This window comes from Narcine bancroftii, chromosome 8 (genome assembly GCF_036971445.1).
Source record: "Narcine bancroftii isolate sNarBan1 chromosome 8, sNarBan1.hap1, whole genome shotgun sequence".
Classification (NCBI taxonomy): domain Eukaryota; kingdom Metazoa; phylum Chordata; class Chondrichthyes; order Torpediniformes; family Narcinidae; genus Narcine; species Narcine bancroftii.
In genome coordinates this window covers 138,236,203-138,299,519 of record NC_091476.1, presented here as the reverse complement: position 1 = coordinate 138,299,519, position 63,317 = coordinate 138,236,203, and the positions used below count along the sequence as shown (strand labels likewise).

Here is a 63,317-nt window from a genome sequence, read left to right as displayed (position 1 = left end):
ATTCATCCATAGTGGGAAAAATTGACCGTTTTCAGATCCAGAAGAAGCTCATCACTTTTTAGATCAATTATCAAATAAGCAACAAGAAGAGGAGTAAAGGAAATACTAAAAGGACAGTTAAGATAATGTAAATAAGTTGGAATGTTAATAGTTTGAGTACAGATGTTTAAGAAAAAAAGGTTTTAAAAAAAGGCATTGTTATATTTTTAAGAATAATATGTACTGATTTCTCTGAGGGCTGGGAAGGGGGGGAAGATCTGCCCACAGCGAAATCTGTTGACATCTGCAGTACATACCATGTAGGAAAGGGAGTGGCAAGGGCAACTCAGTAATGGAGGATTTAATGTTGTTTTCTTTAATAGTATTCTTTGGTTTTCTTATGGTTTTTGTTATTTTCCTATGTGTATAGTAAAGAGTAAGAACAATTAAAAGAGTGATTTTAGAAGAAGAGAAATGGAGGGGTTGAAGAGGTGAAAGCAGATGGGTAAGATGAGTACATTGAACTATATGACTATTAATATTAATGGAATTCACACTCAAATGAAGAGAAAAAAGTTACTGACACAACTTAAAAAGGAGAAAATAGATGTAGCATTTATACAAGAAACACACTTAACTGAGTGAGAACACTGCAAACTGAAGGGAGACTGGGTAAATCATGTAGTGACATCATTATGCAATTCAAAAGCCAGGGGAGTTGCTAATATTAGGTTTCAAAAAAGAGGGAGTACTACAATAAATATAAGAAACAGGGAAAAAAGTAGATGTTTGGGTACTATATTGAATGTAAAAAGAATCTTAAGAAAGAAATTAGAAAAGCTAAAAGAAGGTATGAGGTGGCTATAGCAAGCAGGGTGAAAATAAATCCAAAGGGTTTCTACAAATATGTAAATAGCAAAAGGAAAGTGAGAGACAAAGTTGATCCAATAGAGAATCAGAAAGGACAAATATGTGTGGAGCCAAAAGAGATGGGGGAGGTCTTGAACAATTTATTTTCCTCAGTATTTACTGAGGAGAAGGATATTGAACTCTGCAGGGTAAAGGAAGCAAAGGGGGTAAATATGGAGACTATAGTGATTAAGAAAGAGGTGAGTACTGGAGCTTTCAAAATATATAAAGGTGGATAAGTCTCCAGGGACTGACAGGATTTTCCCCAGGACCTTGAGAGAAGTTAGTGAGGAAATAGTGGAGGCTCTGGCAGTGATTTTTCAAATGTCATTAGAGACGGGTGTAGTCCCGGAGGATCAACATGTTGCGTATGTGGTTCCTTTGTTTAAAAAGGGTTTGAGGAGCAAGCCTAGTAATTATCGGCCTGTAAGTTTGATGTCTGTGGTAGGTAAATTGATGGAAAGCGTTCTTAGAGATAGTATATTTAAGTATATGGAGGGACAGGGTCTGATCAGGGATGAAACTGTACAAGGCATTGGTGAGGCCAAATTTAGAGTACTGTGTGCAGTTCAGGTCACCAATTTATAGGAAGGATATTAACAAGATAGAGAGAGTGCAGAGAAGATTTACAAAAATGTTGCCTGGGTTTCAGCATCTGGAATATAAGGAAAGAATGAGCAAATTAGATCTTTATTCCTTGGAAGGTAGAAGGCTGAGAGGGGATTTGATAGAGGTGTTTAAGATAATGAGATGGATCGATAGAGTTGATGTGGAAAGGCTTTTTCCCATTGAGAATAGGAGAGATGGATACAAGAGGTCATGGGTTGAGAGTTGATGAGCAAAGGTTTAGGAGTAACATGAAGGGGAACTTCTTTACTCAGAGAGTGGTTACTGTGTGGAATGGGCTTCCGGGAAAGGTGGTGGCGGAGAGTCAATTTTCTCATTTAAGAAAGAGTTGGATAAGTTTATGGATGGGAGGGGGATGGAGGGATATGGGCAGAGTGTTGGTAAGTGGGATTAGAGGAGGATACTTGGATCAGTGCAGACTAGAAGGGCCAAATTGCCCTGTTTCCGTGCTGTAATTGTTATATGGTTATATGTTATATGGTTAATAAGATTCTGCCAATTAAGATAAAGAAAGTAATAACAGGCCCAGCAGGTAGATACGTAATGATGATGTGCCAGATTTATTCAGAATCTTGGAACTTGTTGAACATTTATGCACATAATGAAGATGACCAGGAATTTATGCAGGACATTTTTTTAAAGATAGCAGAAACACAGGGACACAATTTACTAGGGGAAGACTTTAATTTTAACTTAGACCCATCAATAGATACAATTGTGAAGATCAATGTATGATATGAAGTTAATCGATATATGGAGAAAACAACACCCAAAAGAAAGAGATTATTCATATTATTCAAACAGATAAAAAAACCTGTTCTAGGATTGACATGTTCTCATTGTTGTCTCAGATTCAGGGGAGAGTTTGAAAGACTTTTATCAGATCACTCACCCTTGTTATTGACAATTGCTTTGGAGGATATTCCACCAAAAACATATAAATGGAGGCTAAACCCTATATTGTTAAAAAGGCAAGGCTTTTGGGAATACATAGAACAACAAATCAAAATATAGACAAATACAAATTTGGTAACAGACAAATTTCTACATCACCTTTGTTGACCTCACCAATGCCTTCGACACCGTGAGCAGGAAAGGGCTTTGGCAAATACTAGAGCGCAACGGATGCCCCCCAAAGTTCCTCAACATGGTTATCCAACTGCACGAAAACCAACAAGGTCAGGTCAGATACAGCAATGAGCTCTCTGAACCCTTCTCCATTAACAATGGCGTGAAGCAAGGCTGCGTTCTCACACCAACCCTCTTTTCAATCTTCTTCAGCATGATGCTGAACCAAGCCATTAAAGACCTCAACAATGAAGACGCTGTTTACATCCGGTACCGCACAGATGGCAGTCTCTTCAATCTGAGGCGCCTGCAAGCTCACACCAAGACACAAGAGAAACTTGTCCGTGAACCACTCTTTGCAGACGATGCCGCTTTAGTTGCCCATTCAGAGCAAGCTCTTTAGCGCTTGACGTCCTGTTTTGCGGAAACTGCCAAAATGTTTGGCCTGGAAGTCAGCCTGAAGAAAACTGAGGTCCTCCATCAGCCAGCTCCCCACCATGACTACCAGCCCCCCCACATCTCCATCGGGCACACAAAACTCAAAACGGTCAACCAGTTTACCTATCTCGGCTGCACCATTTCATCAGATGCAAGGATCGACAACGAGATAGACAAGAGACTCGCCAAGGCAAATAGCGCCTTTGGAAGACTACACAAAAGAGTCTGGAAAAACAACCAACTGAAAAACCTCACAAAGATAAGCGTATACAGAGCCGTTGTCATACCCACACTCCTGTTCGGCTCCGAATCATGGGTCCTCTACCGGCATTACCTACGGCTCCTAGAACGCTTCCACCAGCGTTGTCTCCGCTCCATCCTCAACATTCACTGGAGCGCTTTCATCCCTAACGTCGAAGTACTCGAGATGGCAGAGGCCGACAGCATCGAGTCCACGCTGCTGAAGATCCAGCTGCGCTGGGTGGGTCACGTCTCCAGAATGGAGGACCATCGCCTCCCCAAGATAGTGTTATATGGCGAGCTCTCCACTGGCCACCGTGACAGAGGTGCACCAAAGAAAAGGTACAAGGACTGCCTAAAGAAATCTCTTGGTGCCTGCCACATTGACCACCGCCAGTGGGCTGATATCGCCTCAAACCATGCATCTTGGCGCCTCACAGTTCGGCGGGCAGCAACCTCCTTTGAAGAAGACCGCAGAGCCCACCTCACTGACAAAAGGCAAAGGAGGAAAAACCCAACACCCAACCCCAACCAACTAAATTTCCCCTGCAACCGCTGCAACCGTGTCTGCCTGTCCCGCATTGGACTTGTCAGCCACAAACGAGCCTGCAGCTGACGTGGACATTTACCCCCTCCATAAATCTTCGTCCGCGAAGCCAAGCCAAAGAAAGGGGACAAATAATTAGTTACACCACCAAGATTAATAAAGAATATGATCGGGAAATAAAAGAGTTGGAAAAAGAAATAGTAACTGTAGAAAAAGATTTAATGAGAAGGGAAGATATAGAGAAAAAGAGAAAAAATTAAAATATGAAACATTACAAACATACAAAGTGGAGAAAAACATTACGAAAACAAAGCAAAGATATTATGAATTAGGAGAGAATACACACAAAATGTTGACTTGCCAACTAAAAACAGAACAAGCAACAAAAGCTTTCATAGCAACAAGGAAGGAGGATAAACAGATCTCATATAAACACATTAGAGATAAATGGAATTTAAAAAAAAAATTATAAGCAATTGTATCAAACCAAAAATCTAGGGAAGAATGACAAAATAGATGATTTTTTTTATCAAACATTGAATTACCCCAATTACAATTGGAAGATCAAAATAAATTACTAAAACCCCTATCAATTACAGAAATACAGGATACACTAATGACATTACCAAATAATAAAGCGCAAGGCAAAGATGGATTTCCTACAGAGTTTTATAGGGTATTCAATAATCTATTAATTCTTCCCCTCTTAGAGGTAATGAAACAGGTGGAGGAGACCCAGAATTGGCCTCGTTCATGTAAAATGACAATAATTAGAGTAATTCCAAAAATGGGAAAATATCCGCTGTTACTGGCTTCATATAGAACAATATCTTTACTAAATACAGATTATAAATTAATAGCAAAATTACTACTGAAATTAGTGGTGCTAGATCAGACAGGATTTTTTTAACAAAGGAAGAGTGGCAGATAATATCTGTAAATTTATTAATTTAATCCATACAGCACAAATAATTAAAACACCATCTGTGGCAATAGCTCAAAATACAGAGAAAGCTTTTGATAGGGTGGAATGGAATTATCTATTTAAAGTACTAAAGAAATTCAAATTACCAGAAAACTTTATTAATTGGATTAGAGCACTGTCCTTTGGCAAAAGTGGTAACAAATGGATGTGTTTCAGACCACTTTAAATTGAGTGGGTCAACAAGGCAGGGATGCCCATTATCACCTTCCCTGTTTGCTTTAGCTATGGAACCATTGGCAGAGCTGATAAGAAGGGAACCTATGATAAAGGGAATAAAAGTAAAAGAGGAAGAATTTAAACTTAGCTTGTTTGCAGGTGATATTATAGTATATTTAACAGACTCATATAAATCAATAAAAAGGTTATATAAAAATTGAAAGAATATGGGGTGATATCAGGATACAAGGTTGATATTGATAAAAGTGAAGTGATGCCAATAAACAAAGTCGATTATACAAAATGTAAAAAGGAATCCCCTTTTAAAAGGCAATCACAGGCCATATACTACCTTGGTATCAGGATAGATAATAATTTAAATAATTTGTATAAATTAAATTACCAACCATTAATAAAAAAAATACAGAAAAATTTAGAAAAATGGAAAGATTTACCATTAACTTTAATAGGGAAAGATTAATGTATTTCCACGGCTACAACATTTGTTCCAAATGCTACCGATTCCCTTGACAGGGTAATATTTTATGAAACAAAATAAATTAATAAGAAAATTTTTATGGAAGGGTAAAAAATCAAGAGTGGCTTTTGAAAAATTAATATGGGTGTATAAACAAGGAGGATTGCAGCTACCAAATTTCAAAAACTATTACAGGGCAGCACAGTTAAGATATTTATCAGATTTTTATCAGTCGGGAGAAAAACTGGATTGGCTCAAGATGGAATTATATAAATTAGGAAAAAAGGTCCCTTAACATTTACTCTATAAGTGGGATGAGAAAATGGAGCAAGACAACAATTTACCAGAACTACATCATATACTAAAAATATGGAAGAGAATACATCTGGAGTGAAAGATGATAAATTATCAAATACCAAAAATGTTACTAATGCAAAAATCCATTAATTCCTTTTACAATAGACAATTTATTTTCCAAGGAATGGGCAAGAAAAGGAATTAAAAGAATAAAAGATTGTTTTTATGGAAATAATATATTAACATTTGAACAGTTAAAAAATAAATATGGAATATCACATGGTATAATATTTTCATACTATCAGTTGAAAACTTATTTAAAACAAAGTTGGGAACTAGTCTAAGACTACCAGAGAGTAGCTGCTATGAATACTTAATTACAGATACTGAGATAGTCAAAAAAATATTACAAACATGTATAGCAAATTGCAATACAAGGGAAATGATGAAGCAATATATAACCCCAAACAAGGTTGGGAAAAAGACTTAAATATATGAATAAAGAATGAAACATGGAAGGAACTATGTGCAGGGCCCATGAGTAATACAATAAATACTCGGTTTCGTATGATACAATACATTTGGCAACATAGTTAAAAGAATGGAATCCAACAATATCAGACAGATGTCTCCATTGTAAACAAGATATTGGAACAATGATGCACCCAATTTGGACATGTACAAAAGTGAAAATTTTTGGGAGGATCGAAACCTAATAATAAATAGAATTACAAAAAAATAGGATACTTAAAGATCCAAAAATCTTCCTGTTAAACAACACAAAAGACAAATAATTAGGTCTAAAATTAGACAGGGCTCAAAAAAGATTTATTATAATTGCACTTGCAGGAGCAAAAAAGTTCATAATGATAACTTGGAAAACAGAAGCAACCTTAAAAATACAACAATGGTACATAGAAATGAACAAGTGTATTCCATTGGAAAAAAATTCTTTCTTTCTTTGGCTTGGCTTCGCGGACGAAGATTTATGGAGGGGGTAAAAAGTCCACGTCAGCTGCAGGCTCGTTTGTGGCTGACCAGTCCGATGCGAGACAGGCAGACACGATTGCAGCGGTTGCAAGGGAAAATTGGTTGGTTGGGGTTGGGTGTTGGGTTTTTCCTCCTTTGCCTTTTGTCAGTGAGGTGGGCTCTGCGGTCTTCTTCAAAGGAGGCTGCTGCCCGCCAAACTGTGAGGCGCCAAGATGCACGGTTTGAGGCGTTATCAGCCCACTGGCGGTGGTCAATGTGGCAGGCACCAAGAGATTTCTTTAGGCAGTCCTTGTACCTTTTCTTTGGTGCACCTCTGTCACGGTGGCCAGTGGAGAGCTCGCCATATAATACGATCTTGGGAAGGCGATGGTCCTCCATTCTGGAGACGTGACCCATCCAGCGCAGCTGGATCTTCAGCAGCGTGGACTCGATGCTGTCGACCTCTGCCATCTCGAGTACCTCGACGTTAGGGGTGTGAGCGCTCCAATGGATGTTGAGGATGGAGCGGAGACAACGCTGGTGGAAGCGTTCTAGGAGCCGTAGGTGGTGCCGGTAGAGGACCCATGATTCGGAGCCGAACAGGAGTGTGGGTATGACAACGGCTCTGTATACGCTTATCTTTGTGAGGTTTTTCAGTTGGTTGTTTTTCCAGACTCTTTTGTGTAGTCTTCCAAAGGCGCTATTTGCCTTGGCGAGTCTGTTGTCTATCTCATTGTCGATCCTTGCATCTGATGAAATGGTGCAGCCGAGATAGGTAAACTGGTTGACCGTTTTGAGTTACCTTCAATCTAAAAGACAAATATGCTTTATTTGAACAAACTTGGGAACCATACATAGAATATATTAGAAACTGCCAGTTTCAGACCACCATCTCTCAAAGTGATAAGATATAAGTACGAAAATATTTAAATATGAAATTTTGGACGACACAATTTATTTTTCTTTTGTGTTCTTTTATTGTTTATTTATTTTTCTTCTTTCTTTCATTTCTTGCTTTAAGTTATAGGGGGTGGGGAGGGTAGGAAAAAATGAAAATGCCACTGTGTATATTTTAATGCTGAGGCCAAATTTGGAGTATTGTATGCAGTTTTGATTGCCTAACTACAGGAAAGATATCAATAATATAGTAAGAGTGCAGAGAAGACTTCAGAATTACAGGGAAAGGTTTAAATAGGTTTGTATATATTATTTTTAACATGGTTCATAGTGAAGAATTAAATAAAAAATTATAAAAAAAAATGATGGAGAATCAAAAATGTTCCAGCAGCTGGAATCCGAAATTACAAAAAAATAGTCATTGTCTTTCACCCAGTGAAGGGAAGTCTAGAAGGCAAAGGTTTGAGGTGAGTGGGGGAGATGGGGTTCCCCCCTGTCTGGAATGTGTGTATTGCAGGTGGTCACACGTCCTCCCCCTCCATCTGGAACTTATTCGGAAGTCACACCACCTGTCAATCAAAGTTGGGGTCCGGCCACTAATTACATCATCTGTCAGTCAAGGTTGGGCTCTGGCACTAATTAGTGCACTAATGGTGTGCCTCAGGGACCATTGTTGTTTGTCAGCTATCACTGATTTAGATGAAATGTGGTAAATTGGATCAGCAAGTTTGCAGATGACACTAAGGTTGGAGGCCTTGTGGACAGCGAAGAAGGTTTTCAAAGCTTGCAAATGGATTTATGCCAGCTGGAAAAATGGGCTGAAAAATGACAGATGAAATTTAATGCAGATGTGTGAGATGTTGCATTTTGGAAGGACAAACATGGTAAATAGTAGGGCACCGAGGAGTGCAGTTGAACAGGGGGATCTTGGAATACAGATACATAATTCCCTGAAAATGGCATCACAGGTGGATAGGGTTATAAAGACAACTTTTGGCTTATTGACCTTCATAAATCAAAGTATTGAATATAGGAGTTGGGATGTTATGACAAAGTGTTATAAGACATTGGTGAGGCCAAATTTGGAGTATTGTATGCAGTTTTGATTGCCTAACTACAGGAAAGATATCAATAAGATAATAAGAATGCAGAGAAGACTTCAGAAACTGAATTACAGGGAAAGGTTAAATAGGTTTGGACCTTATTCCCTGGAGTGTAGAAGGATGAGGGATTTGATAGAGGTATTTAAAATTATGAGGGAGATAGACAGAGTAAATATAGGTAGGCTTTTTCCACTGAGGATAGGTAAGATACAAACCAGATAACATGGCTTAAGGGCGAAAAGAGAAGAATTTAGGGGGAACATGAGGGGGAATGTCTTCACGCAGAGAGTACTGGAATGAACTGCCAGCTGAGGTGGTGAATGTGGGCTCAATTTTAACATTGAAGAAGAATTTAGACTGGTACATAGATGGGAGAGATATAGAGGACTATGGACTGGGTGCAGGCCAATGGAACTAAGCAAAAAAAAAAAGTTCAGCACAAGCTAGAAGGGCTGAAGGGGCCTGCTTCTGTGGTGTAATGTTCTATGGTTCTAAAAATAAATGGAGATAAAGTGAATTATCAAAGCCTTAATGATCTTAAATTCAACCAGCCTCAAGTAGGGAGTGACCAGTAGTCAGTATTTCAAAAAACCACCTTGTTTAAACTTCTTCCCATCTTATTTTGTCAGGTCTCGTCAGGTCTCCCAGTTTTTCAATTCTGACATTGTCTCCCTGCGAGAACCATTCCTTTAGTTTTAAATATGTACACTTCTCTACCAAGCTTGACAGGGCTTTTAATATGTTTATTTCACTTAACCCTGATCCTGACTTCCAGAATATTCCTGTCTTTTCATTCCAAAAACGTACCTGCGAGGATTAGCTTATCCTCGAACATTTTCCTGATCCAAAGCCATCAATGCAATGCCGAACAAAGCACACCAATACCTTTACTTCATCAGAAACCTGAGGACATTTTAAAAATGTTTACCTTGAAATATGAATTTAAATGTCAAAGTTAGACATGCAGCACAGTAACAGGCCCACAAGCCCGTGCTGCTCAATTACACCCAATTGGCCTGCAACCCTCGTACATTTTGAAGGGCGGGAAGAAACTGGAGCACCCAGAAGAAACCCTCGCAGACCTGGGGAGAATGTACAAACTCCTTAAAGACAATGCCAGATCCAAACCCAGGTTGCCGGTGCTGTTACAGCATTGTGCTAACCATTGCACTAACTGTGCCGACCCTGAAATGTGACACATCCCTTGAGTTCCTCAACAAATTTTTACAAAGGCACCATCAGAATGCATCACTGTACAGGATTTGCTCCTCACATGATAATTGTTTAACATTAACATTACTCATTGTGGTGCGCTATCGAACAGAAGCAAACTCACAAAGCATAAAGTTTGTTCTACTTAAACCTTCACCACACTTGGTGTGAGAATACTGGTGCAAGCTCTGAGGCTGTCTCTGAAAGGGCCAGACCCAGCTTATATGCTGGAGGGTGATTGACAGCCAACCGGATGGAGCTTGTCCATTCAGGTCGGCTGATTGACAGCCGACCAGGTGTTGCCCTGTCCTCCCCGTGTTCTTCTGCAGGTGCAGAGGTTGCCCCCTGCAGTAGACTGGTGGTGTACCACCACACATATCTTTTTCTATCTTGCACTAAGATTTTGTCTCCTGTTTTACATTCTATAACCAATCTTCCTTTTTGGTCTTTCCTCCCCACTCCATTCAGGCTTGTAATTCCTTCCACATTGCAAAGATGTACAGGGTTAGTAGGTTAATTGGTCATATAGGTGAGTTTGGGTGGCCCAGAAGAGCCTGTTACTGTGCTGTATCACTAAATTTTAAAATAAATCATATTTCTTGTGTCTATTATATTTTGCTTTTGTGTCACAAGTTTATAGCTTTTGGCTGATATCACCGTGCCTTGCAGGTTTTCCAACTCATAAAATAAGTAATTCATTACTTTTGAAATGGATTTTATTGCTGCATTGCTTCAGGAACCTACTTGTAAGAGAAGTTGAATAAGTATGAGAGATTGCAATACTCCTCAGGAAGGACATTTCCATAATTTTTTTTAGCTCTTAGTGTTAATGTGATTCAAATCCATTTATCTTTTGCTCCAAAGTCAGAACCAACACAAATGACAAATTCATTGTTTGAAAGAGGTCATTTCTCTTAAGTCAGATTTGTCGTTCATTGCACAGGGCTTTAAACTTTGGAACTTTGATAATCTGAGCTGCGAGACATCAACTTTGCATCCACATAGCTGGTTTCCTAAAGCTGTAAAGAAGAACAGTGCAGTAACTGATACATTTCGTCTTCTTCACACTAGTCCAATGCAACAGTGACAGCTGTCCCTGTTTGGACTTCTGATCTTGTCTGACGATGCACACAGGCAGTGGGAGATTTGTGGTAATAAATCATCTATTAATATTTAATCAGAAAAATGACACTCATTTCGTACAGTAAATAAAACACAGAGTGGCTCCAGCTTTAAGATTGCTTTTATTTTTCATTAGTTTACCACATTTGAGAATTTGAAACCAATGCATGATTGGTGCCACCTTGTGGTGAACAACACGTCACTACAGACCATTTGAAGAAATGCACCGCAGTTTAATATAAAAGGTTCAAATACGAGTTTGAAACATACACAAGTACAATATACAGATGCATTAAAATTCTACCTTGCTGTAGCAACACAGATGGTCCAAGATACACTAATAACAATAGTATTAATTAAATCATCTTAATGTACCTTGGAATAGTTATGATTGAAAAAACAAGCACGGCCTCAATAGTGCAGGCAGAAATTTTGGTATTGGAGTTGTTCAGGAGGTTCAACAGCCTGACAGCTGTGGGATAAAAAATTGTTCCTAAACCTGGAGTTGCCAGATTTCTTCCTGATGGTAACAGTGAGAAGGGATGTGACCTTTTATGAATTAACATCAAGAAATGAACGAATATTGTGATAACTTGTATAAATTGTATAAATTGTTGTGATAAATTGTCACTTCTCTTGGATTGTCACTGATTGCAAACTTGATGAATAAAGCATTTTTAAATGCAACACATAGATGGTCAAGGTGTTTTTATTCTATGAGAATTCCATTGAACTCTGTAACAAAGTAGAACAATGTGCAGACACACATTGGAATAGATATTCATCTGAGATCTAAGCTGAATCTTTCCCCAACCCCCACCCCAAAAAATGTGGAGAAGGAAAAAATACTTAGAGTGACTCTTCAAAAGTAACTCTTTCTAATGCCCAAAATAATACCTGGTTTTAGTGAGCTGATCCAAGGATCAAATGGCTTGTATTTAAAGAATGGGAATTAGGTGTAATTTTCTATCCAACAAATGCTGTAATCTGTCATATTGTTTAGAACTAGTAACACTAGACAATGAATATTTTACTTCCTGAACACTTTTGGTTGTATTTTAAGGATTTTGGGGTCCTGATCACAAATATCACCTTAAAATTTCCCTATCTTGTATCTTTTAAAAAATCTATTTTTTCTGATTTCTTGTCATATTTTAACTATTTCAAGCAGACAAAACCATGAAGAGCAACGTATCATTGAAAATTCATTTTCTGCCTTCACACTTGGACTTATTCCCTATTGATCTTGGTGCCATCAGTGACAAACATGGTGAAAGGTTTAACCAGGATATTGTGCATCAGGCAAATGGAATCTAACAATGCTAGTTGACTATTGTTGGACACTGACTTGAGAGCATCAGATGCTGAATACAAATGAAAATCAGTGGCAAAACATGTTTAGGTCAATTGAACTATTGCAATGTTACATCATTATGCAATTAAATATACTAAATTCAATAAAAGTTAATTTATATGTTTCTCCAACTTCCAACGTGATACAGCAAATCTGAAATTATCTTTGTGGAGAATGGTGGTGTTTGTTGTGATGGAGTGCTAGTGATACACCTGACCACTAGAGGGAGTCAGAGACTAGTTTGTTGCAGCTCAAGGTTTCAAGATGGATACCTTCACAGATTCATGAGTTCTATAGCTAATAAAGAACAGTTGTTGTAAAGTAGTCAATATCAAGCCTGGGGGGAGGGGGGAGTTGAAAGGGAATCAATAAACAGTTGATTGAACATTTTGGAATTGAAATAATTATGGGGCCCAAGGTCCCCACTCCTGCCAGGACACTGAGATCCCCGCTCCTGCCGGGAGACCGAGGTCCCCGCTCCTGCCGGGAGACCGAGGTCCCCGCTCCTGCCGGGAGACCGAGGTCCCCGCTCCTGCCGGGAGACCGAGGTCCCCGCTCCTGCCGGGAGACCGAGGTCCCCGCTCCTGCCGGGAGACCGAGGTCCCTGCTCCTGCCAGGGAGCCCAAGGCAACTTTTTCGATGTAGATGGCACTGCACCCAATGTTGAAAATGGAGTCACTGCTGCCGATATTGAAGACTTGCTTAGTTAATTTACAGATTTGATTGGAAATTGGGGGTTGTAATAAAGTTTGGGTTGTTGCTGGGAGGCCCAGACACCATACATATGGTATTCATTTTCCCTCACTAATGCATATGGAGAGTGTATGTCTATCTATCTATCTATCTATCTGTCTATCTATCTATTTACTTATTTTTGTACATATCTGGGGATCTACGATGGATCAAAGATTCCATGAAGGAGTTAATGTTCTAAAAGGTTTGGTGACCCCCATTTTAAAAGAACCCAAGTTTCTTTATTACAATAAAAAAAAACATCACATGGTTAAAAATATCAAATGGGATCAGATTAGCTTGGAGGGGGGGAGTGTGGGTTATTAGGGTTTTTTGGTTGTTGGTAGTTTTTTTTTTAGTTTTTAGATTTTAGCATTTTAGTTTTTATAAATAGATTTTCAACACATATTTGTTAATATTCTATTATGTAACTATGTTACAATGTTCTTAAGTTTTGATATTATATATGTTGAATAAATAAAATATTTTTAAAAATCGAACAGAAACAAAAGTGTCTGCAATAGAGACAAAAAGCAAACTCTGACAAGTCAGCAAGAAGCTTAGGGCCACTGGCACAACACAACCCAGTGAGACTCAGAGATTCCAAAACTTGGGTCAAAAAGGCCACTGATCTGGAGGAAGTAAATCAAAGATCCTACACTGTCAGAACAGAGGGTGGTCCAATACCAAGGAGGAATTGAAAGAGCCTGCTGAAAACATAAGAGATACTGCAGGAACAGGCAAATGCAGAAGATTCAGTCTGCACAACAACAGAGGAAACACCACCACACTAGCACCTGTGTAAAGAAGATCCACATGTGTTTTCAAAGCACCTGACAGACTGAATCTCTTAGAAGAAAAAGAACTGCACATTTAAAAAGTTTGTGTTGCTGATGTTTATGTTTACATTTGTGTTGAACTTTAAACTGAAATTAATACGGTATTGCTGTGTCATGTTGTTAGATTAAACATCTCAAGGAAAGGGGATGTAGTGATAGAGTGCTAGTGATACTCCTGACAACCAGAGAGAGTTGGAGACTAGTTTGTTGCAGCTTGGTTTAATTCAAGATGGATGCCTCAACAAGGTAATGAGATTGATACCTAATAAAGTATAAATATTTTAAAACAACCAAAGTTTCTTTATTACAAATAAAAGCCACATCATAGTGTTGGGGGTTGGGAACAATCAAACAAGGATTATTGAATCTCTGCTTCAAATGCTTAATGTAATCTTTTAATCTTAAAAGTCAATGGAAGGAAATCGTACAAAAGTGGATCTGAGTACTGGTTTTGACAGGTGGTTAAATTTCTCTTGGAAAAATCAATAAATTAAATAATTCTATCATTGCAGTGAAGGAGCGATCAGTCCTGCACCCTTGGTCTTCCCTCTGAATCCATTATTTTCCTCTATAAAAAGCATACTCCTTATCAGAGTCATAAATACTGCTCACTCATGAGTGAATTGTTCACTTTTCCCTTCGATCTAATTCTGCTTCCAGTTCTTCAATTTCTCTCAGCAAGGCTCTTGTCTTTGGGTGGGACATTGCTCTGTCCTGTTCCTTCTGTTCCAAGTCCATGCTTAGATCACCTATCTTCTCTTCTACCTCTTGGTCATCCAGTTTGGATCTTAGTTCAAGGCAAAGTCTGCTGGAACAGATGCAATATTAGGTGAACACAAGGAATGGTTTTTTTAAAAATTTGGAGCCAGAATCTAACATTAGCTTCTACATTTATGCCACAGGATTTTGCAATGCAAACACATGTGGTCAAGCAGGAGCAAAATCAATGCTCTTGTCACAAATTCATCTGGATGAATACTTTTGAGAAAATAAGCAGAGCAACACACGTTGCTTTGAATGGATCTTCCTGGTTTTGTATGATGAGATTTAAGAACACAGGTGGAGTGATCATTACATGTTTGGAGAGTCTGCTGCTAATGTTAAGTGTTAATTTGTTAATTACTGGGCATCAACTGCCATAATGGATCCTCTGTAGACTGGATGGGTATAACTAGGAGTAGCCAGGAGACTGCAGATGCTGGACACTGAAGCCAAGTGCAATCTGATGAAAGAACTCAGCGGGTCAAGTAGCATCAGTGGGAGAAAACAAATGGTTGGTGTTTAAAGCCAACACTCTTCATCAGGACTGATTTGGTATTTGGCCTTCAAATGCTTACTATACACATTCATCACCTGGAGGAAGTACAAGGTGGAGGAGCATGTAGTAATAAGGATTGTAATGTAATTCTTCAAAAGGATATCAATAGATTAAATGACTGGGTAAAAATCTGGCAAATGGTCTTCAGCATGGGGAAGTATGAGGTCATGCACAGCAGTGAGAAGAATCAAAAAGTGGATTATTATATAAGTAAAAGAGAGACTGCAAACAAGTGAAGTTCAGTGAGATCTCGGTGTTTCTGCATGAACCACAAAATGTTGGCAGAGAAAGCACATGCCATGCTGGCCTTTATTGTGAAGGAGTAGGAGTTTAAGAAGAGGGAGGTTTTGTTACAGTTATACAGGGTGTAGGTGGGGCTACTGGGAGAAATCAGGACATAGTTTACTTCCTTTACCTAAGAAAAAGAGATAGTGTCATTACAGGCAGTCCAAATGAGATTAGTTTGATGAAAGATCCAGGCACGAAATGTCATCTATATACAGGTATCTTTACTACTCACGGATGCTGTTGGACCTGCTGAGTTTTTCCAGCATTTTTGTGTATTAACTCCAATCACAGCATCTACATGGTTTCTTGTTTCACTCCAAAGGAGATTCACCAGGCTTGAAAGAAAGACTAGATCGTTTGGGTCTGTATTTCAAGGAGTTTAGAAGAATGAGAGGTGACATTATTCAAACATATAAAGAAATGTGATTTTTATGGCTTAACTTTAATGATTTGGCACAATCTGCTGTTATTCATTGAACGCTCATAGCTTTAAAGCAACATGACCTTAATCTTAGTGAATGCAGTTACACATTTACCCATTGTTCTTCTCCATTTCACCCTGACATTCATTCATCTTTACATCTTGCTGGTCTTTTGATTGGGTTGACATTCCATTCACCTTTCTGGTTTCTCCATCCTGCGGCAGATGCAGAGAAGTATACAGGTCAGTGACAAATTCTCTCTTACCAGCATGCATCATTAACCCAAGAAGCCTCTTGGGTTAATTTACAAATATTTCAGAAAGTGTTAATCTGTACCGTTACTGTGTTCTGTTTGTTTGCATTAAGTGTTAGGTTCTTGAAAACATCAGGAATTGTCTGTAAGATGTAATGCAAGTTCAATTGGTTGTGAATGATGTGACTTTAAGGATGTTATTCCTTTAAGGACTGTGTCATGTGACTGGGTCACGACTGTACCTCGAAAGTTTCAGAGAGTGTCTATAATAAGACCTTAAATAAATGCACACAGATAGGGCAAAATTATGGCTGATCTTCTATCTCTATAATTTTCCTGTGCTATTTCCTTACTCCTTAAGCTCCTTTTGTCCATGTATTGCTTTCTGCACCCTTTGCAATAGATTTGGTTGGAGGTTAAGAATCCTAAAGAACACACACGTTGCAAAATTAAACTGAGGATTGTCTCAATGCCCTATTTTATAATAGGATAGTCTTAACACAGTTTAATCATACACATTTAATCCTCAATCACAGCACAGATCATTTATCCCATTGATATGTGCACTATATCTCCTTAATAGTCATGGACTCAAAAAAGTCATCAAATGCAAAGATTTTGCAATATATTTAATAGAGATGGTGAAGTGCTTTATAAATGCAATTCTTACCTTCTTTCTACTAAACTGCTTTAGACAGCTTTGGAACTCTGAATTTCTTTAAATTATGGAAGTCATTGACATAAAATAAATAAAAAGTATAAACATTACCTCTCTAAACACTGTCGTAGTTTCTGAATCATTCAGCCTGATGTTCAATAAGTCAGAAATTGTATCCATATCAATTTCTGGGCTGTCTTTTTGGAATAGATTGTCTCTTGGCTCGTGTCCACGTAAAGTAGGGGAAGCATAGAATCGTGTAAAGAATATTCCTTCGAAGATACCCTTTAGTGCCTAGGACAATAACATAGCATGTTTAAATCAGTAGGGGGCTATCCAAATCTTCACATCACATTTGAAATAACACAATTTTTGTTCTAACTGCAATTCTGCTAATTTATCTATGTTTTAATGTTTATCTTTTTTGGTCTCATGATGTATTGTGATAATTTAATTTAATTGCGCATCTTATGTATCTGTGTGGCTGCAGCAGGCAAGAATTTTGGTGCTTTTTTACATTGAACATGCATATGACAATAAACTCTTATATCCATAAATCCATAAGACATAGGAGCAGAAATAGGCTATTCAGTGCACTGAGTCAATCCCGCTATTCAATTATGAGCTGATTCATTTTCCCACTCAACTGCATTGCCTGGCCTTCTCCCCATAACCTTTGATGCCCTGGCTAAACAAGAACCTATCAATCAACAGTCTGTGGCAACAAGTTCCACAGATTCATCATCCTCTGGCTAAAGAAATTCCTCTACATCTCTATTCTAAGCGGAAGTCCTTCAATCTTGAAGCTGCACCCTCTTGTTCTACACTCTCCCACCATTGCATACAATCTTTCAACATCTACTCTGTCCATGCCTTTCAACATTGGAAATGTTTCAGTGATATCTCCATTCATTTTCCTAAATTCCAACATATAGAGGCCAAGAGCTGTCAAACGTTCATCACCCTTTCATAGATATGGCTGGAACTTAATTCTGGTGCTCTACCTGGTGGAAGTGCTCAAGGAAGAGAGCATTGGAATCATCATGTAGCTCGCCTGCAGCAAGGTGAGCCAAACAGTGGACCAGGACAAGAGAGAAGTCACCCACAGAAGCCAGTCGCTGGCGTCGAATGAACAACGTTTTGCAAGAATGCTGTAATATAAAGGCCACCATGTAACCGAAGTGATACAACAAAGTAAAATTAATTCTATTTGTTCTGGAATGCAAACATAAAATGCTGGAAGTATTCTTAAGGAGGTACTGTAGAACAATGATAGAGAGTAGAACATTAGTTACTTTATGCTTATACTTTCCAATCTTTGGCTTGGCTTCGCGGACGAAGATTTATGGAGGGGGTAAATGTCCACGTCAGCTGCAGGCTCGTTTGTGGCTGACAAGTCCGATGCGGGACAGGCAGACACGGTTGCAGCGGTTGCAGGGGAAAATTGGTTGGTTGGGGTTGGGTGTTGGGTTTTTCCTCCTTTGCCTTTTGTCCAGCATGCTAGCTTGAGTTTGTGAGCATCTTTTGAGGGGGAGGACGTGGAGGGGGAGGACGTAGAGGGGGAGGACGTGGAGGGGGAGGACGTAGAGGGGGAGGACGTGGAGGGGAAGGAAAGGACGTGGACCTGTCCTCGGGCCTGCACAAAGGAGCTTTTAGGTGGAGTGCAGTGTGCGCAGTACTGGCCCCACCCTTTACACCCATGGTTCGTGTGCCGTGGCCAAGCAAGCTGGGACGTGGCAGCGAGGTCCTTGGGTCATAGGTTTTATATCGGAGTGGCCTTCTCCTATGCAGGTTTCTTACCCGGGCTGGAGGGGTCTGCCTCCCCTCCTAGGTCGGACCATATTGACCTATTTCCAATAGGTTAAGGTTAAATAACAGGCTGGAATCAAATATAGGTGGGACATTTCCATAATAGATGGTGAAGGACTCAATCCCAAAATGTTGGTTATGTATCCTTGCTTTTGCTATATAAAAGATACTGTTTGACCTGGAGAGCTTCTCCAGCATTTTGTGTTTTTGCTTCAACCATGGTGTCTACAGAATTTTGTGATTTACATAATGGGTGGTCGCTTCACTTTGCTACATTATTACTCACACAGTGAAGCTATATTAGAAGAGAATCCCCCCCCCCCCCCAATCCCACCACCCCTTATGCTACAAACCACAAGGCTCTTGCAGTTGGGGACTCATAGGGGCTGTAGGCTGCTTAATCTGGATCATGGCAATAAGGTATCGGTGTTGGGGTTCACAAGGGTGCTGATGGCAATAAGGGGACCCAAAGGGCCTTGGTCCCTGAAGGCTTCCCGATCGTGTTGAAGGTTTGGATCTGGGGTTTGGTTGCTGATGTACAGGAGTCTGTGAGGCTCCAGAGGCTGCAGGAGACGAATCCATAGTCATTCTGTGGCTCTAAAGGGACTCTCTTTAGCTTATCTTTATTGATCAGAAGACCCAGACATGCCTCGACATGCTGCTGGCTCAAGTCCAAGGCAGGTATGAGGGAGGAGACTAGGGCACTTAGCCTTTATTAGGGGACCTTATGGGGAGGAGCTACAGGTACAGAAGGCAGGCCAGCCTGCCCAGCCGAGTGAGGACATGCCCGCAGTACCATGTTCCACCACACTGTAAGGGTCACCTGGAGACATGAATGTTTCTTTCTCTGCCTGCCGGAGGCTGAAGGCAATTTTGTGTAATATTACATCCTGTACTATTATATGAGAATAAAGGAATCTTGAAGATTTTCCTGTGGTACGCCAGTGTAAATCCAAATTACTGAATGCATTCTATATATGCATCTGGCAAACTTGGGAAAATTTGTTCCCGATCTCCTGTGAACTTGAAATGAAATCATAAGGAGTCCTGAGGCTATTTGATCCATAGAAGGCAATTTGTCTATTATTGGACCTTGGTGCCACTGTGCTTATTTCCACATGTAATCACTGGATTGAGATTATAGCATAATCTTAAATAGTGATCACATGGGCAAATGCAACATCCAAATGATTCCTTTCATTAGGGAACCATGTTTCCCATTCATATGAACTGATCCTCTCAGGACCATGTTCCCCTCTGGAGGAGATGCCTCTGGCCATGATTGGCTTTCTGACTTTGAACTAAGATAGGAAGTGGGATCAGCCAGTGCAGCAGGAACATGTCTCTGCATTTTCACTTGGTAAGGGATGGACATTTTTTCCTGAGAATATATTGGACTAAATAAAGCTGCTTTACCTACCTGATAGAAAAAGGAATTACGGAAGGCATTGTGTGTGTAATTGTTCGTCGGCAGACTGGAGGCAAGAAGCAGGTTTATCTCAGGGACCTTTAAGGTATTAAAGAAAATGTCATTCTTATGTCATGTGACAGTAACAACTAGTTGTAACAGGGACAACTGTAACCCAGGACATGGGATTACAATGGACATCTCTCACATTATTATAAAATAGATTTCAATGAAGAGTAAAATCTGATTGAGTGATCTTATAAATTGTCCATTAAATGTCCATTAAGCAATTTTTACACAATAAAAGCTATCCTATAGACCTTTAGTGCTGCTGTGAAGCCTCATTGGACTTAACAAATCAGCACTGGGTGCTGCTCAACTCTGCATTAAATTCATGAATGGACTCAGCTCAGACTATCACACAAAACTTTCTCCCACCCAACGACTCCATCTACACTACCCTCTGCCTTGGTAAAGCAACCAACAAATTAAAAGACTCATCCCATCCTGACACACTCTTTTCTCTCCTCCCTTTAGGAAGAAGACAGATGGATGTGAGATCACATACCATTATACTCAAAGACAGGTTCTTTCCAGATTCCTGAACAAAACTCACATCAGTAAAATAAAGTTGCTTTGGAACAGTTAGATCCAATATCAGGAGAAATGTCTTAATCCAGAAATGGAAAACCTGTGTATCTCTCCTCCAAGTTATTTGTCTCTGTCTTATGCACTCCACTGTGTTTTTACTATTTTACTGGGTTGACAAGCTGAACTGCTCACAAAACACACTTTCTCACTGTGACCATAAACTTGAAACTTGACTCTGTGTTTCAGTCTAACATGGGGGTAACTAAAAGTTCTATAATATGAAAAATTGCCTTAATGAGCAGTGTGTGTATTTCAGTGATTATTAATAATGACATTCCAAACAATTCAATATTATTATTCAGTAAATGAAGGAAGGGTTTCTGCTTGTGAGAATGATGGATGATAGTGGTGTGAGTGTATAATCATAAAATGTAAAAGGCTTGACATTTAGAAGGAGGCCATTTGTTCCATTGTGTTCATGCTGATCAAGTGGTCACACATATTCTGTATCTAGAATACTGCTAATAACATGGTTCTTACTGCCTCCGCTTTGTTGGAACCAAGGAAAACTGCCTCAGGACCTTCGTGATGCCATCATCATCACCCTGTACAAAAACAAAGGCGAGAAATCAGACTGCTCAAACTACAGGGGAATCACGCTGCTCTCCATTGCAGGCAAAATTTTCGCTAGGATTCACCTAAATAGAATAATACCTAGTGTCGCCGAGAATGTTCTCCCAGAATCACAGTGCAGCTTTCGCGCAAACAGAGGAACTACTGACATGGTCTTTGCCCTCAGACAGCTCCAAGAAAAGTGCAGAGAACAAAACAAAGGACTCTACATCACCTTTGTTGACCTCACCAAAGCCTTCGACACCGTGAACAGGAAAGGGCTTTGGCAAATACTAGAGCGCATCGGATGCCCCCCAAAGTTCCTCAACATGATTATCCAACTGCACGAAAACCAACAAGGTCGGGTCAGATACAGCACTGAGCTCTCTGAACCCTTCTCCATTAACAATGGTGTGATGCAAGGCTGTGTTCTCGCACCAACCCTCTTTTCAATCTTCTTCAGCATGATGCTGAACCAAGCCATGAAAGACCTCAACAATGAAGATGCTGTTTACATCCGGTACTGCACGGATGGCAGTCTCTTCAATCTGAGGCGCCTGCAAGCTCACACCAAGACACAAGAGCAACTTGTCCGTGAACTACTCTTTGCAGACGATGCCGCTTTAGTTGCCCATTCAGAGCCTGCTCTTCAGCGCTTGATGTCCTGTTTTGCGGAAACTGCCAAAATGTTTGGCCTGGAAGTCAGCCTGAAGAAAACTGAGGTCCTCCATCAGCCAGCTCCCCACCATGACTACCAGCCCCCCCACATCTCCATCGGGCACACAAAACTCAAAACGGTCAACCAGTTTACCTATCTCGGCTGCACCATTTCATCAGATGCAAGGATCGACAACGAGATAGACAATAGACTCGCCAAGGCAAATAGCGCCTTTGGAAGACTACACAAAAGAGTCTGGAAAAACCAACTGAAAAACCTCACAAAGATAAGCGTATATAGAGCCGTTGTCATACCCACACTCCTGTTCGGCTCCGAATCATGGGTCCTCTACCGGCATCACCTACGGCTCCTAGATCGCTTCCACCAGCGTTGTCTCTGCTCCATCCTCAACATTCATTGGAGCAACTTCATCCCTAACATCAAAGTACTCGAGATGGCAGAGGCCGACAGCATCAAATCCACGCTGCTGAAGATCCAACTGCGCTGGGTAGGTCACGTCTCCAGAATGGAGGACCATCGCCTTCCCAAGATCGTGTTTTATGGCGAGCTCTCCACTGGCCACCGTGACAGAAGTGCACCAAAGAAGAGGTACAAGGACTGCCTAAAGAAATCTCTTGGTGCCTGCCACATTGACCACCACCAGTGGGCTGATATCGCCTCAAACCATGTATCTTGGCGCCTCACAGTTCAGCGGGCAGCAACCTCCTTTGAAGAAGACCGCAGAGCCCACCTCACTGACAAAAGACAAAGGAGGAAAAACCCAATACCCAACCCCAACCAACCAATTTTCCCCTGCAACTGCTGCAACCGTGCCTGCCTGTCCCGCATTGGACTTGTCAGCCACAAACGAGCCTGCAGCTGACGTGGACATTTACCCCCTCCATAAATCTTCGTCCGCGAAGCCAAGCCAAAGAAGAAGGAGGGAATATACACAGGTTTACCATTTCTGGATTAAGACATTTCTCTTGCTATTGAATCTAACTGGCATACTGCATACACTGGACATTCTAGTCATTGGGAATATTCTCCTTGATTTCAGATTTCAGATTTATTGTCAGAGTACGTACATGACATCACATATTCTTTTTCCTGCAGGTGAGGCTGAATCACCACTACTGGTAGTCCAAAAAAACTCTACATAATGTGTACATGTGAACAAATAAACAACTGAAAACTGATAACGAAATGTAAACAACCTAACTGTGGAATAGAGAGAGAATTTTTAAAAAAGCAATAAAGTGCAAAAGTAAGAGTCGTTAAATGAGTCCCTGATTGAGTTTATTGATGAGGAGTCTGATGGTGGAGGAATAGCTTGGTGGTGTGAGTCTTGTGGCGCCTATTCCTCTTTCCTCGTGGTAAAAGCAAGAGCAGAGCATGTGGTGTGTGTTGTGGATCCTTGATGATTGTTGCTGCTCTCAGACAGCAGCATTCCCTGAAGATGTTCTTGATGGTGGGGTAGTCTTTGCCTGTGATGTCCACTACCTTTTGGATGGATTTAAACTCAGGACTATTTGTTTTCCCATACCAGATCATGATGCAGAAATTTGCCAGGGTTTCTGATGTCATACCAAACTTCCGCAAACTCCTTGATGCTCTTTCTTCACGATGCCGTTAGTGTGTTGGGCCCAGGAAAGATCGTCTGAGATAATGACTCCCAATAACTTAAATTTGCTCACTCTCTCCACCTCTGATCCCCCAGTGATCACTGAATCTCTGGTTTTCCCTTCCTGAGGTCAACAATCAGCTTCTTGGTAAGCTCAATCAGCCTAGTCATGTTAGAATTGTATAGGTTTATGTGAAATTGTTCTGAACTCCAGTGATTATTGACTCAATTAATCCTCATATGTCAACCCTGTCATTCTACCTACTAAGCTGGCAATGTTTGGAAATTATGTTTCAGTAGCTATTCTACAAAAACTTTCAAATTCTTTGTAAACATTCTTTAATCATCCCTCGGCAGCCTGTATTTCAACTAAAAATAAACATTAATAATTATGTGGACATATTGGTTGAAAGTTAAATGCTTCATGGTTTGAGATCTCAAGAAAGAAAATAGAGGGAAAGTTAAATCTTGATTTCAAGAAAGAGAGAGAGTGAAAAATTCCACTTCCAAGTTTCCTCACTAATATTATCAATGTGCCGCAACTCACATTGATCACTCTCTGCACAAGCTTGGCTATAAAGTTTCCAAAACGATAGACAGCTAGTTCCATCACAGAAATCTTCTCAGGAGTCAATGGCACCAGCTTTCCTTCACATGTGCATGTTGCATCCATAATATCCATGTAGGGCTTTCCCGTTTCTGTCACAGAAAGATACCTCTTTTAATCAACAACAACCTGCTCTTCATGCCATAGCAAGGTCAAAAGGTGCTTCAATGAAGAATTATCAAACACAATTTGTTACCAGACAGGGATATTAGGACTGATGATCAAAAGTTTAACCAAATTGGTGGAAGGAAATGCTTGCATCTGTGTCGGGCCTTAAATGTTGCAAACTATCTTGCAGTCAATGCTCTTTTTGTAATCCCATCATCGGTGAAGAGACAGAGATGTCGCAGCCAACAAGTTCCCACAAGGAATGCAATGATCCAATTTTATGAACATTGGTTGATGGATAAATATTGCTAGAGCACCATGATATTGAAAAAGTTCTATGAGATCTTTGTACCATGATAGAGAGCAGAGCAAGTCTCGGATTAACATCACATCCAATATCAGTACAGCATTGCCTTAGTTACAGACTAAGTATCACCCTTTATTTTTTTGTTTGAGTTTCTATAGGGGGAATTATACTCAGAATATTCAGCTGAGGCATGAGAATTTTAACCACTGAATGGCTGCAAGTTCAAAAGGGAACCTTCAAGGAAGAGTAGGAGAGCTTTAGGGAGGGAAATCCTGAGCTCATTTCTTGATAGCTAAGTGCATATGCATCATTAAAGGAGTGTGTGAAATCAGGGATGCTCAGAAGAATGGGAGAAAGTTACTGATGGGTAGGGTAAACCCATGGAGGGATTTGAAGATAAAGAGCAGAATGATAAAATGAAAGATTGGGTCAAGCAACAAGATGTGATGATTGACAATCACAAGGAGAGTAGCAGATAAAGGATTTAATCTAAAGATAGAGAAGTTCCAGATCAGAAATCTTATATTCAGCTCTCGACCAATCAATGAACACATCACTCAACCTTGATACTTGACTTTGGATTGAATCGTCCACTGTTGATCCTCTTTTATTTGGAGAACCTCCCTCTCCTCTGGACCTGCTTTCAGGTGTTCACTTATTTCTGCAAGGAGCTTGAACAGAGGGGACTTTAGAAGCATCTTGGACCAATTTTTCTCTATGGATGTGAAAATATATAACTTCAATAAATGTGAACACAAATGTGCTGAATTTCCATAACCCCTTGGTGCCAGGCAGACCAAGCTTTATTTAGGTGTGTTGAGCTTTCATTCTCTCATTATCCCTTTCATCTTCATTTTCTCACCTGTGCTCTTAAGGTACTCCCATTAATTGGAGTTTTGAAAACTACATTCTTTTTACAGACTATTTTGATGTACGACTCTTGCTGGATTAAATTGTAACTGCATCTCTTTTCAAACACAACAACAGAGGAATGGGAAACAGAAGAAAGCCAAATGTTAATTCACATCTGCACCAGAATTCACATTCTTAGAGGAAAATACAGTAAAACCCCTGTTTTCTAGAATCCAAGCAAGCAGCAGTGTCAAGCAACTGGCAAGAAAAAAAAATGAGGAAAATAAATTAAAAAAAAGAAAATAAATAAGAATAAAATAATTAGATAAAAATATACAAATTTAAAATTGTAAAAGTAAATGTTCTTTGAAGTAACATATAAACCTTTGGCGAAGATGGGAGCAAATATTTTCCCTGTGGAGTGCTTTGCTCATAGCAGCTGTTTGAATAAAGTTGTGTTAAACAGCAATGGTGTCATCCAGGATGAAGAACTGGTTGATGGTGCGTGCCATTGGGATGTCTCTCTTAAACTGTCTCCTTATCCCTGCTTAGTAAGAGTTGCACTGGTCAGAGGCTTTATCTGTAATCTTGGAAGAGGGGAGATTAATTATCTATAATATTATTCTTCATCTTTCATGCGGCTTTGTGGAGGGGGAGCAACCTACAGATGCAGCAATGATTAAATGTTTTCAAAGAATTTAACAGGAAATAAAGTAAAATGCTTGAAGGTTTATATATTCATGCAAATAAAGTTGTTCAGTGTAAGGTCAATATAGTGTTTTTGTCTTTTGTCTTTTAAGCTATTTGTTCTTAATGCAGTTAGATATTATAAAGGTAAGTCTCAAGCAACCGGAAAATATACTTATTCAGCATCTACCAATGAGCAGGATACCAGGAGTTTTTACTGTATTGTACCTTTGGAATAAACATTTTACTTTAGAGGATGTTAGCAAGATTGAAGGAAGAACTTAGTCATAGAGTTCTGCAGCATGGAAACAGGCCCTTGGGCCCATCCTATCAATGCTGACCACCCAAGTCCCAATCTACACCATGCCTCATAACTTCAGCCTTAATCAAACATGTATCCCTTTTCATTCCACCCCCTGTACTCCCACCCTCTTTACTGAAATAGTGATATTGGAAACATGCAAACTAGGATTTTCTGGCCCTCTAGCCAAGTTGTGCTACTTCAGTTCCAACACTGGCAACTATCTGACAATGTGGAAAATTGCTCAGCTATGTCCCATTCACAAAGTGCAGGACAAATCCAATCCAGCTAATTACCATGTAATCAAGTCAACTTTCAATTACCACCAAAATAACATAAACTGCTATTGGCATTGCCATCAAATGTCACTTAACTCATCAATAACCTACTCACTAATCGTTTCACCACAGTCACTTGTCTTCAGACTTCATTTCATCTTGGGTCTTAAGCAATGGACTGAATTCCAGAGGTGACCTGAATGTAACTGCCCTTAAAATCAAGCCAGCATTTGACTGGGATTGGCATCAAGTCTCCCCGATAAAACTGAAGTCAATGGGCATCAACGGGAAAGCACTTCAAATGTTGGGGGCCATACCTCAAAAAGAAGATGCTAATGGTTATCAGATATCCGTCACCTCAGACTCAGGATGTCTGTAGGAGCTTCCGATGGCCGTGCCTTCAGCTATTTCCTTCCATTCTCAGATTGGAGATGGAGATGTTTGCTGACGATTGGACAATGTTCAGTTCATTGGCAACTCCTCAGCAAATGAAACAATCTGTTCCTGCATGCCACCAGACCCAGACAATGTTCCGACATGGGCTGACAAGTGACAAGAAATATTTTCAGCACAAAATGCCTAGCATTTACCATCTTCAACAAGAGATAGACAATCCACCAGTAACACACCGAGGGTCAGCATTGACTTGAAATTCAACTGAACCAGTTTTATAAACACTGTGGCTATAAGGGTAAGTCAGAAGCTGGGAATGCCTCTGTAACTCAGTCCCTGTCATTCCAAAGCCTCTCCACCACTACAAATCAAAAATCAGGAGAATGATGGGATATTCCAAACATTTCTGGATGAATGCAACTCCAATAAACAGAGATCATCTCCATCCAGGATAAACTGCCTGCTGGCTTGGCATCCTATCAAACATGCATTCCTTCCTCCAGTGCACAGTAAGCTATTCCAGTGAGATATTGCATCCCACAAGCACACTCTCCTCAGCTACAAAAGACATAACTACTTAAGGTAAAGGAGAGAGAAAACAATAGTAATTGAATTGTCCAACCTTTGTTCGATACAAGGTTCAGGGTGCCGGGGGAAAGGATAATGTTCCTGTCAGTCTCCAGAAGATTTATTAGTTGCTTGATAAGAGGAATCATCTTCCAATTGGAGACATCTGGTGACCCATGAAAGAGATCGGCATTTTTGCCCCTGGTCAGCTGATAATCACCAAAATGATAGACATGTCCAGATAGAACACACTAAAATGCAAAGTTACACCAGGTGAAGGGTACACATTGGAACAGTCGAATTAGATCACAAAGATTTTTTTTCCTCTGGTTCTAAGCATTACAATCAACGTTTCACAAGATGCCATGCTCAGGACGAAATTTACCTTGGCTTCCAGTCCGCACAGTTCTGCCAGATCTCGCAGATGTTCCAGTCTGATGTACATCATATCAAGGCAAGTCCATTGGTTTATTATATTTTGCTGAAACTCTTGAGTTAGAAGGGATTTCAACTGGAGGTAAATGAGAATGACCAATCAGAAATGCATTCAGTACAAGGTTTTGTTGGGATAAAGGGTTCACATGATATCTTTTATTCAGATTGTTACTCAGCTTCACTTTAATCAAAGTGATTGCTGTGGAGAAGCAAGAGTCTGTTGATGCTGGAATTATGAGAGAAAAAAAAACACTGTGAGCTATGTAATGCCTGTGTAGGCAAAAGTCATGTGTCGATGGTTTAGGTCGATGTCTCACAGAGAGACAGACAAATATCAGAAGTGGGAAACGAACACAAGGGGGAGTGTGTACTGAAATTGGTAAAAAATAATCTTTGTGCCATTGGGTTGTCGGCTACCAAAGTGGAATACAAGGTGTTGTTCTTCTGCTTTGTGCTTGGCCTCATTATGACTCACTCCCCCCTCCTCCAGTACATACTCCTGCAACTATAGGTGGTGCAACAGTCATCTCCTCACTCCTCCTTTGCCACCATCCAAAGGTTCCCCTACATTGGCTAACCAAGTATAGATGAGGAGACCGTCCAGTGGGGCCCCTGGATTCTGTATTCTAGCATTCTGTATTGTAGCATTCTGTCTAAAATGGCCACTGACCTTCCAGGTGGCATGTCATTTCAATTCCTCTCCAGTTACCTTTCCTCGGCCTTCTCATTGGGTCCTCATTCTCAGGTGTTGACTGTCCTATTCCCTTCACAGATGCTGTCTAACCTGCTGTGTTTTTCTTTGCTCCAGTAGTAATAAAAATTTGTTGGCTTGTGTGAAGGACAAAAGCAACTTTGATGGTCAGGCAAGGGAAAACATTTAATTAAACAAAAAAAAACACGATGAAAGAAAAGATCAGAGCAAACTGAGCACAAGCTGCATGCATGGTGAACCCACCTGAGGATAGCCCAGTGGAGAAGCCTCTTTGGAGTGTTGATAGAAGTCCTCCTGCACTTTCTGCAATTGACCTCTCAGTTGAGACTCATCTTGACTCATCTTTGCAGTGAACTGCTTCATCTTTTCCAGCATCGTTTGAGCTGCAGCTAAGAGTAACATCTGCTGTTCCACTTCTTCTTTGTCAACTGTACAGTGAAGACAGGAGAGTGTGAAACTGTGGTGCGCTGTTAGCCAGAATCAGACACACACAAGGTAAGGACTGTACAACAGGCTTTAATCCACAAAGATTTCCACAGAGGCCAGGCTGGCTGTGGCTGCAGCAACTCTGAGTGAGGCCTCAGGAGGCCGCCGCAGGCTTATATCCCAGAGGGTGATTGACACCTGACCGGGTGGGGCTTGATCCCTTCAGGTCGACTGATTGACAGCCGGCCAGGTGTTGTCCTGTCCCCTTACACTCCTGTAGGTTCAGAGGTTTCCCCCTGCCTTAGGCCGGTGGTACACTCCTGCAGGTACAGAGGTTTCCCCCTGCAGTAGGCTGGTGGTTCACTCCTGCAGGTACAGAGGTTGCCCCCGGCAGTAGGCTAGTGGTGTACCACCACAGAAACAACTAAAATGGCGAAGGGAAGAGTCCAACAGAAATGCAAAACATTGCAGTGATCCTGCACTGCTACAGAGCCAACATAGGAAGATTCTATCTCTTGGCCACTTGATGACTAAGAACAAAATGGGTGCAATAGGCTATTGAGGCCTTTGACCTTGGTTCATCATTCTCTGAGATCCCGGGTGATCTGCTTCCCCAGCCAATCACTGTAGCCTTTGATTCCTTTGGTGCTCAACTATCGACTGACCCAAATTTGAATACTTTCAATGACTAAGTTTGTTGGGGAAGGAAGGCTAAGGGTAATTTTTCAGATAAAGAGGTACAAATGCCTAGAAGAGAAAAAGTTAGCAAGTCCAGAAAATAGAACGAGTAAGTGGAAATTAAGGCAATCAAAGCTAAATTGCATCTAATTAAACACAGCACCTAATAGCCTGAATATGCCTGAGATTGTCTGATCTTGGAAGCTAAGCAGGCTCAGGCCTGGTCAATATTTGGAGGGGAGATTGCCTAGGAACACCAGGTGCTGTAGGTTTCTGTGAGGGGTGCTGGACAAAGTTGGCGACTCTGTCTGCCTTACGGTAGACAAAAGTTAAAGAATTTCAGGTATGTTACATTCTAAATGTAGGATTACATGACAATAATGGAATGTTTACATTTATCTTTTTTTTACAGTAACTAGTAAGGTAGATGGTCAGAGTTTTAATTAATGCAGGGGTCTACAATCTTTTTTTTGCCATCGCTGAGACATGGCTGAAGGATGGGCTGGACTGTCAATTCTGTACCTGGGGAACAGATTTTTTTGAAGAAGGCTGGGGGTGGGGAAGGGGGTGGAAGAAAAGAGAAGGTAATGTATTGTTAGTCTAAAATTGCATTACTTCATTATTGATGGGGGAATATAGAAGGCTCATCAAATGCAGATCCTGTGGAACCAATTTGATCGAATGATTAGAAGGAGCAACAAAGCATTTTAATGAAGGCAGGAAAGTAGATGAAATTTGCATAGGCTTTAGTGAAGCCTTTAGCAAGATGGGAAACAGAAGCAGGTAGTTGTATTCGGACATAATATTACCTTGTGACACCAAAACAATCACATCAGTTGGCATCAAGGATGAAAAGTTGGACTCTTGCACGTGCCTGCGTTGTGCTTCACTCTGGGCACAGTCTTGTAAAAGACCAAGGATTTCACCAAGAGCTCTCACCTTTTCCTCAACCTGAAGACAATCAAGTACAAAGATTTATAGAACATAGAACACAGAACATTACATCACAGGCCCTTCAGCCCTCGATGTTGTGCTGACCCATATATTCCTTAAAAACGGTACTAAACCTATCCTACCTTGTAACCCTCGATTTTTATTTCATTCATGTGGCTGTCTGAGAGTCTCTTAAATGCCTCTAATGTTTCAGTCTCCACCACCATCCATGGCAAGGCATTTCAGGCACCCACAACTCTCTGCATACCCTAATGTCTCCCCTAAACTTTCCTCCCTTCATCTTGTACACACGTCCTCTGGTGTTCGCTATTCCTACCCTGGGAAACAGCTGATGGCTGTCTACCCTATCTATGCCTCTCATAATCTTGAAGACCTCTATCAGTCTCTTCTCACATCATTCTATGCTCCAAAGAGAAAAATCCCAGTTCTACTAACCTTGCCTCTTAAGACTTGCTTTTCAACCCAGGCAACATCCTGATAAACCTTCTCTGCACTCTTCCCATAGCTTCCACATCCTTCCTATAATGAAACGACCAGAACTGAACACAATACTCCAAGTGTGGTCTTACCATAGATTTGTACAGTTGCAACATGACCTCTCTATTCCTCAACTATAGGACCCCATAGGCCTTCTTAACTATCCTATCAACCTGTGCGATGACCTTGAGAGATGTAGGGATGTGGACCTCAATATTCTCTGTTCATCCACACTCTTAAGTAACTGACCATTAACCCTATATTTGGTCTTCTGGTTTGTCCTTCCAAAATGCATTATCTCACACTTATCCAGATTGAAATCCATCTGCCACTTTTATGTCTAACTCTGCATCCTGTCTCTATCCTCTTTTAACCTTCGATAACCTTCAGTTCCATCCACAACTCCTCCATCCTTTGTGTATTCCGCAAACTTACTGACCTATCCATCTGCCTCTTCATTCAAGTCATTTATAAAAATCACAAAGAGCAGGGGTCCCATAACAGACCCTTGCAGCTCTCCACTAGTCACCGAGCTCCAGGCAGAATACTTTCCTTCCATTACTACTCTCTGCTTTCTTCTTGCAAGCCAATTTTTTATCCATACAGGCAAGGTTCCACTGATCCCAAGCCTCATGACTTTCTGGATGAGTCTCTCATAGGGAACCTTGTCAAAAGCCTTGCTAAAATCCATGTACACCACATCTACTGCCCTACTCTCATTAACTTCTCTTGTTACTGCCTCAAAAAACTCATGAGGCATGACCTTCCCTTCACAAAGCCTTGCTGACTATCCTTCAGTAGACCGTACTTTTCCAAATACTCATTGATCCTATCCTTAAGAATCCTCTCCGATAGTTTGCCTACCACTGTCATAAGACTCACCGCTCTATAATTCCCAGGATTCTCCCTATTACCTTTTTTAAACAAGTGGACTAGATTTGCCATTCTCCAAACCTCCGGCACCTTCCCTGTGGCCAAAGATGATTCAAAGATCAGAGCTACTGCCCCAGCTTTCTCTTTTCTCACTTCCCACAGCAATCTGGGGTATATTGTGTCCAGCCCTGGGACTTATAAATCTTGATGTTTTTAAGAAGATCCAACACTTCCTTAATCTCCGCATTATCCAGCACTCAGGCCTGTTCTATTTCAACTTCACCACGATCAAGGTCCTTTTCTTTAGTGAATACTGAAGCAAAATATTCATTTAGGACCTCCCCAACCTACTCTGCCTCAGGGTCGGCGCCAAGGTGGGGGAGGCATCCATGGGCATTGCCCCCCAAAACAAGCCGCAGTGTCCCCCTATATGGTCACGGCCATCCCTGGCCGTCAGACCCTCCACACTCCCTCCTGCATCAGTAGCGTCTAGATTGGTGCATGGTAGCAACTCTCCACCTGCCCCCGGCCGCGTCACTAGCGTGTGTCAAGCATCAGTAGCATCTCGTGATGCTTGATGCAATAAAAAGAGTGTCCTCATGCATTATTGACAGGTAGGTCCTCAGAACCCCCCATCCACTTGACAGGTTCCTGCCACCCCCCCCACTAAATGAACCCCCCTCAAAATCACTAATTTCCCCCTCTAACACATATTCTGGCACCAACCCTGCTCTGCCTCAAGGCACATGTTGCCTCCTTTATCCTTTAGCAGTCCCACCTTCATTCTTATTATTCTTCTGTTCTTCACATACACACAGAATGCCTTGGGGTTTTCCTCACTCAAACATGCCAAGATTGGGAGGAGTCACGTGATGGAGTAGTGGCCGGTCAAGGAATTCCAGCCCTCTCCCGAAAAGTTTAAAAAAAACACACAAAGCACAAAGGTACAAGATTAAAATTTCTAATAAAGTAAAAATAAAGGTGAGAAGAAAATGGCAGTGAAGAGAGAAAAGTCGAAAACAACGGGAAGAAAAGAGGAAGAAAGAATGTCGGAAGAAGAAGGTGAAGGCCTTACCTGTCCGAAGAGGCCCGCCGTGGAGAGAGAAGCCCGCTCCCTTAGGTCAGTGGAAGTCCCGGGCTCGGGACTACAAAAATGGCTCGCAGAGCCGAGTAAAAGTGCGCATCCGCGCATGAAAAAAACACACTGACGGGAGGGGGGAACAGCTGCGGAGTTGATCCCCACAGCTGAGAGAGACACCTGCAGCACAGCAGCAGGTGCAGAACACAGACAATAACGACAACAAGAAAGAAGAGGGTAAAAAGAAAACAAGGAAACAACAGATGGTCAACCCAGAGGAAGAAGAAGAAGAACAGAAAGAAATGGAAGAAGAAGAGAAAGGCAAGACAATGGATGTATCTTTTTTTAAAGAATATATGGAATCAATGAAAGAATGGCAATTACAAGAATTTAATGAGATAAAAAGAAGAATTAAGAATGCAGAAGAAAAAATGAATAAAATAGAAATGGCCATGTCAGAGATAGGAAAAAGAGTGGAAAATATGGAAGAACGAGAAACAATTGTAGAAATGGAAGTAGAGGAATTAAAAGAGAAATTAGAAGAATCTAATAAAAAAGTTAAAGAGGCACATGAGCTGTTAGCTCAGAAGATAGATATAATAGAAAACTATAATAGAAGAAATAATATAAAGATAGTGGGCCTTAAGGAAGATGAAGAAGGCAAGAATATGAGAGAATTTATAAAAGATTGGATTCCCCAGGGTCCTAGGAAGACCAGAATTACAGGAAGAAATGGAAATAGAGAGGGCACATAGAACTTTAGCTCCGAAACCACAACCGCAGCAAAAACCAAGATCCATTTTAGTAAAATTCTCAAGATATACAACAAGAGAAAATATATTGGAGAAAGCAATGAAGAAAGTAAGAGAAGACAAAAAGCCACTGGAATATAAAGGTCAAAAATTTTTTTTCTATCCAGACATAAGTTTTGAACTCCTGAAGAAGAGGAAGGAGTTCAATACAGCAAAAACGATCTTATGGAAAAAAGGATATAAACTTATGTTAAAGTACCCAGCGGTACTTAAAATAGTTATTCCAGGGCAACAAAACAGACTATTCTCGGATCCAGAGGAAGCAAGGAAATTTGCAGAACAACTACAAAACAAGCAGAGAGATGAAGACATATAATGAGAGTAAAAATGACCACGAACTATATGTATGTGTGTAAAGGGGTATATGTGTGTGTATATATATATATATATATATATATAGTGTGTATACATGAATGTATCCGTATTTAGAGGAAAATATATAGAGTATAGACAAGAATTAATAAGGGAGGGAAAGGGAATAGAGGGAATAAGGAGGGAATTAAAAGAGTGACTTTTGTTACATATGAAAATTGAAATCTTTTCTGGGGGGGCTGGGTGGGGAGGAGTTACGGTCACTACAAAATCAGTTGACGTTTGCGAGTGAATTCGCAAATCCAAATGGAGAGGGGAGATGTGGTTGCTCGACAAGGGATAAAGGGCAACTCAGGAGGGGGAGGGGAGAATGGGGTTAAAGAAGTTTTAAATAGGAGAATAAGGGAAATGTTTGATGTTTTAGAAATGTTGTCTTATAAAGTGTTCAAAACGAGAAAGCAGAAATGGATAAGAAGGGAAGGTGATGATGGAGAAACGGAAAGGGAAGATAAACAAAGTATGAAATGGCTACGCTGAACTATATGACTTTAAATATTAACGGAATACATAACCAAATTAAAAGGAAGAAACTACTAAATTTACTGAAAAAAGAAAAAAATTGATATCGCATTTGTGCAAGAAACACATTTAACTGAATTGGAGCACAAGAAATTAAAGAGAGATTGGGTAGGACATGTAACAGCAGCGTCGTATAATTCTAAAGCAAGAGGAGTAGCTATATTAATTAGTAAAAATGTTCCAATTAAAATAGAAGAGGAAATAATAGATCCAGCAGGGAGATATGTAATGATAAAATGTCAGATATATTCGGAGTTTTGGAATCTACTCAATGTATATTCACCTAACGAAGAAGATCAAACGTTTATGCAAGATATTTTTTTGAAGATAGCAGATACGCAAGGGAACATATTAATAGGAGGGGATTTCAACCTGAATTTGGATTCAAATATGGACAAAACTGGGAAAAAAATTAACAGAAAGAACAAAGTAACCAAATTTATAATTAAATCGATGGAAGAAATGCAACTTTTGGATATATGGAGGAAACAACACCCAAATGAAAAGGAATATTCATATTACTCGGGTAGACATAAAACATACTCAAGAATAGACCTATTTTTGTTATCAGCTCGTATGCAAGATAGAGTAAGAAAAATAGAATATAAAGCTAGAATATTATCAGACCATTCACCCTTGATATTGACAATAGAGTTAGAGGACATCCCTCCAAGAATGTATAGATGGAAATTAAACTCCATGCTACTTAAAAGGCAGGATTTTAGAGAATTCATTGAAAGACAAATTAAAATGTAATTTGAAATAAATACGGAATCAGTGAAAGATAAGTTTATACTATGGGATGCAATGAAAGCATTCATTAGAGGGCAAATAATAAGTTATGTAACCAAGATGAAGAAGGACTATAATCAGGAAACAGAGCAGTTGGAAAGAGAAATAGTAAATATAGAAAAAGAATCAGCAATGAAGGAAGATACAACTAAAAGAAGAGAATTGGCAGATAAAAGAATAAAATATGAAACACTACAAACATATAAGGTGGAGAAGAACATAATGAAGACAAAACAGAAATATTATGAACTAGGGGAAAAAACGCACAAAATTCTAGCATGGCAGCTTAAGACAGAACAAGCTAAGAAAATGGTATTGGCATCAAGGAAAAAAGACAAACAAATCACATATAATCCAACGGAGATCAAGGAAAACTTTAGAGAATTCTATGAACAATTATACCAAACTGAAAACGAAGGGAAAGAAGGGAAAATAGATGAATTTTTAACTAAAATTGAACTACCAAAATTACAAATAGAGGAACAAAATAAATTAACAGAACCATTTGAAATAGTAGAAATACAAGAGATAATAAAAAAATTACCAAATAATAAAACACCAGGAGAGGATGGATTCCCAATAGAATTCTATAAAACATTTAAAGATTTATTAATTCCTCCCCTCCTGGAAGTAATCAACCACACTGATGAAACACAAAGCTTACCAGATTCATGTAAAACAGCAATAATTACAGTAATACTAAAGCAAGGGAAAGATCCACTCGCACCAGCGTCATATAGACCAATATCATTACTTAACACAGATTATAAGATAATAGCTAAACTATTAGCAAACAGATTAGCAGAGTATTTACCTAAAATGGTAAATCTAGACCAAACTGGATTTATTAAAAAAAGACGCACAACAGACAATATTCGTAAATTTATTAACTTAATTCATGCAGTAGAAGGGAGTAAAGCGCCAACAGTAGCAGTTGCTTTAGACGCAGAGAAGGCCTTTGACAGAGTAGAATGGAATTATTTATTTAAAGTATTGCAAAAATTCAGTTTACCAGAGAAGTATATTAATTGGATTAAAGCATTATATAAGGGGCCATTGGCGAAAGTGACAGTAAATGGATATATATCAAAGCAATTTAACTTAAGCAGGTCAACACGGCAGGGATGCCCACTATCACCCTTATTGTTCGCGTTAGCTTTCGAACCACTAGCAGAATTGATAAGAACAGAAAATAATATAAAAGGGATAAAAATAAAAGACAAGGAATATAAAATCAGTTTATTTGCAGATGATGTTATAGTATACTTAACAGAACCAGAACTATCAATAAAAGAATTATATAAGAAATTGAAGGAATATGGAGAAGTGTCGGGTTACAAGATTAACGTAAATAAAAGTGAAGCAATGCCAATGAATAATGTGGATTTCTCAAAATTTAAGAAGGAATCACCATTCAGATGGCAAATGCAAGCAATAAGATACCTAGGTATACAAATAAATAAAAATATCGGCCATCTATATAAACTCAATTATTATCCACTAATGAAAAAATTACAGGACCATTTAGAGCATTGGAAAGATTTACCATTAACACTGATAGGAAGGATAAACTGTATTAAAATGAACATTTTCCCAAGGATATTATACCTATTTCAGGCATTGCCAATACACTTGACAGAGAAATTCTTCAAGGAGTTAAAGAAAATAATAAGGAAATTTTTATGGAAAGGGGGGAAACCGAGGATAGCGCTAGATAAATTAACAGAATGGTATAAACAAGGAGGCTTACAACTGCCAAACTTTAAAAATTATTATAGAGCCGCACAATTAAGATACCTATCAGATTTTTATCAAACAAGGGAAAAGCCAGATTGGACTAGATTAGAATTAGATAAAATAGGGGAAAAGATACCTGAACACATATTATATAAATGGGATGAAAAATTGGTACAATGTAGGAGTTCTCCAGTATTACATCATCTACTCAATATTTGGAAAAAGATTCATGTAGAAAGGAATAAAACAAATTACCAATTACCAAAACTAATATTGACGCAAAATAAATTACTCCCTTTTACAATAGATAACCTTTCCTTTAGAGAATGGGAGAAAAAAGGGACCAAAAGAATAGAAAATTGTTTTTCAGGAAATAGATTATTATCCTTTGAACAAATGAAAGATAAATACAATATAACTCAAGATACAGTGCTGGCATATTACCAATTGAAGGGCAAATTAGGAAGCAGTCTGAGGTTACCAGAGGGAAGTAACTTTGAATATGTGATTACAGATACAATGATAATCAAAAGATTTATAACAAATATGTATATTAAACTGCAAGAAAAGGAGAATGAGGAAAAAAATGGTAAAACTAAACAAAAATGGGAACAAGATTTAAATATAAAGATAAAAAAGGAAACATGGGAGAAGTTATGTTCTGGAACGATGAGAAATACAATAAATACGAGGTTACGTATGATACAATATAACTGGATACACAGGCTATACATTACACCTCAAAAGTTAAATAAATGGGACCCAATAGTATCTGACAGATATTTTCAATGTAAAAAAGAAATGGGAACAACAATTCATGCAATCTGGACATGTAAGAAAGTAGAAAAATTTTGGGAAGATCTAAACCAAATATTAAATAAAATTACAGAAAACAATATACCAAAAAATCCAGAGATCTTCCTCCTAAGTAACATAAAAAACAAAGAATTTGGAATTGATTTGGATGGTGCACAAAAAAGATTTGTTAAGATAGCTCTAGCCATAGCAAAAAAATGTATTATGTCAACCTGGAAATTGGAAGATAATTTGAAAATACAACAATGGTATATAGAAATGAATAAATGTATTCCATTAGAAAAAATTACATATAGTTTAAGAAATAATATTGAAATATTTGAACAAATATGGGAGCCTTACATGAAACACAATAGAGAAACCTACCGGGGGCATTCACTACCTAAATTAACTAAAGAAGGAAATGAAAAGAATTGACTCAGTGGGATTTCTTGTTTATTTTTATTGAATGACAACATTGTTTGACTGGTTTAATGTATCTTAGATTTTGTACTTTAAATGGATGGGAGGGGAGGTAGGGAGGGTGGGATGGGAGGAGTGGGGGGGAGAAAATGACACTGTATATATTTGAAAAGGAAAATGTATGTATCATGGTCAATGTGGTTTATGGTGTGAAAAATAAAAAATAAAAAAAAACATGCCAAGATTCAGACCCGCCTTGTGCAAGAACATCGAGAGACCAGGAGGCAAGAGCATTTCAAATGCAGCCAAATTGAAGCCTGAGGCAAAGGTTCGAATATATCAGTCCAAAAAAAAATGCAAACTAATCTTGCAGAACCATAGTGGAATTAAATGTAATGAGTGAAACAAAAGGGCAAATGCAAAAATCTTATTAGTCCAATGAGAAAAAAAGTTTGTTGAATCAGGGAAACTAAGCAAATGATTGTCATTCAAAAATCCATATCTTCCAGATATAGATTTTAAATTCTGTATGATTGTTCAGGATCAACGAGGACAGGGAACATATTTTTATGCAATAATTAAGGAGAATAAATAGATTCAGAAAAGCCTAAAGCATTCTCAAACCTGTTTAAACAGATTTAAACCCAACCAACCATCATACAGTTCTTGATATGAGTTTTTAAATGTGTAATTAAACCCTACTTTCTATGTTCTTCATGCTTCATAAACCTACTGTGGTATAATGTATAAATGTCTGGTTAGGTGCAACTACCGGCTGATTGTAACTGTGGCCCCTCCCCACAGGCTCCTGTATAAAGGTAACTGTTCCACAGTCCCCTGTAGCTCAGTGCAGGACAACCGACAGTATGGATGTGCTTGTTCTTAGGTGAATTAAAGCCTATTGGTTTCTATATAATAGTCTTTCGAGTAATTGATGGCACATTACCTATGATCCTTATCTCCAACAATAACAACATCTATTGAAAAACTTTCAGTCACAATGCTGTACCTTTGTGAATTTGCAATAAGAGACCTCCTGCAGGAAGTTCTTCAGAGCAGTGAACAGACCATTCTCTTTCTGTCGCTGATGACGCCAATGTTCACGTCTGCAGTGGAGTTCCTCCTCCAGGGCTTTCAGCTGAATAGGTACACAGATGGAGCATTCAGCTTGGAGCACAGAGCTGTTGTAGGACTTAAATTATAAATATTTTCTGCAGTGAGAGATAAACCTCATATGAACCCAGCCAGTGTGTGCTTGAAACAAAACTTTGCTACATCTTCAGTGGATTAGTGAACTTTTATTTTCAGTTGGAACAATTGATTTCAGAGAGGCTGCACGGCAGAAAATGTACAAGGGGAAACATTTTACACTGGTATGGTATGAATTTTATGTTGAAGGGGTAAGATCAGTAGGAAGACCAGGCTATTCTACCTCCCAAATCCACTTAATCTGCATTTGGACAATGGTTGATTTATACCCAGATCCCCATTTGTCTACAGTACCTCCATTTATCTTAGCACTCTTGTATAACAATAGTTTGTAAACATTAATTTCAACTATTTCAGTTGAGATCAAGAAGGTTGAAAGTGTCACTTGGTCGGAAGGACAAGAAGAGAAAAGAGAAACAAAATTCTAGTGTGTAGTGGACTGACTCCTGTAAAGTCTTAAGGAAAGAGAATTCCAGATCATCTCCATCTTCATACATTTCAATTTTTCTTTTCAATGGATTGTCTTCAGTTTTAAAATTTCATTATTCTGGCTGTCTGGAAATTGACACAAAGGCAACCATTTAACCCAATGAGTTCATGCTAGCTCCCATGGGAATAACCCCATTAATTCAATTATCCCTTTTTGTCAATCCCTACAACTATAACTTGCTTGCTCTCACACATGTCCATCTATTACCCTTTGATATTGCTTTTTCTTTACCCAGTCCTGAGGGGTAATTTTACAGTGGCAACCAACCCACAAGTTTTGGACGTGGGAAAAACTAACATGGAATAATATGGAAATTGCAGCCAGACAGAACCTGAATATAGGATTGACTGAACCATTTTCCTGGAAGCCAACTTAATAAATGCTGTGCTAGATACACAGATTTTGACACCCCCTTTGTCATGCTTCTAGGATAGAGATTGAACAGATCATCTACAGAGAGCTGTTATGGTTTCAATAGTCTACTTTGCAGACATAATTAGTTGATAACTTTTGGAATTTCATATGCAATGTAATGAGAATAATTGTTCTTCAAGTAATAAAGTTAATGTTAATTACTGTGCCATTTTGCAGTACTAATGCACCAGACTACAACTTTCTTTGCAACAAGCTTTGGAAAAATCAAATAGCTTCACATGACTGATTCTACAACCTGATTCATATAAATACATAGCATCTCCTTGGGATTGCTGAATCATCTGTAGAATACATTGCTTCTGTTGAAGCGCTTGGTCTAACCATGAACATCAAAGTTGGTTAAAAGTCACAATGGCATTTCCCCAGGATATTACCATTTCCCCATTCAGATTTTGTCGCATGGGATCTCCTGAAGACTGAAGAATAGGCACCACAATCCTTGTCCTTGGATCAATACGGGCTCCTACAACTGGCCCAATTTCACCTGTGATGGAGTCAATGCTTCTGGCACCAAGAGTAATTGGTATCAGACCTAGAAAACAGGAAAAGCACTGGAGCTCAAACAATGAGGGAGCAGATGAGATACATTCGGTACTTCTCTCTAAAAATGTAGGCAAAGGTTCACATCGTAGGTGGCTGTCACCAAGGCTGCAAAGGTCTGGACAAAACAGATGGGGAATTAAGATCCAGTAGTTATTGGAAGTTAAAGTTCCAAGAGGAAAGAAAGATTGATGGGGTGAGGAGTCTAATTTTGAAATGTTTAGAAAGGAAGAATTAAAATATTAAAAGATAAATTGCCTGGATTTGGTCCCTATTCTTTTAAACTCGTCCTATCCATATACAGTATCTCTCCAAATGTTATAACCATATCTGCTCTGTAGCTTCCTCTGGCAGCTTGTTCCAGAAGAAGAAAAGAAGTGGTGGAATGTGATTAATGGGAATACTTGAAGTATTGACATGGACTCTATAGGCAAAATAGGTTTGTCCCATGTTAGGAAATATGACTACCATTTTGAGAAATGTATTCATGCAGTCATACCTTTGACACTCTATACCCCAGAAGGCTAAAGAGGAAAATTCATCAAACCTACTCAATGTGCAGAGAGACCAAATGTAAAGGGGTATTGGGAGAGAGCAGGAAAGTTGATGCCAAGATTGGATTCACAACGATCTAATTATATGCAGGCTTAATATTAGTTTCTTACCTACTTATTTTGTCTGGAAAGAGAAATAATTATTTGCAAATCAAATATTTTAGTAAGTGTCTACATAAAATTTCAATCCTTTTATTTTGAGTAAATACACAAAAGTGCTGGAGAAACTACACCTGCTGAGTTTCTCCAGCAATTTTGTGTATTTATGACAACAGTATCTGCAGACTTTCTTGTTTCACTCCATTTTTTTAAAGATGGGCTTACCCCTTATATCAGATATAAATAATGTTATTTTACACATTGCTTCAACCAAAGTGAACTTGAGAGTTGAAGTGTCAAGTACCTTTCCCATCAGGATCCTCCATGGTACCTGCAAGAGGGACAAGCCGGCCAGTAGATCTGTCATAGTCCACCCCTAAAATTGGCACTTCCAAATCAGAGCCTCCAGGATCAGGAATGTGCATTCCAACAACAGCAGGGATCTGCAAACCAGTGTCGGCAAATGATATCATCCCTGTTGGAGTATCACAGTCATCAGTCAAATTAACTGACATTGCTAATTTTTTGTCCACCAAAATTTTGTTACGCATCTTGCAAAATGTGATAAAATGGTGATAGTTAAAGACGGTTCATTGTGAGGATGTGACAGTCACCTCAGAGCAGCAGGTATCCAGGTTTGATCCTGATCTCGTGTGCTGTCTTGCATGTTTGCATGTTCACTCTGTGACCACACTAGTTTCTCACAGGTGCTCTAGTTTCTTTCCAAAGCCAGGCACATGGTGGTAGACAATTGCATCTTGCAAATCATCACTTATTGTAGGTAAATAACATTAAGAATAAAAAAGGGGAAATAGAAGGGCATTAGTAGAGAGGGCCAGGGAATGTTGAAATGAATTGATAGGAATGCTCTGCAGGAAATTGCAGGAACTTGATGGGCCTCGTGGCCTTCTGTAGCATCATGATATTATGATTTTTCTTCCACCACAAATTCCTGCTGCAGCCTGAAGACAGACCAGGAGCAGATCAACTTTTAATTTGAAGAAACGTTACATTAACAAATGAGGACTCAAACCTTATTTCAAGAACCAGAGATTTTCAAACACTGCCATCAGTCTCTCACTGGAGAGGGGGAGGTTGGAGGTTAGGAACTGAGGGAGTGGACTAACTCAGACACTCACCGAAGCCAGACCTAGCTGATACAACGTTTAGTGTATTTGACTTCTTGCATGTCCAGCTTGTTGGCTGTAGAACTTCAATCATACTTATAAGGAGCAAATGAAGTGTCCTGGCAGTGACAGCTGGAAAGCTGAGAAATGTTTTGTGGAAATAAATTTTGTGGCATCTGGGAGCCATGGAGTTACCTCCCCAACATTTCGCACCCCCTTCTACGCTAATCCTTTAGGCTCAGTTGGCTTAGCATGAGATCCCAGCTCATTACCGGACAGTGAATGCTGTACTACATCAAAAATAAAAACTAGCCTCAACAGTGGATTGAAACTGATTTCTATCAGGCTGGGAAGCTTTTTCATTTGATAAGCTGACTTCAAGCTAAAGTTGAATCATCAAGGATCAATGCCATCCAGAACGTGCTCTGTTCTCGCTGCTGCCACCAGGAAAGAGGTACAGGTACCACAAGACTCACAACACCCATTTCAGGAATAGCTGTTACCCCTCAACCATCAGACCCTTAAACAACAAATTCCACCGGAGCCTTGTTTAAGGGCTCTTACTTTGCTCTTTGTTTATTACTGATTTTTTTTTGTATTTTGTATTTTCACAGTCAATTTGTTTACATTTTCTTTAATTTACATGTCTTTCTTCTTGACTATAGTTTACAGTTACCAATAATTAGAAATTCTGGCTGGCCCACAGGAAGAAAGAACCTCAGGGTCATATGTGATGTCAACAATTTTGGAACTTTGAATTTTGAACCCCACCCCCACCCAATTACCTTAGCATTCCATCTAACTAGACCTTCCCCAACCATACACTTTACTGAGCCTGCACCAATCATTCTTTTACATGAATCCTACACTCATCCACATCATTCTCCCACACAGTATTATTAACCTTTTCCAGATTCTTCTACTCACCAAGAATGCCAACTTAGTTGACATGATCGAATCAGGCCACAGGCCCTGTTCAGTTCTTATTGACTCTATGTCTCCAATAGGGGAAATCTACAGTCGTCAATTAACTGACCAACCCACGCAGCTTTAGAATGTGAGGAAGCCAGTGCACCAGGAGGAAACACACATAGTCATGGGGAGAACATGCAAACTTTGCGCAGACAGCACCAAGACCAAGTTCAAATCCAGGTAACTAGAGCTATGGGCAGATTGTCTGCCCCTCTGCTGGCCATTTCTTGATGTCGATGATCCCTGACCAACAAGCATTGTAGAACCTTGGGCAGCTGAGATAGATTTTCTACCAACTCATTTTCCAATCCTGTTTGGTGCACGTGGAAGCTGTGGACCTGGTTGTATATATAAATGTTGGAAAGCAACAGGTAATATTGAAAGTGAATACATAAACCATCCTGGGTTGTACAAGTGGAGGCACAAAGCACAAAGATGCAACACAATTTCTTTGCCTTTATAACATTCTTGGGAAGGAAGAAGTATTTTCAATTTTTGTTCAGTTCTGACAACTGCATCTTAGAAAGATGGATCTAGTGACAGAACAGAAGAAACCTATGGCAATAGTTCCAAGGATAAGGTTTTACCGGAGAAACTGGAATTGTTCTCCTTGGAGTAAAGTAAATAATTGATGGAGATATACAAAACTGTGACTATTTTTGACAGTAGTTCATGGATAACCACACTCTGTCTAGAAATTATAAGCAAAAATAAAAAGGCAGATGACGGCAGAGATCATTAATGATCTGGAACTCACTAATGAACAGCAGTGGAGACAGAGCCGAGGGAATTGGATAGGGATTTAAGGGAAACAATTGGCAGGCAGGATGAGAGTGAGCAAGAGAACAGGAGTGTGGAAGAAACTGAAACAGATTCCATTAGCTGGGGTCTAAGTTTCTCACCAACATTGCCGCCTGCGTCTGCAAGATCTGCTGCTTCCTTCCTCTGTCTCTCTAGGCTGTGCATTGTGTGAATAATGTGACCCCAGCTTCTGCTGCGTGCTCTCACGAGGCCATCCCGTGCATCCTCCACTGTGGCTCGTGATTTCTGGTGAAGAAGGGATGCTTCAGATCCCTGTGCAAGCAGGGTGTCTTTATAGTTCTTCAATGCTTCCAGGACCTGGACCTCACTGGCCAGCATGGCTCCATCCAGCAATGCCTGGTAGCCACCTGCATGTGGCACCAGCTGAGTCTCATGAAGACAAGCACCTGAAATACGAGCAGACCTTCCACTGAGAGGCTCCGTGAAGCTGTCACCAAGAATCATGGGGTTATTGGAAGAATTCAGCACACCTCCAAGGGGTATCACTGCACCTAAAAGGAAATAGCACTGTTAAATGGTTGTTATTTTCCCTTTACAGCTCCAAAGTTCAGGTCCCACTGAATCCTGAGAAATAATGTTTCTGTCACTATTTGTGTATAATCTAGGTGTTAGTTACCAGAAGGAGAGATGCTTGAATGTATGAATGGGTTTACTGTCATATACACAATACAATGTCTACTTGCTGTAGCTTTCAAGTACATGAAGCACACTAATAACACGTAATGAACACACAAGAAGAGAACATAAAAGGAAGAGATATGACCCAACACTAATTGCCAGGAAGATTAATGAAAAAATGAATTTATTGTCATACATATGGTAATCACGCAGATATGCACCATAATTCTCACTCGCTGTAGCCATTCAGGTATTTGTAAAAAAGTATAATAAGAACTTAATTGGTTTGAAAGAAAAAATAAATACACAAGATATATAAATAATAAATATTCACAATCAATAAAAGACAATAAGATTTGCAACAGAGATAGGCCATTCGGCCCCTCAAGCCATGCCATCCTGAGCTGATCCATTCTCCCACATGGCCCCAATAGACGTTGAAAAAAATTCAGTGGCTATGTACATTGTGCAATATATATGACAATCAATCATTTTATTTTCATTAAAACAGGGGCAATCAGTTTTATAAACAAGGCTGAAATATATCTGGAGGGAGAGGATGAGGAGGAAATAACCAAGAGATAGTTTGCAAATGTCGAGGGGCAGAATGCCTGAAGGGCATGGCAGAGGTGGTGTGGCTGACAGAAGAAGGGGAAGATGTTGAATCCAGAACCCACTGTGCATCAAACAGCAGGGTCGAATGGCCTTTCTTTCAGTTTAAGCCAAGCTTAATTGGAAAGGAATTGGAGGCTGACATCTGCGTTCAGGTAGAGAGTCGTGGTGATCAAGAACTCAGGATCACTGTGTGTTTGCAGCACTTTCATCTTCTGTATTACAACAACTTCTTTGCACTGATACCTCATTAGAAATTCCTGACTCATGAATTATTTTTCACAATATCCTGTTCAGGAAGCATTTCCTTTGTCATCCAAACTCTCCCTTCGAATCTCCTGGTATGAGATTTACAAAGATACACTTTTACTATATTTGTATCCACGTCATGGACCATGACATTTACCTGTTTTGGCATTCAGACCAACCCCTATGATTGGTACTATCCGACCAGTTTTCTCGCAGACCATTGGAGCTCCAATTTCAATCGGTGCCAACATTTTTGTGACTGGGCTAATGCAAGTCCCCCCTAGCAGATGGATCAAACCTGTCTGCAGGTGAATAGTCATCGCCAAAGTGGGCACTTTAATTCCTGTCTCTGCATCTGGAATCGGCCCTCTCAGTTTCACATCGTGCTGACAGGGCAGGTTTGCCAGCTGAAGCTTTAATGGGATGTTGGTCTCCGGACACAGCAAGTGTGGGACATATGGAATCAAATGCTCCTCACTTTCCCAAACTGCACCTGAGAATTAAGCAAAGTTCTTGGTAAAATCACAGCTCAGCTATCAATACCATTATTCCCTCAGTACTGGTCAAGAAGCTGCAAACTCTAGGCCTCTGTACCCACTCTGCAACTGGATCCTTGACTTTCTCATCAGAAGATCACAGTCAATATGGATTGGAAATATCATCCCCTCCTCACTGATTATCAACAAAGGGATGTATTAAGAGTCCCCAACCCTAAATCACCAATAGGGAATAAGCAACTATTGGAGAAAAAACATGAGGTATTAAACTGGGACGTTCTATTACACATTCTATTACAAAATCTGACTGCTGGAGGAATTCAGTGGGTTGAGTGGTATCTGTTGGGGGGTTGGGGGAAGGTTTGTTGATGTTTCATGGCAAGACTGACCAGGACTGGTGGAGGGGGAATATAGCCAATGTAAAGAGAAACGGTGGAGGGGTATTGCAGGGGCTGAAAATAATAGGTGGACTGAGGAGGGATGAAAGATGATGGACAAGGGAGGCAGGCGGGGGAGTGGGAGGGGTGGTATTATAACACAGAGATAGTTGGTTAACAGATGAGAAAAATGGGGAAGGAGGGTTGGTGGAGCGGACGGTGAAGGTGAGACACCTGCTGGAGGTGATAAGCAGGGACACAGAGGTTTGGACAAATCAGCCTTCAGCCAGGTGCTTATCCCACCACAACATCCAAGAAATTTAAATTCCTAAAACTGAAATAAGTCTGAAATAAAATGCTTACCATCTACAGGGAACCACTCAATTGTAAAATCTCACTTGGTAAAATCACAGCTCAGCCATCAATACCATTATTCCCTCAGTACTGGTCAAGAAGCTGCAAACTCTAGGCCTCTGTACCCACTCTGCAACTGGAACCTTGACTTTCTCATCAGAAGACCACAGTCAATATGGATTGGAAATATCATCCCCTCCTCACTGATTATCAACAAAGGGACAACTTAAGGATGTGTGCTTGGCCCGCTGCTCTACTTGTTATACACCCATGAGTGTGCGGCCAGGCACAATTCCAATGCCATCTATAAGTTTGGTGATGACACCACTGTTTTCTGCAAAATCACGAACGGCAACAAGAGGTGAACAGGAAAGAGATAGGTCAGCTCATTGAATGGTGTATCAACAACAACCTTGTCCTCAACATTAGCAAAACCAGGGAGACCATTGTGGACTTCAGGAAGTTAGGGGAACATGACCCAGTCCTCATCGAGGGCTCTTTAGTGGAGAGGGTCAAGAATTTCAAATTCCTGGGTGTCAACATCTCCAAGGATCTGTCCTGGAGCTTCCATGTTGAAGCAATCATGAAGAAGGTTTGTCAGTGGTTACCCTATGTTTGAGGAGATTTAGTGTGTCACTGAAGATTCTTAAAAGCTTTTACAGGTGTACCATGGAGAGCATTGTGGCTGGTTGCATCACTGTCTGGTACAGAGGCACCAACTCTCATGACAAGAATAAAGTCCAGAGGGTTGTTAATTTGGCCTGCAACATCACAGATACCAGACCTCACTCCTTAGAGGACATCGACATGTGGCAGTCTTAAAAAAAACCTTTATTCTCAAAGACCCCCACTATCCAGACCATGCCCTCTTCACTCTGCTACCATTGGGGAAAATGTACAGGAGGACTCAATGGCACAAGGACAGCTTCTTCCCTACTGCCATCAGATTCCTGATTAATCAATGAACCAAAGGCACAGCCTTACTTTTCGTGAACTATTGTTTTAATATTTTTATAGTAACGTAGTAAGATGGTTATAATATGAATGTTTGCACGATGATGCAGCCGCAAGACACCGAATTTCAAGACTTGTTCATGGCAATAAATTACGATTCTGATTTAGTTCACTAATGTCTTCAGGGAAAGAAATCTACTGTCTTTACTTGGAGTGTTGGGTCTACATATGACTTCACACCCACTACTGTGGTCGGAACCAACTTCCTACAGGAGCTCATTCCTGGGGGAGTTGGGAACAATCATTAAATACTTTCCTTTATGGGAACAATTTCCGCCTTGCCCACAGGAAAAAAAGAATCTCAAGTTTGTATGTGATGACATGTATTTACTCTGACAATAAATCTGAAATAATCTATTGGTTAATATTTCACATAACAGAGAGTTAAATACAACTCCTTCCAAGAGTTTACAGGGTGATTTGCAGAGCTGCTTCTTCAATGACTTTCAAGATGCATTTTTATCTGGATGTTTACCGGCTATTTTGCTTCAAGGAACTAACCTGGCCCAGAGTCTGTGACTGGAAGAAGACAGGACTGAGCAGAATCATAACAAATGTTGCCATTCATGGGGAGCACTCGTCCAGTATGCGGATGAAGGAAGAAGCTGCCAGGCACAGGCCTTGTGTGTTCATTGGCTAAAATCATAATGGCATCAGCACTTGGAGTGAGCAACCCTGTCAGCTGATCCACCTGGAGGAGACTGCGGTCTATAATGGCTCCATCAGCTCCTATGACACAAACACAGTATAATACCAGTGAAACAAAGCCTGTCGATATTGTGATTGCAGCAAATGCACAAAATTGCTGGAGGAACTCAGTGGGTCCCTCAGCGTCCTTAGGAGGCAAAATATATAACAAGTGTTTCACCAGAAATATTGATTATATATTTTTGCCTTCTATGGACACTGCCTGACCTTGAAGTTTCTCCAGGAATTTTGTGTTTTTGCAGTACAATACCATCTGATCAATACTATATCTTGCAGTAGCCTTGAGAAACAGGAGGTTTGCTGTAGGGGCAACAGTTGGATTGGGAACATTTCTAGAAATTATGAATACCGAAGATGTGAGGTGGAAATTTTCACTCTTGTTCAAATTAAGTGCACAATGGGTTCAAAGGTGGGCACTGGCCTTTGCTCTTGAAATACAGTTCAACTGAGTGCAGAAAAATTGAGTTCAGTATGTTCCTTGCCAAAGATTAATGATTCTTGGTAACTCTCCTACATTCGAAGGGTGTTTGCATGAACAGAGTACAAATCTAATGGGCTGCTCAGGTGTGTAGACTGGGATTTTAAACTCATCATTTCCCATTCAGCAAGACGTGTGGTTTTGTCAGAACTTCCTGAAGGCAAAAGTAGAAAATCACGAAGATGGCAGAAGGAGACCAAAATGGTTCTGTTCTGAAGAGTTAGGGAGACCAATGCAGAGACTGCGGTGGACATGTTGACAGTGTGATTAATAGAGCTAAAGAGATCCTGGGATTGTTAACAAGAGGACAGAATACAGAAACTGAGGGATATGTAACTGGTTCATCAAACTAGTTGGGTTGAAATTTGAATCTTGGATCCAATATCAGTAATGTCACCTGAGGAGTGAATGGACTGATGGAATTGGTTCAATTAGAGCTGGCATGGACTTGATGGGTTCCCTTTGTACTGTCAGTTCTATTATTTTATGATAGAAATTTCTTACCAATTAATTCCTCTTTGGAGAGAACATTCAAAGTCTCCTTTTTTACAAGTTGGGCTCCGGTCCCTTCCCCAAGCACAGACCAGACACTTAACCGCTGGCACTCATTTGTGATGGCATCTGCCATTTGTAATAACAATGCCTCAACTTGTTCATAGACTCTGAGAAAGAACATCAAAGTGAATTGGAATTGCAAGATCACATTTACGTCTATCCTATTCATTTCTCTTGAACTTGTCAAGGTGGGAACCACAAAAACAAGAGCTGGCATGTTTCCATTTTTGAAGATAACTGTGAGACTCCTCCCAGGAATATTCTCAGGCATGAAATGAAGATCCCTGGTTCTTTTCAAATTAACATTTAAAAATAATTTTGATTAAAAAAAATGATACAGCATGGTAGAAGGCGCTTTGGCCCATGAAACCTGTGTCAACCAATTATACACCCACTATGGAAAAAGAATCTCGGGGTTGTATATGATATCATGTACAGTATGCTCTCAGATAATAAAATTGAACTTTGAACTCTCTTTTGGAGAGTGGGAGGAAACCAGAGCACGAAGAGAAAACCCATGCAGGTCACGGGGAGATTCTTACACATAGCGGCAGATTCAACCCCATGTCACTAGCGCTGTAATAGTGATGCGCTAACCCAGTTTTCATTGTTTTGTGCCAAAAACATACTACATCACAACTCAGATGAGCATCAGTAGCTCAATATGTTACCACTCAGGGGAGTATGTCAGATTGCCAATTAGAGTTGAATTATACTGGCTGGCACAGAGTGCAGATAGTAAAGCCACTGTCTCACCATGCAGAGGCCTAGGTTCAATGCTGACCTCATCTAGCATCTGCGTGGAGTTTGCATTATCTCCCTGTGACCTGGAAGAAATTTCTTCCTGGTTCTCTGGTTTCTTCTCACATCAGAAAGACGTGTGGGTGGTATTAATTGGCCGCTGCGTATTGGTGAGTGGTAGAATTTGCAGGGAGTTGATGAGAATGTGGAGAGAATAAAAAAAACAGGATTGATCTATGATATGTGCAAATCAGTGGCTGACAAATTAAATTAGTAACAGGACCTTTCAGCCCATGAGCAAGTGCCACCCAAATACCCCAGTTAACCTACAAACCCCACACATTTTTGAAGGGTGGGTGGAAACCGGAGCACCTTGAGGAAACTCACACATCACGGGGAGAATGTACAAACTCTTTACAGACAGCGCCAGATTCGAACCCAGGTCGCTGGCACTCCAATAGCATTGCACTAACTGATATGCTGACAATGTCACCTTTGGTTGATGGGGAGTGGGTGGGACCTGTTTCCATACTGTATCTCTCCAGAGGTCTCTGACCTGATATCTCGATGACTCATGCAGAACGGGAGTGTTCTCATAGTTGTTCGCCAAGCCCCCTTGCTGCGCATACTGACTTCCCTTCATTTGGGTTGGTTCTGAACTCAGGACCAAGAAACGAGAAGACAATGCTTAACCCATCTTTGGTCTTCTTGGCTCTTTCCAAGCAACAGAAACAGCTGCTTTGCAAGAGTTTTAACCAAAAATGAGCAGGAACTGAAAAGATTTTCAAAGTTCAGTCAATCACTATATTAATTAAACTGAAATAAAAATGAACTGAATCGAGGCTCGTCTTTAGTTTCAAAAATCCGGTGTTTGAATCTCACTTCATCATTCACTCTGGCACATCCACACCAAAGACACACATGTGCTTCTGTCTTTCTCAAGTGTTATATTACGACAAGATCACACGTTGTATTTGCTCTTGTACCCAAAAACCGTACAATTCACTTCATAGGATGTACTTGGCCAAAGAGTAGTAAATCTAAGAATGGTTTTGAAAATTATGTGAATCAATTAAATTGTTCTCAATATCTCAACCCAAGTGGGTGAAAGTGGTTGGGAGATCCAGTGGAATGGACATGAGGAAGTTATTTCCAGAGCCTCTGGAATAAATTAGTATTCATCTTGAAATGAACTCAGCTCCTTTTCCTTCATTGACGACATTTACCGGGAGCGTTGCTTAAAAAGGGCTCAAAGAATTATCAAGGATCCCTGGATATTTGACCCACTATCATCAGGTAGGAGGGATAGGAGCATCAAAATCAGGACTGCCAGGCTGGGAAATAGTTTCTTTCCACAGGCTGTTAAAATGATGAGTGTTATCCTGTAACCTTTGGTCTCTTATAAATGAAACTGAATAATTATCATCGAAAATTTGCACATCTATTTTTTATATGGGATTATTATGTGCGGAGTCAGAAATGAATGATTTGTGTGTGCACCATGGACCAGACAAACACTGTTTGGTCTGTTTGTACCTAGATGATAATAAACTTGAACGACAGTTAACAACAGGATAGGGAAGTATTTGTTTCTACATATGGAACTTTTCTTCCTGCAGATATTGGATCGGGAGAGGGCACAGGCTGTGTGCATATCAACTGAAACATTCAAGACTTGAATAAATAGTTCTTTGTGAGGGAGACTTATGGAACGAAGGTGAGCAGAGCATAGTGATGTGAGGATCTGAATGGATGGTGGAACAGTGCCAATGGGATACGTGGCCTACTCTTGTTCCCATCTTCTCGCTATAAGGGTAATCTAACACTACTGGAATCAAAGTGACTGTTGAAAGTGTGGTGCTAACATGGTGGATGTCAGAGAGAACAATAAATGCATCTGTCACAAAGATTCTTTGTAGGATAGTACAAAGTAAATACCGCTGATCGATAGGGTTGTTCAACACTGTTCTGTTTTCCACATGCTCCTCCAATAATCGGACAACCTCTCTCAGAGCAACATTAAAGGTGATGTGATGTTCCTCTCGACTATTCCAGTCAGCTTGGAGGAGTTGTTGCTGCTTTTTCAGAATCCTTTCCAACTCCTGGCCAATATCCTTCCGTCTCTGAATCTCTAGCCTTACCTGGGGAAACAATTTGGAACGGTCTGTCAGCAATGTCTTCAATTCCATCCCTATTCAGGACAGCACATCCATACTAGTTGGTCTACCTTTTCTCAAATCACTTCATTCTCTGCGAAGGAGGTTCTGTGATTCAATAACTCTTAGTTATGTTTCATTTAAAATTAATCCTGTTAGCAATGTCTGAGAGCAATTTTAGAACAGAATAGAGAGAGCTGGGTAAACATTCTCCATGAGAAGTTTCATTTCTAACATTTTTATCAAACTTTCTGCAGAACTTATTCTATACCTATGGCAAGTCAGAATTCACTCAGCAGAAACAAATCTGCAGTCAGAAATACTTTTCTTTCAGGAGGGGTCATTGAGTTGAAGCTAGAAACAAACACAATTTGTCATGGCACCCTGATAGTAGCTGAAGTTATGTCTGCGATGTGACTGTATCTGTAAGAAATTTTCATTTCGCTTGTAACATTGTTTATTTCTTTTCACATGCAAAGCCTGGCCTGCTAAAGATTAAACAAAAAACTTACAGCACCCATGTGCAATGAAACAAGAAAGTCTGCAGACATTGTCATTGTACACAAAAATGCTGGAGAAACTCAGGAAGCCCTGTGATACACTCTATCAATGACTCCAAAGACAATGAGTGAGAAACAATAGGGTTTAATACACTTTAGATTGAAGCTGGCCCGCACATGGAGGAACTGTTTTTACCGGCGGTGATCGACTCAGTGTTGCGTTGGGCTGAATTGAGTGTCTTAGCAAGCTGGAGGGCTTTCTCCAGAGGCACTGCCTTCCTCAAGCAGTCGCTGACAGATGTTGTCGGACCTCACATCGGACATGCAAGCTTCCGAATCAACTCCTTCACACACTGGTCTGGGGTTGAAATATTGCCCCTGCCGTCTCTCCCCAGGCCACACAGGGCTCGAAAGAACTTGTCCCTGGACTCTCCGGGCAGCTGTTTCCTCGAGGCCAGGAGGTATCGTGAGTAAACTTCATTCACCCGGGGTTGATAGAGGTTGCGGAGCTCAATCATTGCAGCTGGGTAGGTTCTGTAGCCTGATCGCCTGGTGCACTCGGCGGCCGACTCTCACTCGCAGGACCTTGAGTCTCTTCTAATCTGAGTCTACAAGGTCTGCAGCACTTGATCCACTGCTCATACTGTTCAGCAGCTCCAGATGTCTATGGATCGATGTCTAGCCTGTCGGGTCGCAGCAGTTTGTCCATCCCATGTGGAATTGAAAGTGTATTAAATTGATACGCTCTATCAATGACTCCAAAGAGAGCAAGTGAGAAATGAAAGGTTTTAATACACCTTAGATTGTAGCTGGCCCGGTTCCACGTGCTTGAATGAGGGACAGGGGGAGGAAGGTTGACCTTTATGGCTGGGTCACAAGGGAAGGAGTTACTAGGGAGCAAGTCATCAGTGGGTGGGCCAGCTGCCCATACACAGTCATGCATACATATCACCGCACCCTGCAGCATCTGTAGGAGGCACAGATATTGATGAAGGGCTGAGGCTCAAAATGTTGTTTATATATCTTTGCCTCCTATGGACTCTGCGGGCCCTGCTGAGTTTCTCCAGCACTTTTGTGTCAAACCTATAAAGGTACTGAAGTTTAAGGGAAGAGTTTAGTATTTGGAGATACCTGGGGAGATCTTGAGAACTGGAGGGATGTTAGGAAAATGGAAGATGTCCGGTGAAAGAGCTGGAGACTCAGAGGACAATGGGGCAATGTCGAAGCTGTGGGAAGATTATTGTGATGAAGTAAGAACTAGAAGCAATGGGCTGCAAACTAATAAACTTGGTAAATAACACAAAGAGCACAGTATGATTTATAAAAGGAGATTTGAAATGATGGATAAGTTGTGCATTTCCTATCTAACCACAAATATATGGAAGTGTATGGAAATTCAGCTGGGAAAAGCAAATGCCTGACATCAGTGATTAAGAATTGTCTTGTGTTGTAAAGTGCATATCCCTCACTAAATCTACTGTTCGTCATTTCATTCAGATGTTAATTCCTAGTTCAGTGTGACAAATTTTTTCGTGCATATCATAGTCCTTATTCTGTCTTATGGGCCACACGCACAAAAATGACCCTGCGATGCAGTTCTTAGAATTAATGTACGAGAGGACTGCATAATTTGGTATCGACTTTCAAGCATTGAAGCAACTCACAGTCATGTAAATCAGAATATTCACCTTGGAGCACATCTTCTCATACATTTCCACGTCAGTCCTATTAACTATACAACTTCCAGCAAAGTTCATTCTCTCCATCCAGAGTTCCCTGAGTGACTCAGTCACCTTCGTTATTTTTTGATATAATGTCTTCACCTATGGAGACAGATTTAGAAAACATTTTTAACTGCTTCCCAAAATTGTGATCTCAGTTGCCTTCCCAAGGCATTTTATCAGTTCAGCTGAAGCACCAGGAAAGCACTGCAGAGTCAGAGAAGTCTGTTCTCTCAAGTCGATATAGATAGTTCCTATATTGAAGATCTGGGGTGGTATCCCCAGTGTCAATATTTATCCCACGCCAACATTATAACCGCAGATTATCTGTTTATTATCATATTTGTGTTCACGGGAACTCGCTGTGTAAAAATTGGCTGCCATTTTTCCCACATTATAAGGTGATACTTACATCATGGGCACCAAAGGTTTTGGGATATGAAAGATATTATAAAAATGGAACCTTTTCTCATTTCAAAATGCACAGGGTCAAACAAAATAAATTGCAATTTGATAATCCTTATTGATGGACAACCTCAAACACAGGTTGTTAATGACTTTTAACTTCTTGGAGAGATTGTGTTTGGTCCTGAATTCCTGTGTGCAATACCAAAGAAGCCTAAATAGAATTGATAACAAGTCATTTTGTTGACAATTTTCTTTCAAAAAAAAGGCAATTAAGTTATTCCATCACAGAGTTGGCCACATTGAAATCTAAGTGCTAAAGAGCCAATTCATCACAACATACAACAGAGAACTAAAATAACAATCTATAGTTGGAATAAAATATTATATTGCGTAGGAAGTAACATCTGATGTTGGAAAAGACACCAGATAAAACTGATTATGAGGCTTTGCCTTGAAGCTTACCTCCTTCTTGTGTTGACTTAATCTGACTGACACTGCCAACGATTGTTTCAACAGAATTTGATAGAATGTGCTGGTGTTAAAGAATTCCAGATCAATTTGTTGATTATAATCCCCAAATTCATTGTTTCTTGAAGCAAAATCTAAAACAGAACAATTTAGTTTACTATTTTTAGTAGAAAATGTTGGAAAACATTAAACATACTGGTCATCTCAAGGAAATTTCAGATACGTGTGGTTTTGTGGGATCTTATTTGAATGTCAACTTTTCTCCCAAAACCAAATGGTCTCCTTCAAATTGATATGAATTCTGCCTTGCCTTCAGGAAAAAATAATCTCAGGGTTGTATATGTCATCATAAATTTGAATTTTGAACTTTGAAACAACTTTCTTTTCAGGTTTGTTTTACATCTTATAAATAAAATGAGGGCTTATGAGAAACAAAGTATGAAAATGGATTCCTGCAGCCCCAACAGAGAGATGCACTGGGCCTTAAAGGTCAAGACTACTTTAGCCTGCATGGGTGCTGCTTGACTTGCTAAGTACATTGAGCACTTTCTGTTTTTATCTCAGATAGGATGGCACAGTTAGAGTAGTAGTTAGTGCAATGCCTTTACAACGTCAGCAATCGGGACCGGGGTTTGAATCCCATGCTCTGTACGGAGATTGTACGTTCTCCCTGTGTCTGTGCAGGTTTTCCTCAGGGGCTCCGGTTTCCACCCACCATTTGAAAAGTACCGGGGGTATAGGTTAACTGAGTGTAAATTGGGAGGCACGGACTCACGGGTCAAAATGGCCTGTTAGAGTGCTGTATGTCTACATTTGAATTTTAAAAACAATTAAATAAAATTCCAGTGGATGTAGTTTAAAAACAAAATTGAAACTCCCACCTTCATTTCGATCATCATCCTCATTTCTTTCCTCAAACTGGAGACTCCGGTGGATCTTTTTCACAGCAATAATGGCAGCTCTTTTATACGAATAATCATCAAACGTATACATCTTCTGGAGTTGCTGATATCTCGGAGTAACAACTGCTTTCTTGGGCCAGTTTCCATTCCTGCAGAGAAGCTAAAGATTTTGAATGAAAATTACTTCTTTCAGTCATGGTAGAGCATGGGAACTGGGCCTTTGGCCCACTAAGCCTGTGCTGTCATTTCTACAAATCATATACTAATTCCCTTTTATTCTCCCCACACCAACAGAACGCAGATTCTACCACCCATCTACAGCAGGAGTAATTGACAGAGACCAATCATCCTGCCAGCCCGCACCTCTTTGGGATTTGGAGGAAACCAGCATAGCTAGGCATAAAACACATGCAGTCTCACAGGGAGAATGTTCAAACTCCACGAAGACTATGCCAGAGGTTGGGATGGAACCTTGCCATTGCAGGAGACAGCAGCTCATTCAGCTATTGCACCATGCTGCACTTATCCAGCTGAGCCGCCTATGACAAGCAGCACAGCCCTCGTCCAGCTGCACCACTCTCATCCAGCTGTGCCGCCCTTGTCCAGCTCTTCCGCCCTCATCCAATGGTTCCACTCTGCCACCCTCGTCCACGGTTCCACTGTGCTACCCTCATTCAGCATCACTGCCCTCATCCAACAGTTCTACTGTGCCACACTTGTTCTGCAGTTCCACTGTGCCGCTCTCATCCAGCAGTTCTACTGTGCCACACTTGTTCTATGGTTCTGCTGTGCCGTGCTCATCCAACACTGCCCCCCTCAACCAGCAGTTCCACTTTGCTGCCTTCATCCAGCCACGCTGTCCTCATCCGGCGGTGCCACTCTGTGGTGTTTAATTTTCTTCCCTTTACCTTCCCTCCCTCACACTGACATGGTAGATGTATTGTCAATGTAGTGAGAAAGGATCAGGGGTTGCGGCGAACTGTGTGGAGATCAGGACCACGCTTTCCCATTCTTTTTGTGAATCCAAGAACATCACAGCCCAGCTCAAACGCACCTGTCGATCTGGATAAGGTAAGCTAATGCTGTTACCACCCACAAACTTGGTTCTGCATTAAATCACTCTGCGCACCTGCCCTCTGCTCAACAGCCTTCACTAAAAACGGGCAGGTGGTAGTGGCAGTGATAGGTTATGGACTCCACATTCATAGGTGATCTTACCCATATTTCCATATTCAGTAATTTGTTTAGTGCCAAAAATCTACTGATTTCAGCACTGAATATACTCAGTCCATGCACACCCATAGTTGGAGACAAAGTTCCTAACTCTTTGAGTAACAATGCTCCTTCTCATCTCAATCACAAAGCGACAGAGCATGGAAGCAGTTCCTTCCACCCACCAAGAATGGGCTGACTAGTTTGTACCCCTTTATCATTATCCTGTCCTAATCTCATTTGATTCACTCCCATTCTCATCATTAGTCATCAGATTCTAGCCCTAATCTATGCAGCAGGGCTAAGTTAGTGGCCAATTATTCCACCAACCAATGTACCTTTGGAATATCACATAATATTATCACATAATAATACATAAGAATGTAATATACATGATAAAAGGCAAAGAGTCACCATGAGCATTCCCTGTTGCCCCTAACAATAGGAGATAGAGAGGCAAAAGAGAGTCCCTTCAGAGTCACTGAGTGTTCATGGATTCACCCCACTGCGCTCTTGCAGCTTCTGCTGATGCGCAGACTCCTGAGCCATCCGAGCTATAGGCCCAAACCTTTGATATGATCAGGAAACCTTCAACACGCAAGGGAGGAAATCGGGGCACGAGGAGGGAACCCACACGGTCACAGGGAGAATATACAAACTCCACACAGTGAGCACTGGAGACTACGATGGTCACCAAAATTGTAAGGCAGCATTTCCGACCCCTTACCCCAATGGGGTCCCGAGTCCCATCTGTCTCAGCAGGATCATCTCTCATTCTTCAGATTCTCTTTAAATATAGACCTGTCCCACTATCTTCCCTTTCTTCCCAGAAATAAATCTCCTAACTTTTTACAGTCCAAAGCAAAATTTATTTTCAGATACAAGTATCAAAATGGTGCTCTGTAAACTTGGTACAGTCTTATTAAGGCTTAAATAAAACCAAGACTCCCTATTTTATTCTCATCTCCTACGAACTGGAAACAACGTCTCCTCCTCACTGATTATCATCACAGGCACCCCAAGGATGTCTGCTTAGCTCATGCTCTATTCATTATACACCCATGACTGTGTGGCCAGGCACGATTCCAGTGCTATCTACAATTTTGCCGATGACATCACAGTTGTCGGCAGAATCACAAACAACAATGAGAAAGTGTACAGGAGGGAGATAGATCAGCTCATTGAATGATGTCAAACCGATAACCTTTCGCTCAACGTTAGCAAAACCAAGGAGGTGATTGCGGACCCAGTCCTCATCGAGGGCTCCATAGTGGAAAGAGTCAAGGACTTCAAATTCCTGGGTGTCAACGTCTCCAAGGATCTATCCTGGAGCCTCCATGTCGATACAATAATGAAGAAGGCTCACCAGCAGCTATACTTTATGAGGTATTTGAGGAGATTTGGTATGTCAGCGAAGACTCTCAAAAACCTCTACAGGTATACTGTCGAGAACATTCTGGCTGGTTGCATCACTATCAGGTTTGGAGGTGCCAAATCTCAGAACAAGAGAAAAACTCCAGAGGGTTGTTAACTCGGCCTGCGACATCACAGGCACCAGACTTCACTCTATCAAGGATGTCTACATGAGGCAGTGCCTTAAAAGCACAGCCTCTATCCTCAAAGACCCCCACCACCCAGGCCACTCTGGTACAATCAGAAAAATGGTACAGGAGCCCAAAAAAGAGCACTCAGCAGCTGATGGTGGCTTATTTTAAAATCCTGCCACTGCAAGGTCTGGGCCAAAGATGGTGACACCTGTGTTCAGCTGCAGACTCTAGAGGATGCAGACTATGGGGAAACAGAGGACTGAAATGGCACAGGGCAGCAGAAAACAGAGCTGAGAAGGAGAAGCAGGAAAGATGGCCCACGGGATGTTGACCACGGCGGACCAGCAAGGGGCTCTGAAGCTGAAGAACACACAGTGTTGTTGACTTGAGATGAGGAACCCATGCAGGCTTCGGGTTGCTGACGACGGCGATCAAGGGGCTCACACCAGGCTGCAGATTGTTGGAGTCTGGCTTGAAACTGGCTGAAGGGGTACCAGATATTAGAACTGAAACACAAGAGGGCACTGCAGGCTTCCTGATGGTGTCAGAGGTTTGGATCTGGAGTTTGGGTTGTTGATGGTTCGGACTGAAGGTTGTCTGGCTGCGCGAGCACTGAAGGCAAATCCACGGCACTCAACGACTCTGGATGGGGGCTCTTTTTTGCATCTGTTTATCTGACCGTAAGGGAGGCAGACAATTTCTGCTGATGGCGAATCTTTGTCTGCCTTATGGTAGACTAAAGGAAATTTTGTGTAATATCACATTTTCTGTTTTATTACATCACAATAAAGGAATCTTGAACCTTTACCTCATCCTCAGGCAAATCATTCCACAAATCTATCACACTCTGTGTAGAAAGAGTTATCCCTCAGGTCCCTTTTAAATCTTTCCCCTCCTCCTTACATCACTTAATTTCATTCAACATTAATATGGAAAGCAGGTACCTGGATTCTCATAAAGGAAGATGAAGCCAAAAGCCTCTGATATTGGTTTCCCTCAAGGCTCTGGTTTCTGAGGAAATAGATTGGGGCCATGTTTGCTTTGGCTAAAAAATAATCAGCAAACATGGATTATGCAAGAATGGATTTCACCAGTAAACATGAGCTCGATGGCAATACAACGATGCTACAGCAATGAGTTGGTGAACTGGTCAGGAACCAGAATCCACAGAATAATTGATTGTGCTAAAACTGACCACCATTTCAGCTGCTCACCATAAATCCCAAGCAGAAGCTGACTGTTGCTGCCGATGCCACCATTAAGCCGGAAATAAGGAGCCAATTGGGTTTGAGCTGTAGGTCTTGGGTCCTGCGGATGCCTGTACGGATGAAGTGTCTGGGCATGGCAGGGAAGAAAGGGCCTTCTTCATAGCATTGACCTCCAATGGGCATCACTCGAACATACTGAAAATGAAATGGATCCACATTCAACAGGAATGCAGGATTGCATAAATTTCAAAGGCCTTCAGTCACCCAGAACTCAACTTCAAAAACAGTGATCGTCGAATGATTTTAATGACCTCACTACTTGAATAATCTGTTTTGTATAGATTAAACTGGAAAAAAAATATGGTCTGTGTCTTTAGTTTAAGTTGCTTCTTAAACCTATCTGTTCATCAAAGATTTTACTCACTTACTTCTCCATGTGCTCTGGTGTCAAAATGTTGTCTAAAGCAGACATTCTCAATGGGGGCCCTATGCTCCCCCCAGGAGGGTGGGGGGGAGGGGGGGTGTGCACAGCACTTTTCACCTCGCAGAGCATACATTTTTTTTAGTCGACAGAAGTACGGAAGAAATCAAAATTTGATGACTTAACTAGAAAGGGGGTGGGGTGTTGATAAACTTTGAGCAGGGTCCTAAGGGGGCCAGAGCCAAAAAATGGGTTGAGAATGGCTGGTCTAAAGCACCATTTTTATGTATCTGGGAAATGTCATCATGTTAGACGTTTTAACATTGAAGCCAATCATTGGTATTGAGGAAGATCCAAAAGGAGGTGATTTTGGAAATGGAAGAATCACATTGACCTTATTGCTATTTGCAGATTAAAGCCACAATATTAATCTAAAGAAGAGTGAATGTTATTTGGCACTTGGCAAAAAGAAAAGAATCTCAGGGTTGTATGTCATGTCATGTGTGTATTCTGACAATAAATTTGAACTTTGAACTTATTTTGTCTGAACCTCTTGTGTGTGACGCTAAATAGACAAAATAAAATTGACTCTTTGCCACCCCCCCACTCCCTTCATCCTGATGAATACAAATTTGCGTGCAATTTATAAAGTTAATTAGAGAGAAATTAACTCGAGAGCACGGACAGTGTAGGGAGTGTGCTATTTGTTATATCTTTTTATCACTTGAGCAAACATGAATACAGAGAAGGTCAATGATCAATAAATGGGCTCATACCATCCTCTTCTCGGGGTTGCTGCTCATTTGGAAGACATGGACACCAGGCTGGTTGAAGCGATAAATAAAGAGCCAAGATGAGCTTGATGCAAGTTTCAACTCCTCAACAAGATCACGAAATGCTCCCCAGTCAAAGTCACTGTCAGTGTTGTAAAGATTTGCACTAGGAAAAAAAAATACTTGGTTCTTTTAAAAGTTTTATTTTCCATTTTCAGACTTAACTCCTCACCCTAGAGATACTGTATCATTACTGGTACATTACTGGTGCCTTTTGATGTTGAAAAAGACAACTGTGAAAACAACTGTCCATTACTCTACTATTTATTAATAATATTTATTTTAATACATGTTTGTCTATATGTGCGCTACGTCTGTATGTGGGTTTGCACTGTTCTGCATTGAGGACCGGAGAATGCTGTTTCATCGCATTGTACTGGTACAATCGGATGTCAAATAAACGACTTGATTTTCTTCCTTGATATAATTTAATTCTTGACAGAAAGTGAAGGTAGCATTTTCTCTAGAATCAAAGTCCTTTACTTTCATCTCCTGCCTTGCAGATATGACTTTTCAATTCTCGGATTATGCACCCAGCTGGAGATGCTGTTGTCAAATGAGACATTCAACCCAAGGTCTGGACAGTCCTCACAACTGCATATAAAAGATTGCATGCCATTGTTTCAAAGAGGTTCATGAAAGTTATACTAGTTAACAGATTTTTTTCATCCAATCATATTCCTGTTTGCTGGATCTTGCAATGTTTAATTTGAC

At 40.4% G+C, this 63,317-nt stretch overlaps 1 protein-coding gene across 1 annotated transcript; it reads right to left on the bottom strand.

Annotated features, from left to right (window-relative positions):
* Positions 1-14,325: 14,325 nt before the first annotated feature.
* Positions 14,326-59,612, bottom strand: LOC138742113 (uncharacterized). Its single transcript, XM_069896298.1, has 23 exons — positions 59,322-59,612; positions 57,362-57,542; positions 56,475-56,614; positions 55,572-55,706; positions 53,166-53,368; positions 50,436-50,593; positions 49,247-49,474; positions 46,661-46,996; positions 45,105-45,515; positions 42,408-42,578; positions 41,285-41,442; positions 39,786-39,914; positions 30,754-30,895; positions 29,084-29,268; positions 28,079-28,204; positions 27,749-27,944; positions 25,178-25,330; positions 24,141-24,292; positions 20,121-20,207; positions 17,896-18,042; positions 17,003-17,185; positions 16,095-16,195; positions 14,326-14,757 (listed from the first exon to the last, which is right to left on the bottom strand). The coding sequence occupies exons 1-23, from the start codon at positions 59,367-59,369 to the stop codon at positions 14,580-14,582; spliced, it is 3,948 nt and encodes a 1,315-aa protein (XP_069752399.1). The 5' UTR covers positions 59,370-59,612; the 3' UTR covers positions 14,326-14,579.
* Positions 59,613-63,317: the final 3,705 nt, after the last annotated feature.

Excerpts from the sequence above, each read along its gene's own strand:
- LOC138742113 (XM_069896298.1), bottom strand. The coding sequence starts at position 59,369 with ATGAGAGATGATCCTGCTGAGACAGATGGGACTCGGGACCCCATTGGG. Across the intron at positions 56,615-57,361 it reads GGATGATGATCGAAATGAAG|ATTTTGCTTCAAGAAACAAT; the intron begins GTGGGAGTTTCA and ends GTTCTGTTTTAG. Across the intron at positions 14,758-16,094 it reads GAAATGGAGAAGAACAATGG|ACTTTGCCTTGAACTAAGAT; the intron begins GTAAATGTGTAA and ends CTGTTCCAGCAG.